Genomic DNA, 62894 nt, shown 5'->3' on the forward strand with positions numbered 1-62894 from the left:
GGAGGGGGGGTCTTCCAACTTTTCTTGAAGGTGCCTTTTAGAGATTTCAGGCGGAGGGGTTCCTTTCTGCCTCTTTAGGGGCTGGTTGTCTCTCTCTTATCTTAACTTGCAGAATGCGCCCTTTTGTGAGTATTAGAACCACTTGGAGATATTTTAGACAAGCTAAGTGGCGTGTCCCCCTAACTGTACGATGATGTGTCCGACTAAATGGGTTTATTTCTTGGGTCTGTCAATTCAGTAAAATAGCAGGTAAGCCTGTAGGCCTTTCTTCCCTACTGATGTGTTTTATCCATCCTGCTGATGGGCCCTTATTTTGTCCTACTGATGAGCCGATTGGGCTCTTAGTCGACTGGGCTGATATATCTAACTTATGGGTTTGACCTAATAATTTTAGAAGAAATCAAATAAAATGGGTATATATACTTTTGATAATATATTAAAATAACGTCAACCACAATCCTAATTCCAAAAAAAATTATGCATATATTGTTATTAGTTTTATTTAATTAAAAATTACATTAATTTATCACTTTATAACAACAGAATTTCATCAATTAATATAAATTACATTCTTTGTCATATAGAAGTTTTCACAAAAATGATAATGCGTATCTTTCCACTTAAAAAAAAAAAAAATCCTCACATATTAAATTATCCGAACCAACTTGAGAATTTTTTTTATTTTTTTTATGAATTAACTATAATCATATTATAAATTTTAATTACCAATAACTAATATATACTAATGTCAAATATGTCTAATTAATCAATAATTATTATTAAAATAAAATTATTACTCATATATTAATAGACTCAAACTCATAACTTTTTTAATAATGAGATTTTAATCTCACCAATTGAACTAGATTTAGTTCGGCCAATTTGAAATTTTTTTATCATTGATTTTCTTGGAAACATCATGATTTGTAATAATTAATATATATATTGTACGTTGGTTTACCAAGTTAAGGCTAATAAAAAGTCAATATATGTAACTTCATTAGATAGGCAACAGTGGGTAAGAAATAATCTTTGTCCAAACCCAATCTTCTTCTCTTCTTCTCTTTTCTTTTTTTTTTTTTCTGAAATTTATTTCATTTTTTTCCATAAATTTGTGTCCATTACTCTAATAATTTAAAGGGTAAATTACATGAGAATTTTTGAAATTTAGTATAACTGTAAATATTTACTTGTTATTTTAAAAATTATTAATACTCCTTAATTTTTTTAACAGGTATCCAATAATTAACCTATTTCATTAGTTTCCGCTAAATTCTTATCAATTTTGTACGGTAAACTAACCAGAATTGGCTTTATACGGACTATGACTATGACTTGCTATCAACTGTTGATTTATCAGAAAGGATAATCATTTAATATTTAATATCTTAATACGCCCACTCACGTAGAAACCCTATGTGTTGGGCGACAATGAGACTCGAACCTAAAACCTCATATTTGACATAATGCTAAATAATCACTTCATCTAAAAATTTAAAGTTTTAGAAATTAAGGAGAATTATTTAATATTTAATATTTTAATATCAATTAATTAAAAAGAATATGTATATATATACATTTGATTTTACAGAAGAATCACCATACGTTATTAAAAATACTTCTGGCTTTTATTTGTCACAAAAAAATAAGAAAAATTTGAAAGAAAAGGAATTAGTCATAAAAAAAAGTATTAAAAACTAATTAAACTATAGTGCAACATGTATATGAATTATCTCTTCAACTCATCAAAGCAAAAAGGGGGAAGAAATGGACCCTTGAATTCGTCAATAATGAATATCAGAAAAATAATTAAAAAGTAAATAAATAAATAAATAAAAGTTAGTCAACTATTGCCATTTGCTTTACATATAGTAATTAATTTAATTTCCTGTTAATTATAAAAATTCTTCTTCCGCCACCCACAACAACACACTGATAACAGATAATTATCTCCGCCGTTGATGAGCTCCACGGGAAATGATGTGATCATGATCATGATGAGGGTGCTGGCTTGTTTCTTCATTTTCGTGCAGGTGATAATCACAATGGTGCAGTGCCAGCAGATTCCCGACGACGGCGACTACAACGGCGTCAACACGACTCAGCTCAACGATCCTGCGGTGCTGAACATGGTCACGGAGATGGTCTACCGGCGTCTCTCCGGCGTCACCTCCCAGCTCATACACAGTCAGATTGCTGACAGGGCTTCTTTCTGCGTTACCAACCCGTAAATTCATATATATATATATAACTCTCTCTCTCTCTTCCCCCCCCCTCTCTCTCTCTCTCTATATATATATATATGTATATATAAGTTTGTGAGATGTGGATGAATGGTGGTGCAGGGATGATGATTGGAACAGATCCTTTAACTATTCAGATAATTTGAGTTTCTTGTCGAACTGCATTCTCAGCACTCGAGGTTTGTATATATACGACTTCTTTTCATCAAATTTTTATCCAAATTATATATATGTTATTATCATTGCAAATCTATATATATATATATATATTGAGTTGATTTTTTTAAAAAAAAATTATTTAGTAAATTAATCTCGCGCTGGATTTGAATTTGTATATTTTCAAATTTTGGCTAGTATTAATTTTATAAAAATACATTATTATATATAATATCGATCGAAGCACAAGCCGTTTAAATTTATTATTTATTTTTTGAATTTATAAGTGTAATAAAATTAAATTACACAATGGTATTTTCCTTTTAGCTGTACGTACAATGCTGATGTTGTATTTCGCCACTTTTTCGGTATTAATTTGGATACAAAGATTGTAATTTTAGTGGTGTAAGGAGAGAGATGATAATTTTGGTCCTATTAAAATTAATTTGAAAAAAATTCAAGAAATCCCCATATGATATCGTAAACGAGCAAATTACTCCCTTATAAAAAAATAAATAGCGATTTACCTCCCTGTATCTTTTAAAATACAACAGTTTACCTCCCTATATAAGGAGGTAAATTGCTTCATTTTAAAAAGTATATGGGGTTAAATTACTATATTTTTTTTCATAGAGAGACGATGTGTTCATTTTCAATATTATAGAGGGTAAATTGCTATTCACCCAAATTAATTTTGATAATTTGATCTTACAATTAAGAATTGCCAATTTGAACTGAGGATTCATAAATCAATCAATTATAAATCTTGGTCAGAATTGTTCTTAATTTGCTATTTTTTTAATTACAGAATTAAAATTATCACTTCTATACTTAAAACATGAAAATTACAATTTTTCCTAATTTAGACGGAGATAAAATCATATTGACAATGTCCTCATATTTGTCCTTGTAATATGAATATTTTCATATACTTACTTGTTTTTAGCAGGAATTTAAGTTGTTTTCATATCAATTTAGAATTTATTTTTGGTTGTATTAATTTATTACAGTAATTTTACAAAATTTGATTTATGAACTTTTACAAAGATTTTTAGTTTTTTTCTTTCTTTTAAAACTTAAAATTGTCTACGTACTAAACTTATATATCTAAACAATATTATTTTTTAAGAATTTAATTTATTTAAATTCAAATTGTTAATGATACAATTCAAAAATATAAGATTGCATTTGGATTGAGTGACTTGAAATATGAAATTTAAATTTATAATAATAATTTTTTTTTATATCTGTTTGGATAATTATGAACTAAAACAATTTCATATTCTCCGACTTTAAATTTGAATTATATTTTTAAAAAATTGATAAATGTTAAATTGTCATATAGTATGAAATATTATGAAATATTTTCTTTAGAAAAATTTTTAAAATTTAAATTCATCAACCAAACACAGCCTAAGAGAATATCTTAACATAAGAAGGTCTAGGAATTGCTGTCTTGATAGTGTTGGTGTAAAAATTATTTGTTGAATTTTTCAGAATAAAACGTTACTGAAATGAATTATTATGTTTGGATTCGTTTTTTGAGTGTTTTGTTGTGTTTTGTGGAAATATAGAGAGAGAAAAACAAAAATAAATAAGTGTGTGTTAGAGATAGTATGTATGTTTTGATTTGCTTTTGGAGATAATTTAAAATAAGTATTATATGTTTAATGTTGTATTTTGAGAGACAAAAATTACTTTTCATTGTTAAATCATGTCTTTTTTTTTATATATATTTATGTATATATGTATGTATTTATACTGAAAATGTTAAAAACACCTAAATAAGGTGTTTTTGAATGATGACAAACATTGAGTATGGTTTGATTTGTTTCGAAAATAATTTGAAAATAAAAACAAATATAATGAATACTTTTTAGATTTTTCAAACTGAGTTTTGCCTTAAATATTGAGTTTGTAGTAAAAAATAGGGAAAATGTATTATTTTACTCCACTAAGTATGTCTAATTTTAATTTTAATTTGATAACTATGTCCATTTTTGTTTAGGTCCAGTAACTTACGAAATTGCTCACTTTTAGTCCTCTGGTAGATTTTCGAACAATTTTACCCCTATGCAACTTTTGAAAGACAGTTTTAGTCATATGCCTCATGAGGGTAAAATTGTACGAAAATCTGTTAGAGTACTAAAATTGTGATTTATCCTTAACCATCTGTTCAAAAAGTTCCGTGGGACGGGGTTGTTCTCTTTTTCAGGGTTTGGGGGGGGGGGGGTCTTCTGTCTAGTAAAGCTTTTCCGGGGGTTGAAATGCTATTAACCCATATACTATGGTGCAAAATGAAAATTTCTTCGGCAATTCTTGAATGTTTTCATGCGTACGAACAGGAGACTTGCCCCAGAGATTGTGTACAGCAGCAGAGCTGAAATTCTACTTCACTAATTTCATAGCAAAGGCGAACTCTCCAGCTACTTTTCTCAAACCCAACAGGAACTGTAACATAACGAAATGGGTTTCGGGCTGCGAGCCAGGATGGGCTTGTAGTGCTGGCTTGACTCGGCCTGTCGATTTCACCGACTCCCGTGAAATACCAGCCCGAACTTCTGATTGTCAGCCTTGCTGTGAGGGCTTCTTCTGCCCTCAGGGTCTTACATGCATGATACGTAAGTATGCGAACATGTTTCTCTCACATCTTCTTTTGTTGCTTTGCTCTGGTCTGTAATGTTGGTTGGATGACTGCTATTGATTGAGTATGAATGAACCCGTAATTTCTTGAACCCCGTTTCTCTTTTTCTTGGAGGGTGGAGTGATTTTATGAGGAAAAAGAACTGGTGTATTTAATCTTTCAGTGACATTTTAGGACTTCTGTTTGTGGCTAAGATGTATTATGGTGTTTTATTTTAATTTCTGGAATGATTCTTGCAACTGTTGAATAGGATGTTTACTTATGTGTAGGATTATGTAGCATTTTATAAGAAAAAATTTCAACTTGAAAATTCTTTGGCCGTGATGATAACTAATATATCCAATTTGTTGCGTTTGTGTAGCATGTCCATTAGGTTCACACTGCCCGCTAGCGACATTCAACGTGAGCACCAGCCTATGCGACCCGTAAGTTGATGTTCTTGTGATTTACATTATTACATGTTTGTGCATTGCACTTAATGTTTTTCATCTGCAGATATCTTTACCAGTTACCTCCTGGAAGGCCAAATCATTCTTGTGGAGGGGCTAATATTTGGGCAGATGTTAGCAGAGGCGGTTCAATGTTCTGTTCTGCAGGATCATATTGCCCAACAAACACAGAAGAAATTCCTTGTGCCAGCGGGTACTGCTTTTTTTTCTGATTTGAGGTGGTAGTTCAATAAACATGTTTTTGGGCTTTCAAATTATGCTTGAGATTAGTTCTTGAATTTAGTTGTCCAGCTTTTACCTGGACGACACCTCTTGTGTTTTAAACGCATCCTCTTTTTTTGTTTAAGTTATTGTTTTTGGTAACCAATCTTAAGGTCATCTTCATTGTCTTTGAATCTCAGGCATTACTGCCGCATGGGCTCTACAACTGAAACACGTAAGTCATTTCTCAAAGCGTTCTAGTGCATCTAAAATATTTCTCAGCTGCATGACAAACTATTACTCTTGTGAATGGGTCTTTTCATGCACCTTATGCCTCTGATATCTTTATGTTTTCTCTATAATATTCCTACTTCACAATCTTGTTGCATTTACAACCTACTAGCTTGTTTCCAATACTTCATGCTTTCTTAATCATATAATCCATGAGGATAAACTGGCAGGATGCTACAAGTTGACTTCATGTGATTCCCACTCAACGAGGCAGAATATAACTCAATACGGGTTAATGCTGATTGTAAGTTTCTCTAGAGAATCTTATCCTGCAAGATCTCGCTTTTAAATATTTTAGAATATTGGTGATGTGATTTCATGCTTCTAAATTGTACGCCTACAGTATCATCGGTAAAATGAAAGGAACGAGGATTAGCTAATAATTACCAGTCCCACAGAAGCACATAAGAAAATAGTCTATTACGATCTTTTAGTGCACATCACCTCTCCAGCGAAAGCCTGAAAATCCGTTTGGTGGAACAGTTTGACAAGGGAAATTGCCACATTCCAAGTCTGAAGACTGATTCAAATGATACATATTTTTCATGTTATATTCATACTATGCAAAATTGGTGTTTAACTATGGTCTGAGAACACACTAATCTGATAAGACCAGGAGCTATTGTGTAGTTCCTTGATAATTTTGATTCGTCATTCGAATTGAATTGCTCTAGTTGTATAGGAATATTTTATATAAATTCTCTGTAAAATATTGTTTGGTGCGCACCTGCTTATATTCTTCAGCCATCTGCCCATGCCTTTGTTCTCTTTCCTGATGCAACCATAGCTGATGAATTGAATGCTTCTGTTGTTCCAGGTTGGTATTAGTGTTATCCTATTCATCTTCTACAATTGTTATGAGCAAGTTATCAGCCTTAGAGAAAGGAGATATGCTAGATCAAGGGAAGTTGCAGTGGAAAGTGTAAAGGAGAATGCTCAAGCACAAGCAAGATGGCTCGCTGCAAAGGATGCAATTAAAAAGAGAGCTATTGAGATGTCCCACTCATTTTCTCTTAGAAATATTGTCCTACCTGGTGTGCAGGTTAGAATGCTGAACTAGACGTTGAAACAAATGCAAATTGCATCACTATGTATGCCCTTATAATTTGAGTGCTTCTCAGCAGCGTGGTGCTACATCTGGACGAATGGAAACAGAATCTGGTCGTCCTCCAATACAGGATAATGAAGAATATAGTAATAGTTTGGAAGGTGCCAATGCTGAAACTGAAAACAAGGACAAGAAAAAAAAGTTGAAGGTGAAACACATTCGTACAAATACTCAGATTTTCAGGTATGCCTATTCTCAACTTGAGAAAGAGAAAGCTCAACAGCAGCAGAACAGAGACCATAGCTTCTCAGCTGCCATCTCGATGGCAATCAACAGCGAGGCCACGAGTAGACCCACAATTGAGATTTCTTTTAGAGATCTTATGGTCACATTGAAACAAAAGAAGAAACATCTTTTAAGGTCTGTCACTGGGGAAATCAGGCCAGGTCGAATTACTGCTCTCATGGGTCCATCAGGGGCAGGAAAAACAACTCTGCTTTCAGCACTGGCTGGAAAAACAGTTGGGTGCTCGATAACTGGTTTAATACTAATAAATGGAAAGGTGGAGTCGATCCGATCGTATAAAAAGATTGTTGGCTTTGTGCCCCAGGATGATGTCGTGCATGGAAATTTGACAGTGGAAGAGAATATATGGTTCAGTGCCAACTGCAGGTAAACAAACTTGCACTATTATTTTGCAACCTGCAGCACAGTGATATTCATGTATGAATTGTAAAATACAATTTTCAGACCATATTCCACCATATTCGCTCATAATGACCATCTTTCTATGGTTGAAGCACAATTTAAGATATCAGCTACTGCCTTGCTTTCAGCATTAATTTTGTTTTCCTCAGATTCTTGTGTGCATAAACTTATGTTTTCTCTTAAGTAATAGTTATGTCCAAAATGTTTGAAGATTGTCGGCAGATTTAGCAAAAGCAGACAAGGTGCTTGTTGTTGAAAGAGTGATTGAGTCCCTGGGGTTGCAGCCAGTACGGGACTACTTGGTTGGCACTGTGGAGAAGCGAGGTATCTCTGGAGGACAGAGGAAGCGTGTGAATGTGGGTCTGGAGCTGGTGATGGAACCTTCACTTTTATTTTTAGATGAACCGACCTCTGGATTGGACAGCTCCTCTTCTCAGCTGCTTCTTAGAGCTCTCAAGCGTGAAGCTCTTGAGGGGGTAAACATTTGCATGGTCGTTCACCAGCCGAGGTAATATCTAACTTCTTGTTACCTAGCTTCTCTTACAGTATTGACTTCACTTCTATCTAGTTTCATCTCTGATTTATTAATAAAACCAACAGACTCTTCCTTTTTTTTCATTTGAATTTGAAATTTAGTACTCAGCTACACATTTTTCCTTTGACTGTTTTGCTTTATGATTTTAATGGCTGAGGTATCCGTTATTTTTTCCAGTTATTCCTTGTTCAGGATGTTTGATGATTTGATACTTCTGGCGAAGGGAGGTCTTACTGTCTACCATGGGGCAGTTAAGGATGTCGAAGACTATTTTGCACAACTCGGGCTTGTTGTCCCTGAACGTATTAATCCACCAGACTACTTTATAGACGTTTTGGAGGGAATGGTCAAACCAAGCACAAACTCCGCCGTGACTTATGAAGAGCTTCCTCTCCGATGGATGCTCCATAAAGGTTATCCTGTACCTCCAGATATGCAAAATAATCTTTCTGTGGTCGGTATACCTGCAATGTACGCCTGTCCAGGAAATCAAGAAAATTACTCTGGTTCTGGCAGTGAGCAATTATCCTTTTGGCGGGAGTTCTGGCAAAATTTAAAGTATAAAGTGGAGGCACGATATGATGTAATACGAAATAACTTCTTGAAGTCTAAGGATTTGTCAAGTAGAAGAACTCCCTGCATTCTCCAACAATATAAATACTTCCTTGCAAGGTAAAAACTAAACTATGTCCTTCGATTCAAACTTTTGTCTCTTACTGAGATCATTGAAACTTTTTTAAAATCCACTCACATGCCTACTTTATGACAACCAGCACAGTGTCCACCTGGAATCTTGTGAACAGATATAGTGTCACATTTCTTTTAATATTCATTAGCTTCACCTTCTTTTAAGATTGTATTGACATGAAAGGTGCAGTACAAGTAGTTCTATTCGGTATCACAGCTTTAGTTATAAACCAAATATTCTCATTCAGCCTCGTGGAACTGTAATTGCAAGAATGCTATTCCTTCTCTAAGGTTCAAAATAAAGCTGTCGTTTTTGGAGAACTTTGATGACTCTCAATGAAAAGATGTTTAATGTGGAATAGAGCAGATCTTTCCATGGAGCTTATCTTATAAATTCTGAAAGGTCAGATTCATAAAAAATGGCAAGGTTCTAGTTTGATATGGAGGATATGTTACATGCGATTCAATTTTATGTTTTCAATTCTAACTTCAAATGTAATGAGTGCGAACCCAACTGCATGATGGTCCCATACACTTGAAGTTAGGATATGCTGCTAATGCAACATTTTTTGGTCTTAACAAATCGATGTTTCAGCAATCACTAAGTAAACTCTGATCTCTATTTCCAACTTATCTCAGGATGGCTAAGCAACGACTTCGAGAAGCTAGAATCCAAGCAATAGACTATCTTATTTTGTTGCTTGCTGGTGCTTGTTTGGGACTGATCTCGAAAGGAGGTGACGAAAATTTTGGCGCACCTGGTTATACTTACACCATCATAGCTACTTGTGAGTTGGAAAAACCATTAATTAGTATTTTCCAGTTGCTTCATGTTGCTCTGTGCCATGTGCTCTTTTTTGATATTTCTGCATTAAATTGTCTTACTTCTCTTCTTGACTTGTATAATATAGTACAATCTTTGTTAATATGTTTCCTTATCCCATTAAACTTGAATCACATTAGCAAAAGTATCATTTCAGTTTCACCAACATCATCTTCTTCCTCAATCTTTTTCCTTCTCCCTTACAATTTGTCTCTTTAACGTTTTGAGCAGCTTTGCTGTGCAAAATTGCGGCTCTGAGAACATTTGCACTGGACAAGTTAGAATACCGGAGGGAACGTGCTTCCGGCATTAGCAGCCTCGCTCATTTTGTTGCAAAGGACACTATAGATCATTTCAGTACACTGATTAAGCCATTGGTCTACCTCTCCATGTTCTATTTTTTCAGCAATCCAAGATCTCTCTTCCTTGACAATTACATTGTCTTGCTCTGTCTTGTTTATTGCGTGACGGGTGTAGCTTATGCATTGGCAATTTTCCTTGAGCCCGGTCCATCTCAGCTGGTGATCAAGACTTCCACCCAATAGAGCTATTTATTTATGCTTTTGCTGATTTTCTATATTAGATAGGATTTGGGCTGATATTATTCCTCCACATTGTGCAGTGTTCTGTACTTCTCCCAGTGGTTCTGACTCTTCTTTCGACTCGGCCCAAAGGCAGTACTTTTATGAAGATTTTGACAAGCTTGTGTTATCCAAGCTGGGCTTTAGAAGCATTTATAGTCTCAAATGCAAAGAGGTTTGTCGAGATTCCCTTCTTCATTAAGCTTTCGCAGTGCATACTATTCATCCATCAGCATTACATTGAATCTCGCACTTAAATCATCAGGATATATGTCTTTTAAACACTGGAAATGCAAATTCGCACATCTACAAATCTCTGGCCAACTACATATTCACATGAGTGCATCTTGTCTCACTTGATCACATGCTGCTTGTAGATACTATGGTGTATGGCTCATACAACGGTGTGGTGCACTTCTCAAAACAGGCTATAATCTCCATCAGTGGAATCTTTGTATATCTCTTCTCTTGGCAGCAGGTGCAGCTTGTCGAATTTTAGCTTTAATTGGTATGTTAACTTTAGGGAAAAAGTGACATGGAAAATAAGCTTTGAATGGCAGTCTCTCCGCATTTGCCATAGTAGATACCATGTAAATATTCGTGATATACGGGATGTTTCTTGGAGGTTCACCAAGTTCTGGCTAACAACTTGTAACGAGAGTAGATTAGATGACAACGTTACAAGGATACAAAAGGCCTTGAGGGAAATATTTATGATTTGTATATGTAACACCATATTTTATCGTTAACTCATCCTGTTACTTCCCTCTGTTACGGATTCTCTGTAGAAAAAACATTGTATACCTGCAAAGAAACATAGAAAGGAAACAGTTTCATATTTACCGGTTTGCAGTGAAACTAAATTTTCATGGTCCGAGCTACAGGTATCATTGTTTTATAGCTAAATCTTGAATTACTCAGAATCACACTATCATGTAGAGTTAAGAGAGACATGAATGCATCGTGTCTATACAACCACTGAAGAGAACAAAATCTAAATGTCAAGATGGCATTAGGAGGTCAATTGATTTTCTGCCTGTGATGTGAATCTTGTGCTTTTGAATAAGGACTCTAGCTGAAAAATTAAGATTGAGAACTTGTGTTCAAAATCAGAACGACAATAATTTCTCAAGTTCACGTTCAACAGATACACATTGATATCATTGTAACTTCTTCTCTAACAAACAATGATCCTTCAACCCTTTCAGACAAGGTTTTTGTAGATGCCAACTCCAGAGAATTCAAAGGTAAGATATATATAAATATTAACGGCGTATAAGTACACAATCAGTTAGTTACGACATATATCCAGGAAAGATATTAGTTCATGTGTAATTTGATTTTCCTATGACTCCTTTGTGTAGAAAATGAGGATCCTTGAAGCAAAACCAAGCTATAGTCATCTTCCCCTTCATTTATTAGTTTCAAGGGATTTTCACTTGGGAAGGCTTGTATCTGACAGCACTGTGATGATACAAACGAATTGGCAGCTCATGGCCAATATTCTGAAGTCAAGCGCCAAAGCTTAGTCCAGTTCTAACAAGACCATTCTGAGGCTGTCTAGATAATGTAGTTGGTGAAATTGCAGTAGCATTTCAGGACTGCACAAAGATCTGCACTGGACAAAGGTAAATTTGTGAACTCCAAACAAAAATGTATGATATATATACATATATGTATATATAAGGTAGTCAGGAACACAGCAATGCTGAGGATCTCACAAAGATCTGCATCGGACAAATGTAGAATTTTGAACTCCACAACAGAAAGTAATAAATATATATATATGTAGAGAGAGAGAGAGACTATATTATGAAGCTAAGATGAAACAGAAGATACCTTTGAAGGAAACAAGAGCATGGAAACAAGGGACAGACTAAAAGGCTGGAAATATTTGACTTCATCAATACTTATTAGTCTCATGAATCTACAAATTGATTTGGTGAGCTATTCCATGATTCAAGATTCCCAATGATGAATACAGTAACTGATTCCCAGACATCACTATTCATTTTGGCTTCCAGGTATTTGTATTCGACCCTCCATAGATTAATACCAGCATACTTCAGTTTAGGATAAGCACATGCTCGTGCAAGACGTATATGAAGACGATTTCATCCTCAAACAACATGCCAGATTAGAAAAGAAAATAAATGTAAGTTAAAGAAAGTTACTTGATAGCTGATAGTACGAGGAGGTTTCATTTCCATATGTTGTCCCCTAAAAACTGAAGAGCAGGTACACCCCTGATTTCTACATCAACGAGAGGTGCCTGGATCATCGTCAAGCTGGAGAGTGCTGGGTCATTTTGTATCATGCCGAGAGCTCGTGTTTGATCCTGAAACATAAAATCGGCCAATTCAATATGACAAAGATAAGTAGAACCAAAAACTCAAGTTGTTCCCAACAGTTTGTAATTTTAAGACATGTCTACCAAGGTTTGAAAACAACAAGGGTTGCTTATTTAAGAAAATGAAACATGTAATATTTCAGCGCACTCGTACATGGCATCTAGGGCTATAGACCTTGGATTTAGCCTTGAGACCATACTGGTTCAACGTAATGTATCAAAATATATCACTTGAGAGAAGACGTCATTCACCTTGCAACCCCTAGGGATTAACAAAATGTAGACAGATAGATGAATAGTGATCACACTTTTAGTCAAGGGGGAGAAGCCAAGCGAAGAAAATATAACATTGCAGCTGGTAAGGTGGAGACTGTATGATTTATGAGAATAATCACTTTCTTGGCCTCTCTCAGTCATTGCCTTGAGAATTTGCATCAAGGATGGTGCAATCTATGATTGAAGTCTATCTTTGGTCCTTCTGGATGCTCTTTGTTATCCAACCACCAATGCATACAACTTCTTCTTTCAGCAAATTACAATTGTACAAGAAAATGAAGAATGAAAATTTAGTTCTTACTACTGCTCAATGGAGATTGTCTGAGATGAGATAATGATTTTATACCTTCCTCTTCATTGCACAGAACTTGCAATCAGAGGCGGACGGTGGAAGGATTTGGTTAACCACCAGCCTCTTGACAGGAACACTTTCTTTCCGTAAGGAAGCACATAATCTTGATGATTCACTGATTGCCATCACCTGAAAAGTAAGTTTTTTGAGTTGCAGATAGCAATTCGTAATTTTCTACAAATTTCTACCAACAGTAATTTCAAATTCTAATTATTTATAATCATGAGTGAATCTGCACTTATTTTAGCACAGAGAGTGGTATACTAGATCTTCCAAATATAATCTCACGTTGACAAAAGAGACAGTGGGGCACGTAAACCTATTTATGGTGGAGTTACATGCAATAATGGACTGACTGCCTTTGAACTTATTTCAAATTAAACAATATTAAAAATTGTCACAATGGAATGAACAATAATATAAGCAGGCCTTTAGCTTAAGACGCCATTACCGTGGGGATTGTTACAATTACAAACTCCGTAGAGTTTGTGTCACGAAAAAGCTCTCTCACTTTTATCATTCTCTCCCTTAATTTCTCTAATTTGTCAGCCTACAAAACAAAATGAATGATGTCAGAGATCCAGTCAAATAGCAAGCATGTAAGCTAGTTTCCATGAAAATGAATATTACAGCATTTTGTTGAGTTTCTTCCTGGCCAAAGACAGATTTTATGGCTGATGTAGCTGCAGATATTTTCTGCCTTAACTGAAACAGGAAATGGCGAGAAAAGGTGAGGAAAAAATAAACAAAAAACTAAAAGAAAGAAAGAAACTGAGAGTGGAAGAACATAATGCTGTATTTTCTTTATCTAGCCCTTTTTATTTTATCTTTCCCTTGAAGACTTCATAGGATAGATGTCAGCAATTTGATCTTAACATGACTGCCCCTTCATCACAACCCCACACCCACCTCTGGGCCCCCAAAAATTATTGCATACAGCTACCATGGTAAGTAAATATGAACTTCATGTCATGAACATATTAAATACTTTTACCTTTAATATCTTCCCAATCGATGCATCCAAGAAGTCTGGCAATGACAAAAGTCGTAATGTGTGACCCTGCAGAAGAGCAGTCAGCACAAAGAACTTTTCAACAATATCAGAAAATTAAAAGAAGCATCATTCTCCTTACTGTGGGAGCGGTATCAAACACTATCCGAGTAAACATGTTGTACTCTTTTGATTCAAGGAATTGAATAACCTGGTAATTGTTTTAAAATCAGCAATAGAAGCAGAAAGAAGTGAAGTTTCTCACAAACAAAATATCAGAAAGACTTTCCAATTGAACATCAGACATGCCTTTGAAATTGCTATAGCTTCATCTAGACCTGGAGGAGGTGTGTCCAGCAACTCTCCAAGCTTTAGTTCCCCAAGCTATGGCCAGAGAAAATTCAAAAGTGACTGAGTCAGTAAGTAGTAATTGAGAGGTAAATGAAGGGAAAGGTTTTTCTCAAGCACCAAATATATCCAAGTGCCGGACCAAATACTTAGATATGGAAAAATACTTAGATATAAAATATTAGACCAGACAGTTTGTGTAGAAGGCTAATAAGAAAGAGAATATTCAGATGTTCACTTTGTCTGTTGACTCTGGACTACCAGTACAACTATAGCAAGAAGCAATTCATGGAAGCCAAACTGTAAACTCATCTGAATTCATGCATGTATCCATGCATTAAAGATATCAGACTTTTAGTTATCCTTTAGTAGCCAGTTTTTCCAAGAAACAAGAAATTGATGATTTTAAGTAAAGAACATCAGTATCACTTCAACCAGCAGAAATCCAGCAGCGAAGCCAACTAGTCCCAGGAGGTTTAGTTTAAAAATAGAGTTCCGGAAGATGAAAACAAGTCCTGAAAAAGTTATCAAATCTCAATTATATGGAGGTTCTAAAAGCTGCTCCAAACAGCTCCAGGGAGCAGGAAAGCAGAAGTAACCATAATTTTGACTATTACATGTTCAGCAGTCGCTGAACAACCAGAACTGTTGCTGAAATTTACTCAAACACATGGGTTATAAGGTCACAATTTATGAATTGAAAACTGTGTTGCTTAATTTGATTGTCCCATTTTCGAGGCTGCCACTAACTCTGCATGGGGCAACTATTCCCAGATAGGCAATCACCAAAATGTCGAGGAATACCATGTCTCTACTGAAAGTCCCTTAAATTATGCGGCAGAACCTTCTGACAGAATTAGAACTTTCAGTTTGGTATTTCCTTGGAAACCCATATGTTGTAAACAAATTTTTAGACAGAATTAAGTGCTGTTTTCTTCTGAGATGAAGGTGGCATATTTTCTTTAGTTTTTTTTCATAAATAGTAGATAATGACCGGATATGATTGGAGGATATGAATGACATCTTTAGTTTATCATTAATTATAATAGCACACAGCCAAGCTTCTATATGCCTCTTTTCTGACTAATGTGGATACAAGCAGGACATTCCTATTAAATAGACATCTGATCATAAAAAAGAATAGCATCATCAATAGCTAAACTAGGTTTTAATAAAAGAATACCGGTATGCGGCCTCGTTCTTCATTATGACACATACCATAGATCAATAAATTTGACACAGTCTCTTGCCATTACAGATGCTAAATGGTAAAGAATCCATCCACACTCCATCAACTATAGAATGTCAAATCAATACTCATCAGACCTCACTGACAGAAAATAGAAAGATGTTTGCACATCTTACAAGTGGATAAAGGAATGAAACAGTTATGTGAAATTTCAAGAAAAGTGAGGAACTTTATGAGGTCACAAATTTCATCAATTTAGCGACCATATTTTTTTTGCAAATTTATAGCTTACTAATAATATCCAATTCAGCAAACTCATATCTAGTACTTAGTTCAGATCTTTAAATAAAGAGCTGATAATTTGGCCAGGGACAAGGTTTACCTGGTCCGCAATCATCCCTAGACCCATGCCATCCATGAAATCTTTGACTCCAGTTCCACCATTTTTCTGGCTGACAGTTCGAAATTCTTCTCTTGCCTTTTCAGGGTTTATCTGCCCAAGAAACACATTCAATTTTGTATTTAAGACACCACAAGAGACAGTCCTTTTGATTAGGTTAAAACTTAAAGAGTAAGATTATCATTGGTCTCCTCTCACCTCAAGGGCAAAAAGTGGAGAAATCGGACCCTCAACAGGTACTAGAGTTCCTCCAGTTAAATCCTAAGTGGAAAAGCAGTTGAAGGTAAACATTTATACTGATCTGAAAATGACCACTTCTTGAAATATTTGTGGAAATTTGTGTAAAAGAAACAAACACTATTTGCACCTGGGCAAATGAATCACTCAAGGAATGTGCAGGATCAGTTGAAACCACTAGAGTAGGATGGCCATTATTTGCAAACTTAACAGCAAGTGATGCAGCGCAGCTTGTCTTTCCAACTCCCCCCTTTCCACCAAGCATGTAATATTTGCGTTGAGTTCCAGAGACCATTTCATCAAAGCCAGCAACTGATTCTGTTGGTGCAGCAACTGATTTCACTGGCAAAACATATATAAATGAGCCAAAGAAGAGACCTTTTCCCAATCACATTCCACATACATTTATGTCCTCCTTGGTGCTCATGCACTAAAGGGAACTCAAACACCAGGCTCCATTATTTAACAACTCTTTGAAATTCTTAAGTCAGGTCATCATTAGTGGGAAAAGAATTAAGCATCGTTCTTAAGTCTAAATCCATAAAATGATTTTTCTTTTTTTTCTTTTGTTTAAAAACGAAGAAATATGTTACATGGAAAACTTTTGGACCGTGATACATCTCTAAGATAAATTGCCCTAGACTAAGCAAGAATGTCAACAAAGCACCTAAATTTTATTTGGTGTTCCATGCCAAGCTAATAGAAACTATTGAAAGCTTCCAGCAGAAAGCTAATTTGGAATATTACGGAGCATCGCATGGTCCAGTCTCAAACCCTTCTACAAAGATGTCTAGCAAGACATCGGTAGTTCACCAACTCGCATCTTTTGGATTTTATTATCAATCCTTTGCCTTAACTTTTTCAGCCACAAGACACCGCCCACAGCTTGAAGAACCTAAGTAGAAGATAGAATTAGTGTCCCTATTGACTGTTCCCCCAATCCATAGAACCATAGAACTAGTAGTTCAACCTATACATTCCATATGATCTTGCAGTCCACATATACTAAACCAATGGCCTAATGCAAGTGATGGCAGCAAGAATCTTGTGACTGTCCGAGGATTAAGAACAACAAATAATTACCCAAAAGATGTTTATACCAGACCCTCTTAAACGGATAAAAGTTCCATTTTTACAACTCAAAGAAAAAAGGACATGAATGAATACAGAAGCTCAGTGCATTCAATCCCTCTCCTGTGTGAATGAATTCCCAAGCTTTGTTCGTCGTACCTCCCAAGTGAAGTTTTTTTCCAATCCACACAACTCCCCATACTGAAGATACATAAAGTTCTATTCTACTGGTCAATCATTCAAAAAACTACCAACTTCTTGTTTAAACTACCGAACTGTAAACATCATGGAAATCATCAATTAAGTTTAGTAATCTCCAAACAGAATACCCTCCGACCAAAATAACATCATGAATTAACTCCGTCATCATCTTGAACTAATCCAATCATAGAAAAACAAGAAAAGCATACCAAGAACTGAACTTTCCATAAAAACCCACTATGCAGTGATAAGCAAAAGGAAACATTCACTGATTAATCCTTCTAAAAACTAAAAGTAAGCGCCCAATTGAAGAGTTCACCTTGAAGATTTCTTCTGGGCATTTTTCGGACGACAGAAATGGACAAAAGGCTGGACTTGGAACTTGGCTTGAATTTCAAGAAAGGTGCCAAATGGGGCCTGAGCGAGTGAAAATTGCGAGAATTATTACTCAAAATTGCCATAGGCCTGAGGGTTGTAAAAATGGCAGCAGAAGAAGAACACGAAGCCATGGCGGTTAATTAGCAGGAGAGAGGTTCAGAGAAGTGAGAAACAAAGTCGATGACGACTAGCTCAGTTCGCCTGCGCAATTGTATTCCTCCAGCGTACACGACAGAAGACCCGTTTTAGAGAATCCAACCCGTTTAGCCTTTTGTTTTAAAAGAACACATAGAGGCATTTTGATATTTGTTTATTTAGGTTTAATGTAACCCTAGATATTAAAACAAAAAGTAAATTACCCAAAAATCCTCTCGTGACTAAAAAAAAGTTATTCCTCCTGATCTATAGTTTATTTGCATAAATCATTCTTATTTTTTGAAAAATTATGCATATACTAATCAGAAATGTTAATATCATTTACTTTTTAAAAATTACACATACACCCTGATGCATACCAGATTTTTTGTCACACCACAAGGGTCAAAGATCTATAAGAAAATTCTAAAATTACTGGGGACTAACCTTGCAAGATAGAGGTAACACTTTGGTACATAAGTCAATAATAGACTAAAAAGGAAATAAAAAGAAAATCTTAAAAATGGTGTAAAGGTAATAAGGTGTATATATTCACGTGGAGTGCAATATATAGGCTCAAAGTAGCCTGAAAATCGAGAGAATAAGTGAGAGTTTGAATAAGAAAAATAATGTTACTAAATGATTGCATAAGACCTTTAATTGTAGGCTAGTACAGAGGTAGATACGGGGTTAATTACTGAATTCCATATGTTATTAGAAAGCTCTTTGAATTGAATATCATCTAAAACCAACCGTTCATGATTTGGATAACTATTGACCAAGATACATGAGCTGGACTAATCTTTGCCACATTTGCCTACAAATCCGGGAGTTAGTTATTTATAGATTTTTCAGCTCATTTGCCACTGATTCCCTTGGAACCACTCGGAGAAATTTTAGGGTGATATGTACAAACATGTTGGCAAGCTCCAAGACGTGTTTCCACAACTATATGATAAACGTGTCACCTGAAATGGGCTTATTACTTGAGCCTGCCAGTTTAGTAAAGTAGCAACTAAACCTATGACCCTTTCTTCTCTGCTAACGGGCTTCATCCATCCTACTGGTGGGCTAGTTGGGCTCTTCATCAGCTAGCCTAGTATACCTAGCTTGTGGGTGTTGGAAAGGATGAACAAAAGACAATTTGATCGGTTGTTTACCATTCGTCAATCTTTATCAAATAATATTAAATTGATGAATACGGTAAGAATTCAACAAGTTGACAGTCGTTTTATTGTGCTTACCGCTGGTATTGAATGGAGTTTCAATGTCACAACAAAATGCCCACAGACCGAAAGGTTAAACCTGTGGAGTTGGATTGCGTATAGGTTTGGCAGATACAAAACCAACTCCTTAAGGTCGGTTTGAAACGTTTTAAGTCGAGAATCTTGAGACAAGGCATCGAGGGTCCTAAAGAGACTTGCACTAAGTATTTCAGTCGTGTTCCGTCGGTAAGAGACGTAAGTCGTCTATGCAGTTTTAATGGGTTAGTTGACAAGGTAGTTGGCTGATTGAACTGACTCGCGAAAGTCATCATATGAAATCCTCTTAAGCTTTCGGTATGATTGAGATTCCAATAGTACGAGATTAGTCCTCGAACTTGAGGAATTATAGCAGTCGAATATGACTCTGGCGCAAGATATGGTCATCATAAGCCTTATCCAATGCAGTCGGAGTATGTAGTGAGGATGGTGATTCCAAGATAGAATCTGTCCCCTGTTAGTATATGACACAGAGTTCTCCTATGTGCTTTGAGATGGTTTAGACTCTTCAAGTCTTTGACTATAGCAATTGATCGAATCAGAAGAAATTTCCTACGACGATTAGTAGAGTAAATACATCTCGAGTTTTAAGCATAGTTTTCTAGTTAAGGATGGGAACCGACTGCTAATTCCATGCCCTAGACAGGAGACGATTAACAATAGGATCGTATTCGTATAGGCTCAGTGCCTAAATTTTTACCCCAACACTCACCTAATCTCTAGTGTCATGAATCATTGCTAAACAGACATCCATAGTAATGGGCATTTCTGGTTATGGGATGATAAAAAATAATTAATTAAATTAAATTTAGTTAATTGTGTTGGTCACTCACGTCCAAATCTTGCAAAAAGTTTTTTGCTACGAATATTGAGCTTCTGCTCTGAATTCCTTATCGTAGTTATAAACCCAAGTTCTTCCAGCCCATCTTCAGGTTGCTAGTGGTCTCGGTTAGACAAGGAAATAAGGCCCCAAAGGACTCATTTAGGGACTTCTTTGTCTTTATAGGCCCAATATGTGTATTTGTATTTTTATGCTGGTGGAATCGAAGATCTTCACTTCATACGGAGACTATGCTATTCTCATTCCTGTTTTTCTGTAGGGAAGAAACACCCTTTCCAATCAGTGCAGGATTTCTTATTATTAGTTAACAGTTTCAATTCCTGCCTACTAGTTAAATAAATGAAACCCTTCTCCCCACTACTAAGGTTTAACTAGTGAACGGCACAAAAATTTTCAAAAGAAGCAGGGATACAAAAATATGTCATCAAGATTATGAAAGCAAAAATGGTCTAAAGGAACTAGGGATAAGCTGAGATATGCGTAACCCTAAACGCCTAAGGATCTCCTCAACTAAAGGGTGTAGAGGCATTATTATTCTTTCTCTCCCCCCCTCCCCTTTCACTTCCCTTTTCCTCTTATTTGATCTAAAACAGCCCTAAATAAAATTTATTCTTCCAATATAATAACACTATCACAATCTTTCAATCAATTGTATTAAGGGATAATTACAGTACTTACATCCCCACAAAAATGAAAATTTATATTGTTTTCTCAAGAATTTCTTTAAAGTTATACTTACACACACCCTTCTACACAAATTTTGCTTTAGACAAAAATGCCGAATTTAAGAAAAAATTACATAAATTTTTAATTTTACCCCTCATTTAATATTCATATATAATAATTTTGTACTTATAAAAAAAATAATATAATAATATTAACCTCACTCCAAATATATATAGATATATATATTATCACTACAAAAAAAATTGAGTTTTCGCTGCACTACAAATGACCACGGCTTAAAAACTATGTTAAATCAATACTATTAACCACGATTGAATAAAATCAAAGCAAAAATTTAACTTTTTACTATAATTAATTAATATTTGTCATGATTTTCTGAATTGATTTGGCTATATGGTTGATTTTATAAGTGAAATAATTCATGTTCTCATAAAAGTTAAGGTCAGTTACACTTATACCCCATCTGAAAATATGAACTACACTTCCCAATTTATAAAATTACACTTATATCCCCTTCAAAAATTTACTGTTTACACCTTACGCCCTTTCGTTATGCTCAAGATGAAAATATTGATGTTAGCAAAAAAATTACATAAACCTTCCAATTTAACCACTCATTCAACATTTCCATGTAATAATTTTGTATTTATAAGAAAACAAATGTAATAATGTTAACCTCATTCAGTATATATAATATTTATCTCCTTAAGTACAAAACTATATATGAGAATGTTAAATGAGGGGCAAAATTAAAAATTATATAAATAATTTTGTTGAGATCATCACTTTTCATCCCAACTTTAACAGAAGTGGGTTAGGTGTAAATTGAGAATTTTCGAAGGGTGTGTAAGTGTAAATATTTTACCTTCTTTAATAAAAAGTGTAATTTCATATTTTTAGAGGGGGTTAAATATAATTAACACTAAAAATTATATGCTTTCTCCCAAAAATCACAAAAAACACTTTTCAATATTTTATATGCTTTTAGTATCCTTAAATATAACTCAAAAGGCTTATTGACTTACTCAAACACTCTCTTAATTAGCTCTCGCACTGCAGGACACCATACGATGCTCGTTGACCTATCGTTTCTTGAACGGAAAGAGAGTACGTCTCATATCATTTTTATTATTTCGATGTTAAAAAGATCATTACAACGTGTTGCATATCTTATATCAATAAGCTAAAACACGTTAATGGTAAGAGCTTTGTCTTGTACATCACCAGTCGTACTTTTTTGTTAGGCCTCTTGGTGGATAATAATCTGCGTAGTAAATACCATCGCTCTTCACTGCCCAATAGCATATATCCTTCTTACAATTAGCCTTGCGCCAATTTTCTCTAAAAGCATCAAATGATATGTACTTCTTTTCCCACCAAAGTTTGCAGTAAAACAAGGTAGTATGAAAGAAATTGTCACAAAAATCAAACGAATATATCTGATTTGTTGTAAGCGTATGATTTCCTAAATCGTCATCTTCAGATGCACAATGCACCAGTAATGATGAAGAAGTCTGAGGGAGGTTGCTGACAATATAAACGGTGTAGAATTGTGTAACATTCCAGACACATTTCTCGCGAGCATTTGTATGGAAAAGGATAGTTGAGATGATGACAAATTGTAATATGTACTTCTTCATGGCAACAATTTTTTTTTTCCTCTATGTTGAAGTTGATATGTTAATTTTGGCCTTTGCAGTTGATTTTATAAGTGAAATAATTCAGATGCTCATGAAAATTATGAACACTATATTGAAAATCGAGTAAATTGTGGGAATTTTTAAAAAGAATTATTATAAGCAATTATATAAATCAAGACAAGAATTGAAATATGAAAATATGAAAACTTCATATATACATATATAGAGAGAGAGAGACATTAATCTATTTGGATTTCCAAGAAATTATGTCAAAGGAAACTAGATTAGGTGATAAGGTTTGAAGGTTTTGCAAATAGAATTATTATAGTACAAATAATCATATAAATCTAAATAAAACTTACCTTCCACATATTTCGATTTAGGTAAAAAAAGGTAAATTAGTAACTTAGAAAATTGCCCATTTCAATTTGAGATTTTCAAAACAAAAAATAGTTTTGCCCGATCTACATAAAATAAAGTCAACAGTAAATCTATGTTTTAATTATTTCACAACACAAATGACTTTTCACAAAAAAACTTTGCGAATTTTACACTTTGTGAGTAATAATTATTTTACAATCAAGTTTTTATCGAAAAAATATCACATGCAGTGCACATGTGATTTTTAAGGGTTATGTGATGTCATATTTTTTAATATACACAACATGTGACGTTTTCTCACTAGAAAAATCAACAAAAAAAGATTATACATGACAAAGTACAAATTTTGCAAAGTTGAGATATTAAGTCGACAAAAAAAAAAAAGTTTTGATGGTAAAATATAAAAATGGGCATAATTCAAATGGCAAAACATAATTTATCCAAAATATTATGATAATTTGATATATATATACGCACACTATGTTGCGACTTATCTTTCACATAGAATTATTTTTTATTTGTTTGAACAGAATATGTTATATTATAATATTCAAAGAAAAAAAGTAACTAAGTACTGATTATAAGGGTAAATTATATTTTTACTTTTTTACTTCATTATAAATGATACATAAGCCCATGTGCTTGCAAACAAAGTAAATGAAATCCCTATATTGGTCATATGACAACAAAAAAAATTATTTTATAGTAATGATTTTTGTAACTGTCAAAGTAAAATTCTGTAACAGTTTTTTAATAATTGTAACGGCTTTTGTAATAGACAGTCTTCTGCGATTTTTTTAAACATTACAAAGTATTTGCAACGACTTAGCTTGTGGCTATTACAATTTGTAACAATCTTTATACTGGCAGTAGAAGTCATTACAATACTTGACTAAATGTAAAAAATGAGTTTGGACCTGTTTTAGGAACGGTCAAATTAAATTTGATATATGTATTATTGGAACGATCATTATAACACTTATAGTTATGAGATTGGTTCAAAGTTGGAACAGTCTTTCTAATTTTCATTGTAACTGCCATGCTTTAGTTTGTACGCTGGTGGAGATCGTTCAGTGCGCGAACAGATTTGTCATCCCCTTTGTCGATTACTCTATTGGTCAAAACAATAAAATCTGCAAATTGAAACTCCATGGGGGACAGATTAATCGCCGGCGCATCTTCCCCGTCCAAACTGTCATCAGTCGCTACTACGTTGTTGTTCGCCTGCCCTCCATGTTCGTCTACAACATTCCCCAACTCACCGCCGTCTATCCCCCCCACCATATCATCTTCATCCTCGTCGGCCGCGGCGTCAACGTGAATTCTGTGTGAAGTGTGTGTATTTTTAGATGTAGTAGTGTGTGAGAGAGAATAGAAAGGAGAGTCCATATTTCTCTAAATTCTCTACGTTTTACCCAACCGATAGTAGTTGGACCTATGCGTTCTTCGCATGCATCAATACTTTACTATTAATTTTAAATTTATCAAAATATTGCTTACATTGTTCACTAACTTCTAAATTTAAAATATATCGCATAAAATGTTATTATTTATAATTTTAAACTTCATAATTCTAGTGTGATTTCTTGATCTATTAATTCATTTAAATTTCTATTTTATTTAGTAGTATCTTATATTTTTAAAAACTTTCATGCATAAGGATTATAAAATCAAATAATATGAGATGTACTCGATAATTAAATATTTATCTGCAACTTAATAGAAATTAGTAATTTTATTTGTCGATAGTTTTTATTCCTAATTAATTTACTTTTGCTAATCTTTTTTTTTTTTGTGAATTATTCTTAAAGAATGATATATTGCTCTTTTGTTTGTTTATTGATTTTTTTTATTTTTCTATTTTTATCTTCAACATAATAAACTTATTTTCTATTTATTATTTTATTATTACTAAGTTGATTCTCAATCAAATATGCAACATACTTAATATAAAAATATAATTTATGCAGTTAATTGAAATTTGGTTTACGACTAATATGTTAATATACAATTATTATTTCTAAAAATCTTTATGAATTTTTGATAGAGCTTTATCTTATTTTAATAATATTAATTATACACCGCTATATATTATTTTTTTTTATAGAGCTTTACCTTATTTCAGCAATACTAATTATACACCATTATATTTTTTTCTGTTGTTATTTTTTTTATCTTTTTAATTATAAATATTTCAAAACTTATTGATATATTAGTTATTAGATTTTTCTAAAAAAATAGTCTAAATTGAATAAACCTTTAGTATCAGAATAATTATATTTTGCATCTTGTATCCTAATATTTCAATAGCATCTAATTTAGTAATTTATTGTAATATTGTCTATACTATACGGTCTCTAACTTCAGTTATTTCAATGGTATTTTACCTCTATTATCATTAAAAATAAGCAAATGTAACTTTTATATACTTCCGTATTTTTTCTATTCTTTAATTTCTTATACAATTTATTTTGAAAATTAAATAAATAAATTAAAGGAATATAATTAAGAAATTAATTCATGTTAATCAATTTGGCCTTTGATGTGCTTATTATATATATTTTGAAAACATTATAAAATCTGCAGTTTCTGATTCTATTTTTTCTATGGTGAAATATAATTTTATTCTTTTAGAATATTCACTCATGCACTTATTAGTATTATTTTACATCCAATACACTATGGTCAAAATCAAAAGTATGTGAAAGTACGATTTTAAAATAATTTTCTACAATGAGTATATATTAAAATAAAACTAATTAGTTAGAAGTCACTCATTCTAAAATTTTTAAAGAGAACTTTTAATTTAATAAGATTGATAATTTTACTTATAATTTCATGATATTTATTCTTTCCTATATATATAGTTTTTAAAGTTTATATTAGTATTTTACGTTTTATTCTGATTTTTATTCATTTTAATTTTTTTGTGCACTAATAAATTAATATTTTTAAAGTGTTTAAAAGTATCTTTCAATAAATTAAGATCGTAGAAAAATTATTTGCTTATTTTATTTTTTAATTGGCTATACTTATCATTATTCAAGTAGTATAAGGATTTTGGAGTAAATAGTCTTCTTTTGATAGAATTTTATTCTTTTATTAAAAATATTATTTAGGTAAGGGTATAAATGTCTTTTTACAATGAGAACAAACACGAGAGATTCGCACTTTTATACTATATAGTATAGATATAGATAAGCAATGCCATAACCCTGCAGGAATATGTTCCAACCCGAAGAGGGAGAGAGAGAGCCATTAAACCAGAAGCACTCTATCAATGTAAAGTAGAGCAAATTATCAATTAGAAATATTTTTCAAGAGCTGCACTAAGTCGTATGGTATGCAAACAACCAAATCAAAATCGAAACCAAAACCAAAACCAAAAGGAACAAGCAGATCGGTGCAGCTTATTTCTCTCGGCAACCTGGCTGACCAGGGTATGCAGACTACTCAGAAGTCTGAACAGTTCAAGTCCCTCAAAATCTCATGAAAAAACTTCTGACTAGCTTCATTTGCCTTCATTCCGCCTGGGAATTTTTTTGTATTCGTAGTTTTCTATGTCAACCTTTTGTTGCAAAGCCTGCAATAGACATCCTCTTAGGTATAGATTCACCACATATTCCATGCAAAATACATCAGTAACAATATATAGGTACCTTCAGCTCTTCCTCCAGCGAAATCTTTTTAGGTTTATAGGCATCAACAGGTCCTGTCCTTGACAGTGCTTTTCTTGTCTCAATAATCTCCCATTCTTGGTCATCCTTTATTCTAGCAATATCCTTGCTGAGTTGGAAATTTTACTCCATCAAATTCAATAAACCACACATGAAGTACTTAAATCCAAAAATATATTAACTGTGTGATATGTAGAGGATATAATTTAATACCATTTTCATATGTTATTATGATATTACATAATATAAGAGATGTCCTTACAGGTGAGAACGAGTAAAGATTAAAACAATTTACCATGATAGTCAAACATAAATATGAATACAACCACCAGGTAGTTAAGTCAAAACTCTAGAAAACGCAACCCAGAAAAAGAGAAAAAAACAACTGGCTCCCACGTTAAGGAGCTTAATATAAACAATACTGATTCAAGAAATTCTGTACTAAATAGACTCTCCTGGGATAAGTTGTTCATTTGAATTACAGTCTTTCACTCTTGATGCAGTGCATAATATTGAAATACTGAAACTCTAGGCACGAAATGGATAGAATGAACTAGACATTACTCCTGTCATAATTTGAAATGTGCACCTCAAAGCAAATATATAAGACGAGGAGAGAAAATATATCATTTTCTCAGAATAAGATAGCAATATATTGTATTTTCATACTGAATCAGTTCCCCTCAGCTGTCTGAACATCCAATCATGTATTGGCACTCTAATAGCAGGGCCCTCAACGCAAAGTCGAATATATAGGCTGTTTGCACAGCATAGCCTCTTTAAGATCTATCTTATCAGAGCATAATCTTTGCACTCTGCTATTTGCCTCAAGATTCTTCAAAGCGGTAACATTAGAGTTAGATAAGCAATGAAACTCATGCAGACCTTAGCGAAACATGAACAGAGACAGTAGAGTTCATGATGCATCCCTTCATTGCCAAGCATCTACCAAGCCAATAATACATTAAGACAAATCTCATTCAATTGTCATTCAAACTAACCTTCCTTGCAATAGATGGCCAAGTCCAAGAGCTCCAAGAACAGTGAGTGAGATCATTGGAAGACCATATCTAACAAATGGTGATGTCCTGCCCCAACGTTTGAACTTTTGGGCTGAAGGCTGAGACCTGGCCGTGGAGGTTGCTGCTTGATTGTCTACCTTGGGCTGATCTGCTGTCATATGAACAGTTGTCATTTCTGCAGACCATGAAGTCCACCTACATCAAAAATGTCCACAACGTATCCACCAAGTATAAACTCAAGAATCTCAAGATAATCTGTCTTATCATTATTACATTTTTTTTCACCCAAAATAAGAATCTCAAGATAACCTCCAATTCTCAGACAAATCCGATAGCTAAATTGTTCGGTAATGTTGCACTACAAATGGGACATCACTATTTTCTTCAGGTGATTGCCTCAACCGTAATATTTCATAAACTGTTACTCCAAAATCTACAAAAGCAACTGGGGTTTCATTACACTACCAAGAGATGGAAAATCCATTTGAAGAAAAAGAAAACAAAATCCTAGTCAGCCCAAATAGCAGGATCTCAAGTTGAACCTTATGCAATACATACATCAACAGAAACACAAAATTATTCATTAAGTAATACTTAGACCTATAAATGCGGCAAAAATTCAGCTTCATCCGCTACTGGAAATTAAAATAATTAAACATAGGGTTTTTCATGCAAGGTATTTTCGATTTTAACTGCCTATAAAGCGTTTACCTAAGATCTATTTCTCGTCAAAATTAAACTGCAGTAACTGCTACGAATAAAAAAGATAATCAGACACAAAATAAGGTTTTACCTCGACCATTTTTGTCGAGCTCGAGCTCGAACTCGAGCTCGATTCTCGAATTTGTTATGAACCCAGAAAACTGTAAGTAAAAACTTGAATAAAATTACAGCAGAATGGAGGTGGGAAGGAGAGAAGAAAGAGATGAGAGGAAATTCAGAAATTTTACTAATTGATAATGGTCTTCCTTACAACATTACAACTCTTTTACAAACAATTCTCAAATCAAACAAAAGTGTAAGGAACTAAGGCTGGAAAGGAATCCAACAACAAGAATTAAACAAATCATAGTCCCTGAATGTGCCCCTGATCCGATTAAACAAAATTAAAGAATTGAACAAGATGCTAAAAACACACCCAAACCCAAGAAAAAGAAGAATAAGTAAAATGCAACAGAGAAAGAAGGATTACCTGGAAGCCGTACCCGTCTCCGTCCTCGTTGCCGACTTACCGTCCTTGTTTCCGGTGAGTTTGGGGCTAGGGTTCTAAGAGATGGGTTTGGGGAAGAAATGGGAGGAGAAAGATGGAAGCCGTACTCGCCGTACTCGTCGCCGTCCTCGTTGCCGACCTGCCGTCCTTGTTGCCGTGAGTTTTGGGGCTAGAGTTCTGAGAGATGGGTTTGGGGAAGAATTGAGAGGGGAGAAAGAATGGAGAAGAAACAGAAAGAGAGAAAGAAAAAGGAAGAAGAAACCAACAGGAGGAAGAGAGAGAGATGGGTTTTTGATTTTTGACTTTTGTATTATTATTATTATTATTATTATTATTATTATTATTACTATTATTATTATTATTATTATTATTTTAAATCATGAGATGGAATTATAAAATTTTTATATAGCCATGTTGTTGAAGTTATATTGGATAATTCAGCAGTCCTTTATTTCTCTGCTTAATATGCAGTATTTATTTGATAATAATAGCAGTCATGTAAAGAATGCAAGAAAAGAGGAGTATGAACTCCCAACGAATTTAGATCAATTGAATAAGTGGACAATTCCTAAAGTAAATCCTAGATTAATTTACAATTTCGGAAGATTTGATTTCTGGAAAACTAAACAAGTAGTAAAAACTACTGAAGAATCTATCTCTCTTGATAATGAGGAAAAAGTAATAAAACTTTTGGATTCTACGGATATAAGGCATTACCAAGAAGAATATAAATTTTTACACATTGGTCTTGTTCAAATAGCCTTTAAGCCTCTAACATTAGAAGGTTTACCAGAAAGCTTTTTAGCTGCCCTAAGAGATGCCAGAAATTTAGACTGGAAGAAATCTCTAATAGGAATAATCCAATCTAGTCTAGCCCATGGGTCGGTATTTTTTAATGTTTACCCAAATCTACAGTTATCCATGTCGGATGTTAATATACTTGATGCACTAACATTAAATGTTAAAACCCATGGATATAATTATACACCTGGATCAGAATTAATATGTATATGTTATAGAATTTACTATAAGCTTCTCCATACACTTAATCCTAATTGTAAGACACAAGATAATAAAACTCTTGAACAAACAGTATTCTTTGAAACAAATTTACAAAATTCAAGGATTAATACTAGGAGACAAATAAAATGGAGCGAAGTAGAGTTTCCAGAACATTAGGTAATTGAGAAGGAGGTCCCCATTAAAAGTAATACTGAAAGTATGTACACTAATATATTACAAAATCCAGAAGGGAATGCTATAATAGATTTTGTTAATCAGTCAAAATATTTAAGAAGTTGCTCCTCAAGATATTCTAATATGTCTTATATATCACCAATAGAGGTGACAACCCCATCTAGAGCATCCACATCCCAGATCAGAGAAGAAACTAATAGCTCAAATTATGATAAGGTTGAAGAAATAAGGATACAACCAAATAATATTGTTAAAGGAGTATATAAGGATCCTAAACTAAATGAAGAATTAACTTCAGAAACGAATTTTTGTTTATAAATGAACACACAAGACATAATTGCCTATGAAAGTCCATTGGAAAATTATACAGACATGATCGACTTTAGTCCGGGATCCCTGGCTAGAAAAGAAATTAAGGAAGAATTTTCTAAAAAAAGGTGGGAACCCTTTAGAAAATGGTTTTTTAAAAATTTCCCACCTGACAAACAAAATGAGATTTCAAACCAATTCTATAAGGAACTATCTGTATGGAATAAGAAAGTTACCTTTGTTCCATGGTTTATAACCAAATATTCAAAACAATATTTAAATGTGTTAGAGAGAAAATATTTCCTAGAAAACGGAAAAATCCTTAATAATGTCTTTCCCCCTCAACAACCTTTCAAAATGAATTCTAATGAAACTGAGATTAATTTTAAAGCATTTTCTAAATTAATTGAAGATAACACCTTAATAGTTACAATAACAGAAATAAATGAGTTACTAAAGAAGCAAAATTATGCCAACTTATACTTAAATGTTATAGGAGAACAAATTATGGAATTAAATAATAAGATAGATAAGATTATGGAGTGGCAAAAGAATTGGCAAAAGGAAATTAACTCAACCAAAACAATAGTTGAAGAGACAAGAGGAGAAATTATCGCAAGACCCTCAATACAACCACCCCCGGATATTGTAGGTTTTAATTTAAAACCTATAGGAGACCTAGAAAAACTATTAGATCAAAAATTTAAAACTCTAAAATTAAATACTCTAAATAATGAAGGAGATCCTCAGGATTATGAAGACGAATTTATGGAGGAAATTAACAAAATAGAAAAATTCGCCAGGAAGCCAATGCAAACCAAATTTTATTATCCTAGGCCAACACCCCAAGATGTCCTTTATGAAGAACAAGAGATAATTGACCTAAATAGTTATAATGGGAAACAAATTTATGAACGGAACATTGATGGATTTACAGAAAGACAAATCTATAATACTATACATAGAATTATGATGTACAGTACTATTTGTAAAGGAAATAATAATTCCGATAAAGCTATTGCTAAAATGATCATAGCTGGATTTACTGGCCAATTAAAGGGATGGTGGGATAATTATCTCAGCCAAACTGATAAAGATGAAATATTAAATACAGTAAAAATTGAAAATAATATCTCAGAAGAAAAAGCAGTTTATACATTAGCCATAAACATAGTTGAGCATTTTACAGGTAGATGGTCAGATAATAGTGAAAATATTCGAACACTTTTACAGAATTTAAAATGTAAAACATTAACTTCATTTAGATGGTACAAAGATGTATTCCTTAGTAGAGTAATGGAACTCCCAGAGTCAAATGATTCTCATTGGAAGTCTAAATTTATAGACGGCCTCCCTCATCTTTTTGCAGAAAGGGTTAGAAATGTCCTAAGAAAAGGAGACCTGCACATCAACTATAATCAATATACTTATGGGAAGTTAATTGGAACCTGCATTCAGGAAGGATTAAATTTATGCAACGAAATTAGATTAAATAAACAAATTAAAAGATAAAATTTGATAGAGAAAAGCCAATTAGGACAGTTTTGTGCCCAATTTGGGATGGAAATGAAACCATCCGATAAATCAAAAATCTCTACGAATAGAACTTCGAGGTTTAAGGAAAAAAGGTACAAAAAGAGAAAATTTAGAAAAGAAATAAATAAAGAAAAAGACTTAGCTAGAAAAAATGAATGGAAGGCTAAGAATAATACCACAAAGAAAATAAGAAGATGCTATATTTGTAGAGAAACAGATCATCTTGCTAATAGATGCAGAAACAGAAAAGCTAGAAGGCTGAAAAAGAAAATAAATAATCTTAATTTACAAGAAGAAGAAAAACAAGAAATACTCAATATAATATTTTCAGAAAAAGAAGAATCCTCTGAATCAGAAGAATCGGAAGAGCAAAATGAACTTAAAAATATCGAAGAGAATTTTGAATATTCATCAACCACCTCTGAATCTGAAGAAGAAGAGTCATCTTGCTCATGTAGGCAGGAAGATAACTCACATCAAGAATTTTATGAATTAATGGCAAAATTTAAAGAAATGGGAAAAATAAATGTTCTCACAGATAATCATATTATTGAATTACTTAGGGAAATAAAGGATCCTGAAGTTAGGGACATATCCTAAGCAAGATTGATAGTAATAATGCCTCCACATCTGAGCCTATCCCATTTCATGATAGGACTATTAATAAACCCTTTGAACCATATACAATAGCTGAGGTCAAGAAATTACTTAATGAAAAACATTCCATTAGAGATAACCCCTCTACTATAGAGGATCTCAAAATTGAAGTCGAAAAGTTAAAAGAAGAGATAAAGAATATTAAAAAATACAACCAGTCTCTTACAAACAGACTTGAAAGGATTGAAATTAGTAAGAATAAAGAAATAGAAGAAGAAAATAAGAATAAGGAAATAGGAGAAGAAAAATACGAGGAAGAATTTTTATCCACTTTAGAAATTGTCACCAGTCAAAAATGGAATGTCAAAATTGATCTCTTAATAAATAACAATTTTAGAAAAATATTTACGGCTCTTGTTGACAGTGGAGCAGATATTAACTGTATTAAAGAAGGCCTTATACCTACTAGGTATTTTGAAAAAACGACCCACTCTTTATCATCTGCCAATGACCAAAAACTAAATATAAGCTTTAAAATTCCAAAAGCTTACATATGTAATAATAAAAAATGTATTCCAACAAGCTTCTTGCTAATAAAAGATTTAACAAATGAAATTATCCTTGGAACACCTTTCCTTAAAAAGATTTTTCCGATAAAAAATATTAATGAAAAGGGTATAATAGGAACCTATGATAATGAAATAATAAAATTTGAATTCATCACCCAACCAATAGACAGGGTTATAAATGAAATAAAAGATTTAATAATATCTAAAACTAACCAAATATGCTTTATTAAGGAAGAAATAAATTCAATACAGATAAATGTAGGTGTCATAAGGACGGACAATGGTTTTGAATTCCTCAACAACGACTGCCACACTCTTTGTCAAGATCTAGGTGTCATCCATCAAACTTCTTGCACATATACACCTCAGCAAAATGGGAGAATTGAACGCAAACATAAATAACTTCTAAATGTTACTAGAGCCTTGCTATACCAACCCTCCTACAGTTCCGGGGTAATTCCATTCTCACAGCAACCTACTTAATCAATAGAACACCTTCACTAGTGTCAGACAGAGTAATAGCAAAGGTGAGGAGTCGTAAATACAATCAAAAGACCAAATGACACATCCAAGTTAGACTAAAATCTATTAGGCATTAGTGTCAGACAGAGTAATAGGCATTGACTTTGTGGGAACAAAGGACAATGTGGCTGATCCTTTGATGAAAGGATTGAATCTGTCGCAAGTTCATAAGTCCAGATTGGAGATGAGACTGAAAACCTATGAGTGATATATCTACGACGGCAACCCAACCTTTTGAGTGGAGATCCCATAAAAAAAGTTCAATGTGGTATCAACAAGTCGTAAGGGTATGTTAGAGCACCAAATAGACTGATACTTTGTATCTGGAGTCTATCCCCTGAAATTCTAGAAGGTGCTGCTACTGCAAGTATAGTAAGAGTTCATCTCTGAATGGGGTCAAGTCTTACAAGACGAGATGCTAGCAGTGCATCCCTGGAGACGCCCAACTAAGTGAATGTCGTTTGGCCGTAACTAAGGAATTGGGTTTTTCCTGAAAGCATTCATGAACAGGATCAAGACACATACATGGCCTAAGTGTCAACCCTAAAGATCAACACAAAGCTGGTTGCTAGTTGTTACTGACAAACGTTGTCACACTCACAGGCTTAAATTCAAGGCTTAGTTTCATTTAACCTGGTGACAACTGACGTTAGATAACTTAGACAGTGGTTCAAACCGAAAGGTACCTTTGTTGAAAGCAAGTCATGGAAACTTGAGTTCAAATCTATGAGTTTGTGGGGGATTGTTGAATTTGAATTTTCAAAAGCAGAAACCCACAGATTTGTAACAGCAGCAGCAATTGAATTCACCTTCAATTTTCTTCATTTCATTTGCTATTGAATGTCCTTGATTGAGGATCAAAAACCGCAAAACCCATTTTCAATTGTTGTTTTCAATTTACAATTTGAAAAAGAAATTGAATTGTTGCTTTCAATTTGCAATTGAATATGAGTGTAACAACAATTTCTTTCTTCATTGCTGATTCATTTCGCACGGTTTCTTGTGGGGGGAGATTAATTGCCATTATATTTTCTTTTATGGCTGTACTTTGGGCATGCCTATATAAAGGCATGCCACTTCTCATTTGTAAAAACACAACGACAATCACAATCTCTCTTCCTTTGCGAACTCTCTCCCTTTCTTTCTCGATTTCTATCATTCTTTAAAGATTTGAGCGATCAAGTTTTGATTACGAACTTTTGAGTGTTTGGTCGAATTGTTCTTCGGTATAGTGCTAAAAACCAAAAGAACTGTAACCGTCTTATCCTGAGAGAAATTACGTTGCACCCGGTGCACTGCTGATACGAGGCGTATATTTTCTTCAAGGCAAGCAGTAATTCTGTGATTCGGTTAAAATTAACGATTTCAAAGTGGACTGAAAATTGTTACGATACGATTCTCGTTGTAAGTTTTCAATTTAAATTTCTTGTCAGAAATAGCATTTCTAATTGCTTTTTGTTATTTGTTCCAACGTGGCTTTATTTGCTTTAGATTTCTTAAATCCGATTGTAATATTTCAAAACATCGTTTCGATTGCTTGAAACCAAATATTTTTTCAACATAACCCTTCTCCTTATTTTGTATTAGTAAATAAATAAATTAATATTATAGTTTACTATATAAAAAATTTTAAAACCTTATTAAAAAATATCTTATCAAACAAGAATAAGAAATTTTCTTGGTAATAAAAATATTCATTAAAATGAGTATTGCTCATTTATTTTAAATCGTTTATTTTAAATAAAATTCCTAGCAAATTAACAACGTTGAAATGTTATTTGCCTATTTATTTTTAAGAATATAGTGTTCATTCTTTAATTAGTTTAGAGAAATTAGGAATTAATGGCAAATAATTTTCTTCTTTGACAGAGTTTTGCTCTTATGTCTTTATACAATAGGACTGAAACACTTAGACTATATTTGAATTGATGGAGATGAAGTTTAGATTAGTGTTTATATATTATTCACATTTTATTTATTTTACATTTTACTATGCCAAGTAAAGTATAATAAAAATATCTTCTATCAAATTAATCGTGTTAAAACATTATTTTGTATTTAATCTTTTTATTGGATATATAATCTGTTTCCTACTTGGTCGTTTACTTGATTCATCCTGCTGTCCCCTTGGACTTGATGTTGTCATGTGTGGCGAGTTAGCCAGATAATTCGAGTGAAGTTTGTTCCTCTCAAAATAAAAAATAAAAAAAAAACAGAAAAAGATAGAGAAGGTATAATAGTGCACATGAGAAAGGAAAAAGAAAAATTGCTTGCTTGCTTGCTCAAAACATGGTACCACATCAAATATTTACTAACAAGATAGTAGGAAACAACTACATAGGATCTCTAGGTATCACTTTTAGGCATGAACCAGACATACTTTCCCTGTTTCTGGTTTCCTTAATACATGATTATGATCTAAGTATTACAAACATGCTTGGTTCTATTTACAGTAGGCAAGATTTACTTCCACGGCGAACCCATGAGGCTCATACTTAGAATTACTTGAACGCCACAACTGATATCGACAAATCTATGAACGTTGTTAAGCAGACTCTTTCATTCAGATCATCTTCACTACTAACTTAACTGCAAAAACAAAGAAGAAAACTTGAGCAAAATCAACCATATAAGAAAAGTATGCAACACATAATGGCATGTAAACTATAGGACAACCTATATCCTTCTCCGCCATTTCTACCCAAAAAGCAACCTTTGTCCCCATCCATTTCACCTCTAATGATTTTTCCCCATATTTAAAAATCAAGAAATATTGAGACCATTTTATTATCCTTTGCATAATTCAAACCCAAAATTCGGACTGATTTCTATTATGCCTTCACGTTCTCAACATTCTAATGGGGAAAGCAATAGGATTATGAATTCCAAGGCCACTTTAAACATGACGGACGCAAGGCAGTTCGGAGTTGAGGCCTACAAGAGAGATAATACTCCAATGTTTTTGTAGATTTATTCTTGGTCTGTTCATTATGTTGGCTTTTGGCCTCATGTTGCTTTCTTAGAAATTTTTGTTTGTCATACATTTGCATTTTTGTACAAATTTTACAAAAGCTCCATATATGTCCATATCATTGACATCTAACATTTGAAAGTGTATCACAAAAAAATTTGTTGAAAAATCATTATTACACAATCACACGAAATTCAGAAATCAAATACTGCATACTAAATTGCAAAACAGTCGAGATGCCAATCTCATTATTTGTGTTAAAATCACTTGTATATATATCTTAAAAGACTTTTATCATTTATCAAGATAAAAGATAGTGATGGATGCAATTTGCTAAAAAATAGTGTACTTTTTTGGAAGTCTAAACAAAGATGGTGATGAATGCAATTTGCTAAAAAACAGAAAACTTAATGCAGCTTAAAATGTTCCAAAGATCTGCAAAAACTGTTTTGAATCCAATTCTTTTTTATGGAAATAAAAATCAATAACAGATTTCCTTGAAAATCCAAAAACATGACTTATTCATGCATTTATTAAAAATAATTAAATGAATATATGCCCATGAATAATCAAATACAAAAAATATTCTAAACGCTGTAAATTTATCTTAAATAATTTGAAAGAAATTACTGCAATTCAAGCTGATTTTGAGAATTAAGAAGACCACCCCACAAGAAAAACAAATCTTTGAGTCAAAGAGAAAAAATTATTTTAAGAACTTTACGTGAAAACAAAAGAACACTTGACAAGGAAAACAAATCTTTTGGGCAAAAGAGAGAAACAATTTTCTAGTAATACATTTCAACTTATCAAAACTTTGTGTTCCTTAAAAATCATTGATGAACTCTTGAACGTACATAATAATACTCACAAAAGTTTTACCAGGTAATCTTGAAAAATATATTTTTAATTGGCATCTCGACAACTGTTCCACATTAGCATAGCATTTAATCCCAAAGTTCGCAAATAAAAAATAATTCATGATTGTATAATATAGATGTTCCAACATACTATTCTGTAATACACCTTCAAAAATAAGATGTTAATAACAAGAACTAACATGGTTTTTGTAAATCATACACAAATGTCAAACGTATTAACAACAAAAAGTTTTAAGGCAGCTCATGAAAAAAACCCAACATAATAAACGAACCAAAAATAAATTTACAAAAAGATGAGGTATTTGTTCTCTCATTAAGGTCTCAACTCTATACTTGCATCATTCACATTTTTGAGCAGCCTAAAAAATCCCTAATCCCATACTTTCCAAACCAGAATGGAGAAAGCACGGCTTTCCAAAGAAATCATAGCAGCAAATTTTAGGTTTGAATTATACAAAGTATAAAATCAATGGTCTCAACCATTCTTTGATTCCAAAATATAGGAGAAAAATCAGCAAAGAAGAATTGATAGGGGCCGTTGGTTGCTTTTCAGTTAGAAACTTGAAGAGAAGACTATGAAGATACGTAAGGCTACCATTAGGTTCTAAAATGTCAACAAATTCCCACACAATTCTTATCGATATGAGGTTATCTAGTTTGCACCTAATTGGCAAACCCAATTCAAACTCTAGCCTTCAATCTTTTAATAAACAAGTATGAAAAACCTATACTAACTTATATGCTTCACTTTAATGCATGTGGAGAATGATGTATCAGGTAGGGTGATGCCCTTTGCTAATTGAACGCTATATGTGTTAGGGCTAAAGAAAACCAGATATCACCTCCAACATTAGTTCAATATGGTCCAATTTTTATTTGAAAATCTCTTAAAATTTCACTTTATATGTACGGATAGAAATTCACCAATAAATAAATACTCACCTTACCTAGTCAATGGGTTGTGGGACCCAAAACCTATCGAACAATTTCACAATTTTAATGCAATTAGAAACAAACTTGCAAATAAATATGGGTTTCAGCGAGACTTCAGTGACGGCATTGCCTGCATCAAATTTAGAGTATAGTGCTTTTTTCAACAAATAAAACTTGCAAATAAAAGAATTGATAACAGCAATTCCGTGTGATTCTATTGAATCTCTGTACTTTGTATCAAGACAGAATTACGAACAGACATGGAAGAAAACAACATAGATACAACATTGTAGCACTCTCCAATTAAAAGGCATAAGAACAAATACCGCACTTGATGCACTTGAGAAAAGATATTTTGCTGGCCCATCAATTGAGCAAGTATCAATTGGTTTACGAAGTTCCAATACAGTCCAAAGAGGAAATTGAGATATTTAAAGTCAAGCTCATATTCAGCGAATCACATATATGCATTAAGAAAGAAGATAAGTGAACTTGATCGGCAACAAAGATAATAGCAGGAAAAACAAAGTGTTACTTACTGTTCCTAAAGTAGGTTCATAGTTGCTGATCTAAGTGAAGATACATGTGGGTTCCCATTAGTTTCAAGCAACTGTCTTATGCTAGATTGTGTAAGATAATCGACATGGTGTGACTAACAAAAATCATCATTTTTCTAGTATATCCTAGCCCCATATATTAACAACTGCAGCCAAACATTTTCAGAAACAAAGTCCCACATAGACCAAGGATCATTGGCAGCAATTTATACGGATGGAAAATGAAAATCATGGCCAATACATTCACACAAGCAAAATATATTAACAACTGCAACCAAATATATTAGTAAATAACTTTTCTGAAACACAACATTCATGCAAGTTATAACATTGCTAGACTCACATTCTTTCCCAACCTAATGGTAGGGAAGATCAGCCAGCGGACAAAGATGACAATCCAATCCAAAGCCTGCAGGTTCTCCTGGCAGATTTGGAAAAACAAAGGTTTTGCCCTAGGAGTTACTATATCATTCACACTCGTGAAAACTTGATTCGAAACAATGATTAACGCATGCATTATTAACAAAGAACATGTAAAAGACCAAAAGATTACCAATTCAATGCCAGTAGTCTCGTCGATTCGTCCCTAAACCCAACATAAGTTTCGTTCCCACTCCATCTCTATACGAATCCCCTGTGAAAGCATTTGGATGCAATTAAATAACATTATAAGATGGGAAAAGACCAATGAAATCAGAGCCAAAAAGAAAAAAGGAAAAGCTAGACACAGAAAATGCAAGTGGAATAAGCAAAGCCAAATCTGCCTTCAAGAAAGAAGCTCTGGAAAACAAGACTGCCAAAAAATTGACCAGTTTGTGAGTGTAGGCAATATGTATTAATATCCCTCAAGACACTAGCGATCAAAATGACAACAGGATCACTACTGAATATAATCATATGAAAAAACAACCATACCCAAAGGGAAAAGCCTTCAAAACCTCCAATTCAGAGAGCCATCTTGCCTATTCTCTCAACAAGTTCTGATCCAGCAACAATGTCCACACCAGCATCCTTGTATGTAAGTCCCAGACACTTGTCCGCAGACTGCAGTCGTAATCCAAGACATACAGTAGAGCCCATGTGTAATTGAAATTCAAGAACCTTGAAATAACAAATCGAGACCTTAAAAAAGACAAAAAGGAAAAAGAGTAAGGCCGTAATTTCACAATTCAGTGACACTGAAAAGTACTCGTATTAAATCTTCCGTTGGGAAGACAGACTTCCTTTAACCAAGATACTCTTAAGTTCACAATGCAAGAACCCATAATGCAAGAAACTTAAAAGAACTCTTATGCAATGAGGTGATGTCAGACTCTCAAGAAATACCTTAAGAAAGAACAGATCGAGGCTGAGGGCAGTCGGCGGAGGCGGCCGGACGTCTGAGACGATGTTCAAAAACGCCGCTGTTAAAAAAGAAGGGCATGTCAATGTGAGCGCCCTCTTGCTTTTCTTCTGCACTATTTTTGATTTTTCAAAATCTGGTCGTGGATGTTCCTCTTATATAAATATGCGCCGGCGCGGGGAACACAACGGTAATGTTTTTTTGTTCTTTTCTTTCTTGAAATCACAACGGTAAAGTTGGGAAGATTAGGTTTCACTGTGGTTTGAGGGTGAGAAAGTGACAGACCCGTGAACAAGATGATGATTTCAAGGGTAAATTGCATTTTTGCCCCTGTATTATCATCAAAATGCAAAGAACCCCTATATTAAAAAAAAATAGGTTAAAAATTCGATGTTTTTATTAATCTTGTGTAGAACCTTATTCCTGTTAGGATCTAGCGAAGAGCGAGAAATATTAAAAAATGCTATATCAATACAATATTATATCATATGATTTCAATTAGAAAAATCCGCACCATTGTCGTGTTAATACATTAATATATGACTGGCATGTGTTGAATTAAAATATAATTAAATCATACATAATTTAAAAATATAATCACATATAACCCACACATGTAGGTGAAATAAGTGCCATGTTATAAAAAAAATGGGGTTAAATGCAATTTACTCATCTGATATACGAAATGAGCAAATATCCCCTTATGACAACACATCAAACAATTTACTATTTTATTTTTTATAGAGGATTTTTTGCTCATTTATATTATGCAATTTGATATTTTCTTTTTACATGTAAGTGTTTATGTAGCGGATGAAAGACTAATTAAAAAAATGTCCAATCAATAAAATCCTCAAATTAAAAAATCTCAATTTTGTCCATCTCACCATATTTTAGCCACTTTTAAAATCGACGATCAGAATCTTGCAATTATAAAAAATCAATTAATTCGAGGTTACTATTTTGTCACCTCTTATATACATGACAGTAAATGCAATTAAAGTTTAAAAAATCCCACTATTCAATTTCGGCATTGGATCTTCTATTTCATTTTCCTATTTCATCTCCTATTGCTTTTTGGGATGATTGCCGTGTGGATAATCTTAAGTGAGAGAAAATGTGGTGTAAAAATCGTGGGGCAAGAGAGAGAAAATATATAGAACAAGTAGATCGAAATAAAAAATTAAAAAAGATAAAATCTATGGCAAAGAGATAGAAAATTATCGATAAAAAATAATTAATGATAATTTTAATATTATCACAAATTATATTTATTTAGTGGCAAGAATTATTATTTTATTACAACAATGAATTTTAAAGTTTTATTGAAGATAATTATTTTATAAAAATTATAATTAGTTTCTAATTGTAAAAATTAACTTTTATATTTACCAGTTCAGTAACTCTTGAGAGAGTTAATGGTCGTGAACAAAAAAATAACGCCAAGAGAGGTAGTACAGTTAGTGAGCTGGTAAATACAGGAGTTAATTAAGTGAACTAGCAGATATAATTATTTTGTAAAAACTATTCTTTAACTTAAGAAAAAGTATTTTAAATACATTTGAAAAAAATATATCACATCAACTATAATCATTATATATTATTTTATCTCACAATTAATTATGTATTAAAAAAATATTGATTATACTACAAAAATAATGATTATTTTATATTATTATATCTGTCTTTCATTTACGCGTATTATTATTGAAAATACATTAATAAGTAACTTAAAATCATTATTATTGAAAATATTAATGAGTACGTGAATGTAGCTTTTAAAATAGTATAACATATTTAATATTTTGTAATTGTTGTAAATAAAAAATTTGCATTTTTGGCACAAGAATATCATCTAACTATGAGAATCAAGACGTCATTTATTATTGGACCTAGCCAAGTATTTTCCACACTCAACCAATTACATAATTAACTTAAGAACAGTGTCTCTTTATATCTCAAAATGTAAATAGTTTAGGCTGTAATTACTTGCGAGTAAAATATGTTTGATTGAGATAAGATATTAAAATTATTATTAAATACTTTTTATTGATAATTTTCTATTTTCTTGTAGTAATAAAAAATAAATTTTTGTCTCATATCTATCGACGGTTGTCATGTGGGATAATGGCACATGCGATAGGGAAGACAACAACCATAAAAGTGCCACACATAACTGCTATCATCAATCAGCCTGAGCGCATATATTCCCGTTCTTCCGTGACGCACATTGTGTGCTAGTCTGCCGCACGTAGGGTGCTGCCTGTCGCACAACTTGATGTCGTCTAAACATTGGATGTTGCCTGCGCGTGGAACTTCCTGCCTTTTGAACGTTGTGTCCTATATGAGTGCATGACATCCGGTCTCACTACAAATGCATGCGGCCTGTGGGCGGCACCTTTCTTTGTTGCAACTCAAGTGCTATCTTCACTAAACTCGGGTACCATTTAGCCAACCCCCGCAACCTTCCATGCAAAGCCCCTATCCACACATACCCACAATCATTCACCACTGTAGAACAAGGCTACGACACCAACGTATTGTTGCTCACACCTCTGCATGGCTAATCGTAACTCTAATACGATGAACAGTCTGCCTTAAACTGGTTCAACACTTAACCAGCTCGAGTGCCACACCATGCTAGCACCCATGCACACTGACAGGCAAACCTGCCATGCCAACGTCTGATGGAGCTTCAAGGGACTTATAGGAGCATCGTCTAAGGCTGATCCGCCATTTGCTTCCAAATATCAAGAATGCTGAGGCATGGCCTTCTCGGGTAGTATAACATGGCCCCTTTGTTCCAGATTACCCCGTCCACCATTAACACCCTGTCTTCACAATATTGGTTTCTTCTTTACATGGATGGGAAATCCTCTCACAGCTACGCGCATGCATTTTGTGGAAAGAGGAGAAATTATTCGTTGCTTCCTTGCAAGCAGAATTATCAATCCAGGGCCTTCAACAAATCGAAGTGCTTCTTTCACATATCTACGAACTTCGGATGCCATGAAAACGCTGCAGGTGCAGGACAACCGAGAGTATGAAACTTCATCGTCTGAAAAAATTGACTGCATTTTTTTCTCAATTTTATCAGCCACAAATTTGAGAAGTTTTGCTTAATGATGCCCCCTCCTTGTTTTGAATTTTCCATTTCCTTGTCTGTTCGTCTTTTTTTTGTGGTGTTTGGTTGTGGTGTGTGTGTGTGTGTGTGTGCACGTGTGCGGTGTGGGGTGTGTGTGTGTGCACATGTGTGTGGGGGGTGTGTGCGTGCGTGTTGGGTGTTTGTGTGTGTGTGTATGCGTGTGGAGTGTGTGGGGGTGTGTGTGTGTTTGGGGTGGGGTATGTGAGTGTGTGTGTCACGATAGGACATGTTTTACTTTCATTTTGAACATAGAAGAAGTGAGGTGTTGCTTTTATCTTCAGCGCCAACGAATGTCATCTGCGTCTTGTTACATTTGCCATCCTCCTTCAATTTCTAAGTCTTCATTTTTATCTACACAACCTTTTTTCTTGTGCAGGATATCACCATAGTTTTGTAATATTTTATACTCATTACGGGTATTGTGTGTCTTTGTGGTCTATTTATGTCCTTTGTAATATTTTTGTGTGCTTGCATAGATGTGTATCCTCATTTTTGTTTACCTGATATTAAAGAGTATTTATTGAAATAAGAGCAATAACAGGATAGGAGAGAGTGTATTGCCCTCTTCTTTTTTCCTTTCAATATATCTCGTTAGCAAGAGTGGTCTTGGATTGATTTAATTTACTAGAGGGGATATAGTAAGGAAAAATGAGTGGAGGATTGATAAAATCTGATAACTGCCTTAGGTGGTTATGATATGACCAATTCTTGAATTGGTTGTCAGCGACCATTACAAAATGTTGTAGTTTTGAACTTGACTTTGGTGTGTTTAGCCATATTGATTTCCTTCCTGCTAATAGTGGTCTCTATAATTTTCACCCTTGAATCACATGGTAGTTTCTGTAGCTTCACCGCGATTTTTGGATACTCGCATGGAAGAGGGAGAATGGTGCTTTTGCTCAAGAATAATTAATCAGTTATATATGTTGTAGCTGATGCTTGACTCATGCTTGTGCTTACATGTGACTTACTATTTATCAGGTAAACAATTAATCAATACGTGGACTCTGAGCATTTTTTTTCCATTGCTCAGCTAAGGTACAGTTGGACTTCAATACATTCATTTATATCATATTTGTTTTTCCAGGCAAATGAGGTCTGTGCTTGATGTGATAACCAAAGGAAGACTAGTTCGTATTTTTGTTCCTTCTCTTACAACATAGTTCATCAATCAATATGACCTTTGCTCAGAATTATTGAATTGATTGTTTCCCATATTGTTATTCCTGTAGCTGAAGCATATTCCAAGTAAATAATTGCAATACTCAAATCTTATTAAAATTTGAACCCTTTCAATAGATTAAGAGATGTCTTAATTGACTTTAACTGTTTGTGGCGGCTATAGAGCTTGGTAAGTTATCCACTCTGCTCTTTTTGTCTGGATCCAACCTCAGATCAAATGATATTCTTAGTTGATGGATTCCATGAGCAGCAGCAGCAGCAACAACAAACACTAGCCTGAAGATGATGAAACCATGAAGAAGACGATACTGATATTGTAGACGCAAGATGAAGTCGCTATTGTCACACGCTTGTTTTATTTTTTCACTTCTCACGTCTGATGTGTATGCTGATTCATTTATTCTCATGTCTATTCGGCCACGTCATTACTTAGTCAGTTAATCTGTTAGTGATAGTTATAGGAGCTCATTTGTATATAAATCACAATCATCTTCTTCCTCATTGATATATACACGAATTCACAGAAAACAGAGCTTGAATGTTCATTTTCATGGCTTCCACTGTGTCATATCTCTTCAAGATCAAACTTTAACATGGTATCAGAGCCTTCCTTGTGAAGATCTCGGGGTGCTAAAACCAATTTTACTTCAATGGCGCATAGAGAATTGCTGAATTATGGCGGATTCGATTGTGAGTCCGAGCAGCAAAGCTGCTGCAGAACAATTGGAAAGAGATGCACTATATATATATATATCCCTCTAAGAATTCGAGCTTGACACTACCCTCTTCTCCGTTAGACGGAACAAACTTTCTACCATGGAGTCGCTCCGTTTATGTAGCGCTTGGGACAAAGATGAAACTCGGTTTCATTGATGGGACTTTCCCCAGACCAACAGCTGGTTCGGTGATCTTTGAACAATGGAGACGGGTGGATTTAATGGTCACGTCATGGATTTGGAATTCAATTTCCAGAGATTTTGTTGAGTCGTTCATGTACGTATCTTCTTCATGTGAACTTTGGCTTGAGATTCAAGGTAGATACGGGCGGAGCAATGGCCCTATGGTCTACCAAATTCAATGGGATCTATCACTGACTGCTTATGTGACCAGACTTAATAAAATATGGAACAAATTGTCGTACCTGGCGCCTAATCCCAAATGCACCTCTGGAGGCTGCACATGTGGTTAAACAAAGCAATTGCAGAGAGGAATGAGAACACACAATTGATGCAATTACTCATGGAGTTACATGAAAGCTTTGATTATGAAAGAAGCTAGATTTTGATGCAAGAACCTTTGGCAGATTTAGAGCGAGCATTCTCCATGGTTTTCACGGTGGAGAAACAAAGGCAGGTTCACATTGATATAGGAGAAGTCTCAAGACAAATGGTCTACCAGCTCATGTTGAAAGATAACAAGAAGGATGTAGGAGATATGTTCTCAAACAGGAGGAAACCATATTTGAATAAACATAATTTGTTGCGCACCTACTGTCATAAACCTGGTCTTACATAAGACACATGCTTCCAGGTTCATGGAGAGCAAAACTGGTACAAGTACAAGTAGAAGGAACAAGCAATCGAATTTTTGTTGCTGCAGCAACACTGGATGAAAGGGCAACATCTGTAGATACCACCACTACCGAACTTTGCTTGTCACAAAATACAGAAGAGTTTGCTGGTAATACCTCTGGACCATCTGAAAATGATTCGGACTGTTGGATAATTGATTGCAGGGCTACTAACCATATATGTGAAACATTCAACTTTTTCATTCATACACTAAGCCTCCACGCACCAAATACATTCACTTGCCTGGTGGTTCCATGAAGCTTGCATCATACGTTGGCATTGTTCACTTAAATGACCATGTCACACACACGCAAGTCTTTATATTCCTTCTTTCTCTATCAATTTGTTAATTGTCAGCCAGTTATGTCATCACAATGCTTATACTTTTCAGTTCCCTTAAGCTAAGTGCTTATTGCAGGACCAAGTTACGAAAGGAGCTTGGTTGAAGGGACTGCTTCCAAGAATCTCTACATTGTTAAACAGTGCCTTAACACATATGCCTTTCCTCCCTCTGTGCATTGCAATATTGCATGTTCTAGCTCAGTTCAATGTGATGTACAAACCTAGCACAATAGGCTGGGACATTCTTTTAAACGTAATGAAACATATTCCAATCTGTGCTTTCACTCATGTCGATCTTGATGTAACCTGTGATGTGTGTCACAAAGCCAAACAAACTAATGACATTTCTTTCCAGTGAATCACAATCTGAAGCACCCTTTCATCTTATACATTTAGATGTTTGGGGCCATTATACAACCTATACAATTTAAAAGGCAACTATGTCCTCACAATTCTAGATGATTACAGCCGCTCCTTGTAGACTTACCTCTTGAGACACAAATCATAAGTTGCTTCCACTCTCAAGTATTTCTTCTCCATGATCAATAACCAATTTGCCATAAATATAAAAGTCATAAGGAGGGGATAGACTATTTCGATACCTATTCTCCGGTAGCTCGATTGACTACAATCTGGGTGCTTATAGCAATTGCTTCAGGGTATAATCTCCCAATTCATCATATGGATGTGAAAACAACCTTCTTGTATGGTGAACTCGAGGAAGAGATTTACATGGAACAGCCTGAGGGGTTTGTAGCTCATGGTAACGAGCATAAAGTTTGTAAACTTGTTAAGTCTCTATATGGACTTAAACAAGCACCCAAACAGTGGCATGAAAAGTTTGATAAAACTATTCTTGCGTTCGGCTTCACTGTAAATGAGAATGATAAATGCATATACTGCAAGGTTAAAGGAGATAAACTGATAATTCTATGTCTGTATGTGGATGATATTCTATTAATAGGGTCATGTCTAGATATTATTATCGAAACCAAGTCATTTTTTAAAAATAAGTTTGAAATGAAGGATATGGGTGAGGCTAATGTGATTCTTGGCATCAAGTTGACTCGGTCAACTGATGGAATAGCCATTTCTCAGTCTCATTATGTTGAGAAGATAATTGAGAAATTTGGTTATCAAAACAGTAGAATTGCTAAAACACCATATGATCCTTCTGTAGCTTTATTCAAAAATGAAAGTGGTGTTTCGGTTGCACAGCTAAGGTATTCCCAAATTATTGGGAGCTTACAGTATCTGGCAAATGGCACGAGACCAGATATATCTTTTTCTGTCTCTAAGCTGGCTAGATACACTAGTTGCCCTGACAAAACTAATTGGGGGTGCCTTGGATAGAGTACTAAGGTACCTAAAGGGCACGGTGTCACTGGCCATACATAATGGCAGATTCCCTATTGTTCTTGAGGGATATAATGATGCTAGCTGGATAGCCAAAAACTCCAGGAGTAATAGGTGCTCAGGATATGTTTTTACCTTAGGTGGGGGCGCAGTCTCCTAGAAGTCTGCAAAACAGACTTTGATAACTCGGTCTACGTTTGAAGCCGAGTTATGTGCGTTAGATCGGATGGTACCGAGGCAGAATGGCTATTTTGGTTGTTATCACAACTTCCCGTTGTAAATCAGCCTCTTTCACCAATTGTTGTACATTATGATAGCCAAACTACAATAGCAAAGGTGAGGAGTCGTAAATACAATCAAAAGACCAAACAACACATCCAAGTTAGACTAAAATCTATAAGGGCATTAGTGTCAGACAGAGTAATAGGCATTGACTTTGTGGGAACAAAGGACAATGTGGCTGATCCTTTGACGAAAGGATTGAATCTGTCGCAAGTTCATAAGTCCATATTGGAGATGAGACTGAAAACCTATGAGTGATATATCTACGACGGCAACCCAACCTTTTGAGTGGAGATCCCATAAAAAAAGTTCAATGTGGTATCAACAAGTCGTAAGGGTATGTTAGAGCACCAAATAGACTGATACTTTGTATCTGGAGTCTATCCCCTGAAATTCTAGAAGGTGCTGCTACGGCAAGTATAGTAAGAGTTCATCTCTGTATGGGGTCAAGTCTTATAAGACGAGATGCTAGCAGTGCATCCTTGGAGACACCCAACTAAGTGAATGTCGTTGTTTGGCCGTAACTAAGGAATTGAGTTTTTCCTGAAAGCATTCATGAATAGGATCAAGACACATGGCCTAAGTGTCAACCCTAAAGATCAACACAAAGCTGGTTGCTCGTTGTTACTGACAGACGTTGTCACACTCACAGGCTTAAATTCAAGGCTTAGTTCCATTTAACCTGGTGACAACTGACGTTAGATAACTTAGACAGTGGTTCAAACCGAAAGGTACCTTTGTTGAAAGCAAGTCATGGAAACTTGAGTTCAAATTTATGAGTTTGTGGGGGATTGTTGAATTTGAATTTTCAAAAGCAGAAACCCACAGATTTGTAACAGTAGCAGCAATTGAATTCACCTTCAATTTTCTTCATTTCATTTGCTATTGAATGTGCTTGATTGAGGATCAAAAACCGCAAAACCCATTTTCAATTGTTGTTTTCAATTTACAATTTGAAAAAGAAATTGAATTGCTGCTTTCAATTTGCAATTGAATATGAGTGTAACAGCAATTTCTTTCTTCATTGCTGATTCATTTCGCACGGTTTCTTGTGGGGGGAGATTAATTGCCATTATATTTTCTTTTATGGCTGTACTTTGGGCATGCCTATATAAAGGCATGCCATTTCCCATTTGTAAAAACACGACCACAATCACAAGCTCTCTTCCTTTGCGAACTCTCTCCGTCTCTTTCTCGATTTCTATCATTCTTTAAAGATTTGAGCGATCAAGTTTTGATTACGAGCTTCTGAGTGTTTGGTCGAGGTGTTTTTCGGTATAGTGCTAAATACCAAAAGAACTGTAACCGTCTTATCCTGAGAGAAATTACGTTGCACCCGGTGCACTGCTGATACGAGGCGTATATTTTCTTCAAGGCAAGCAGTAATTCTGCGATTCGGTTAAAATTAACGATTTCAAAGTGGACTGAAAATTGTTACGATACAATTCTCGTTATAAGTTTTCAATTTAAATTTCTTGTCAGAAATAGCATTTCTAATTGCTTTTTGTTATTTGTTCCAACGTGGCTTTATTTGCTTTTGATTTTTTAAATCCGATTGTAATATTTCAAAACATCGTTTTGATTGCTTGAAACCAAATATTTTTCCAACATAACCCTTCTCCTTATTTTGTATTAGTAAATAAATAAATTAATATTATAGTTTACTATATAAAAAATTTTAAAACCTTATTAAAAAATATCTTATCAAACAAGAATAAGAAATTTTCTTGGTAATAAAAATATTCATTAAAATGAGTATTGCTCATTTATTTTAAATCGTTTATTTTAAATAAAATTCCTAGCAAATTAACAACGTTGAAATGTTATTTGCCTATTTATTTTTAAGAATATAGTGTTCATTCTTTAATTAGTTTAGAGAAATTAGGAATTAATGGCAAATAATTTTATTCTTTGACAGAGTTTTGCTCTTATGTCTTTATACAATAGGACTGAAACACTTAGACTATATTTGAATTGATGGATTTGAAGTTTAGATTAGTGTTTATATATTATTCACATTTTATTTATTTTAAATTTTACTATGCCAAGTAAAGTATAATAAAAATATCTTCTATCAAATTAATCGTGTTAAAATATTATTTTGTATTTAATCTTTTTATTGGATATATAGTATGTTTCCTACTTGGTCGTTTACTTGATTCATCCTGCTGTCCCCTTGGACTTGATGTTGTCATGTGTGGCGAGTTAGCCAGATAATTCGAGTGAAGTTTGTTCCTCTCAAAATAAAAAATAAAAAAAAAACAGAAAAAGATAGAGAAGGTATAATAGTGCACATGAGAAAGGAAAAAGAAAAATTGCTTGCTTGCTTGCTCAAAACATGGTACCACATCAAATATTTACTAACAAGATAGTAGGAAACAACTACATAGGATCTCTAGGTATCACTTTTAGGCATGAACCAGACATACTTTCCCTGTTTCTGGTTTCCTTAATACATGATTATGATCTAAGTATTACAAACATGCTTGGTTCTATTTACAGTAGGCAAGATTTACTTCCACGGCGAACCCATGAGGCTCATACTTAGAATTACTTGAACGCCACAACTGATATCGACAAATCCATGAACGTTGTTAAGCAGACTCTTTCATTCAGATCATCTTCACTGCTAACTTAACTGCAAAAACAAAGAAGAAAACTTGAGCAAAATCAACCATATAAGAAAAGTATGCAACACATAATGGCATGTAAACTATAGGACAACCTATATCCTTCTCTGGCATTTCTACCCAAAAAGCAACCTTTGTCCCCATCCATTTCACCTCTACTGATTTTCCCCCATATTTAAAAATCAAGAAATATTAAGACCATTTTATTATCCTTTGCATAATTCAAACCCAAAATTCGGACTGATTTCTATTATGCCTTCACGTTCTCAACATTCTAATGGGGAAAGCAATAGGATTATGAATTCCAAGGCCACTTTAAACATGACGGACGCAAGGCAGTTCGGAGTTGAGGCCTACAAGAGAGATAATACTCCAATGTTTTTGTAGATTTATTCTTGGTCTGTTCATTATGTTGGCTTTTGGCCTCATGTTGCTTTCTTAGAAATTTTTGTTTGTCATACATTTGCATTTTTGTACAAATTTTACAAAAACTCCATATATGTCCATATCATTGACATCTAACATTTGAAGGTGTATCACAAAAAAATTTGTTGAAAAATCATTATTACACAATCACACGAAATTCAGAAATCAAATACTGCATACTAAATTGCAAAACAGTCGAGATGCCAATCTCATTATTTGTGTTAAAATCACTTGTATATATATCTTAAAAGACTTTTATCATTTATCAAAATAAAAGATAGTGATGGATGCAATTTGCTAAAAAATAGTGTACTTTTTTGGAAGTCTAAACAAAGATGGTGATGAATGCAATTTGCTAAAAAACAGAAAACTTAATGCAGCTTAAAATTTTCCAAAGAGCTGCAAAAACTGTTTTGAATCCAATTCTTTTTTATGGAAATAAAAATCAATAACAGATTTCCTTGAAAATTCAAAAACGTGACTTATTCATGCATTTATCAAAAATAATTAAATGAATATATGCCCATGAATAATCAAATACAAAAAATATTCTAAACGCTGTAAATTTATTTTAAATAATTTGAAAGAAATTACTGCAATTCAAGCTGATTTTGAGAATTAAAGAAGACCACAGCTGATTTTGAGAATTAAGAAGACCACCCCACAAGAAAAACAAATCTTTGAGTCAAAGAGAAAAAATTATTTTAAGAACTTTACGTGAAAACAAAAGAACACTTGACAAGGAAAACAAATCTTTTGGGCAAAAGAGAGAAACAATTTTCTAGTAATACATTTCAACTTATCAAAACTTTGTGTTCCTTAAAAATCATTGATGAACTCTTGAACGTACATAATAATACTCACAAAAGTTTTACCAAGTAATCTTGAAAAATATATTTTTAATTGGCATCTCGACAACTGTTCCACATTAGCATAGCATTTAATCCCAAAGTTCGCAAATAAAAAATAATTCATGATTGTATAATATAGATGTTCCAACATACTATTCTGTAATACACCTTCAAAAATAAGATGTTAATAACAAGAACTAACATGGCTTTTGTAAATCATACACAAATGTCAAACGTATTAACAACAAAAAGTTTTAAGTCAGCTCATGAAGAAAACCCAACATAATAAACGAGCCAAAAATAAATTTACAAAAAGATGAGGTATTTGTTCTCTCATTAAGGTCTCAACTCTATACTTGCATCATTCACATTTTTGAGCAGCCTAAAAAATCCCTAATCCCATACTTTCCAAACCAGAATGGAGAAAGCACGGCTTTCCAAAGAAATCATAGCAGCAAATTTTAGGTTTGAATTATACAAAGTATAAAATCAATGGTCTCAACCATTCTTTGATTCCAAAATATAGGAGAAAAATCAGCAAAGAAGAATTGATAGGGGCCGTTGGTTGCTTTTCAGTTAGAAACTTGAAGAGAAGACTATGAAGATACGTAAGGCTACCATTAGGTTCTAAAATGTCAACAAATTCCCACACAATTCTTATCGATATGAGGTTATCTAGTTTGCACCTAATTGGCAAACCCAATTCAAACTCTAGCCTTCAATCTTTTAATAAACAAGTATGAAAAACCTATACTAACTTATATGCTTCACTTTAATGCATGTGGAGAATGATGTATCAGGTAGGGTGATGCCCTTTGCTAATTGAACGCTATATGTGTTAGGGCTAAAGAAAACCAGATATCACCTCCAACATTAGTTCAATATGGTCCAATTTTTATTTGAAAATCTCTTAAAATTTCACTTTATATGTACGGATAGAAATTCACCAATAAATAAATACTCACCTTACCTAGTCAATGGGTTGTGGGACCCAAAACCTATCGAACAATTTCACAATTTTAATGCAATTAGAAACAAACTTGCAAATAAATATGGGTTTCAGCGAGACTTCAGTGACGGCATTGCCTGCATCAAATTTAGAGTATAGTGCTTTTTTCAACAAATAAAACTTGCAAATAAAAGAATTGATAACAGCAATTCCGTGTGATTCTATTGAATCTCTGTACTTTGTATCAAGACAGAATTACGAACAGACATGGAAGAAAACAACATAGATACAACATTGTAGCACTCTCCAATTAAAAGGCATAAGAACAAATACCGCACTTGATGCACTTGAGAAAAGATATTTTGCTGGCCCATCAATTGAGCAAGTATCAATTGGTTTACGAAGTTCCAATACAGTCCAAAGAGGAAATTGAGATATTTAAAGTCAAGCTCATATTCAGCGAATCACATATATGCATTAAGAAAGAAGATAAGTGAACTTGATCGGCAACAAAGATAATAGCAGGAAAAACAAAGTGTTACTTACTGTTCCTAAAGTAGGTTCATAGTTGCTGATCTAAGTGAAGATACATGTGGGTTCCCATTAGTTTCAAGCAACTGTCTTATGCTAGATTGTGTAAGATAATCGACATGGTGTGACTAACAAAAATCATCATTTTTCTAGTATATCCTAGCCCCATATATTAACAACTGCAGCCAAACATTTTCAGAAACAAAGTCCCACATAGACCAAGGATCATTGGCAGCAATTTATACGGATGGAAAATGAAAATCATGGCCAATACATTCACACAAGCAAAATATATTAACAACTGTAACCAAATATATTAGTAAATAACTTTTCTGAAACACAACATTCATGCAAGTTATAACATTGCTAGACTCACATTCTTTCCCAACCTAATGGTAGGGAAGATCAGCCAGCGGACAAAGATGACAATCCAATCCAAAGCCTGCAGGTTCTCCTGGCAGATTTGGAAAAACAAAGGTTTTGCCCTAGGAGTTACTATATCATTCACACTCGTGAAAACTTGATTCGAAACAATGATTAACGCATGCATTATTAACAAAGAACATGTAAAAGACCAAAAGATTACCAATTCAATGCCAGTAGTCTCGTCGATTCGTCCCTAAACCCAACATAAGTTTCGTTCCCACTCCATCTCTATACGAATCCCCTGTGAAAGCATTTGGATGCAATTAAATAACATTATAAGATGGGAAAAGACCAATGAAATCAGAGCCAAAAAGAAAAAAGGAAAAGCTAGACACAGAAAATGCAAGTGGAATAAGCAAAGCCAAATCTGCCTTCAAGAAAGAAGCTCTGAAAAACAAGACTGCCAAAAAATTGACCAGTTTGTGAGTGTAGGCAATATGTATTAATATCCCTCAAGACACTAGCGATCAAAATGACAACAGGATCACTACTGAATATAATCATATGAAAAAACAACCATACCCAAAGGGAAAAGCCTTCAAAACCTCCAATTCAGAGAGCCATCTTGCCTATTCTCTGAACAAGTTCTGATCCAGCAACAATGTCCACACCAGCATCCTTGTATGTAAGTCCCAGACACTTGTCCGCAGACTGCAGTCGTAATCCAAGACATACAGTAGAGCCCATGTGTAATTGAAATTCAAGAACCTTGAAATAACAAATCGAGACCTTAAAAAAGACAAAAAGGAAAAAGAGTAAGGCCGTAATTTCACAATTCAGTGACACTGAAAAGTACTCGTATTAAATCTTCCGTTGGGAAGACAGACTTCCTTTAACCAAGATACTCTTAAGTTCACAATGCAAGAACCCATAATGCAAGAAACTTAAAAGAACTCTTATGCAATGAGGTGATGTCAGACTCTCAAGAAATACCTTAAGAAAGAACAGATCGAGGCTGAGGGCAGTCGGCGGAGGCGGCCGGACGTCTGAGACGATGTTCAAAAACGCCGCTGTTAAAAAAGAAGGGCATGTCAATGTGAGCGCCCTCTTGCTTTTCTTCTGCACTATTTTTGATTTTTCAAAATCTGGTCGTGGATGTTCCTCTTATATAAATATGCGCCGGCGCGGGGAACACAACGGTAATGTTTTTTTGTTCTTTTCTTTCTTGAAATCACAACGGTAAAGTTGGGAAGATTAGGTTTCACTGTGGTTTGAGGGTGAGAAAGTGACAGACCCGTGAACAAGATGATGATTTCAAGGGTAAATTGCATTTTTGCCCCTGTATTATCATCAAAATGCAAAGAACCCCTATATTAAAAAAAAATAGGTTAAAAATTCGATGTTTTTATTAATCTTGTGTAGAACCTTATTCCTGTTAGGATCTAGCGAAGAGCGAGAAATATTAAAAAATGCTATATCAATACAATATTATATCATATGATTTCAATTAGAAAAATCCGCACCATTGTCGTGTTAATACATTAATATATGATTGGCATGTGTTGAATTAAAATATAATTAAATCATACATAATTTAAAAATATAATCACATATAACCCACACATGTAGGTGAAATAAGTGCCATGTTATAAAAAAAATGGGGTTAAATGCAATTTACTCATCTGATATACGAAATGAGCAAATATCCCCTTATGACAACACATCAAACAATTTACTATTTTATTTTTTATAGAGGATTTTTTGCTCATTTATATTATGCAATTTGATATTTTCTTTTTACATGTAAGTGTTTATGTAGCGGATGAAAGACTAATTAAAAAAATGTCCAATCAATAAAATCCTCAAATTAAAAAATCTCAATTTTGTCCATCTCACCATATTTTAGCCACTTTTAAAATCGACGATCAGAATCTTGCAATTGTAAAAAATCAATTAATTCGAGGTTACTATTTTGTCACCTCTTATATACATGACAGTAAATGCAATTAAAGTTTAAAAAATCCCACTATTCAATTTCGGCATTGGATCTTCTATTTCATTTTCCTATTTCATCTCCTATTGCTTTTTGGGATGATTGCCGTGTGGATAATCTTAAGTGAGAGAAAATGTGGTGTAAAAATCGTGGGGCAAGAGAGAGAAAATATATAGAACAAGTAGATCGAAATAAAAAATTAAAAAAGATAAAATCTATGGCAAAGAGATAGAAAATTATCGATAAAAAATAATTAATGATAATTTTAATATTATCACAAATTATATTTATTTAGTGGCAAGAATTATTATTTTATTACAACAATGAATTTTAAAGTTTTATTGAAGATAATTATTTTATAAAAATTATAATTAGTTTCTAATTGTAAAAATTAACTCTTATATTTATCAGTTCAGTAACTCTTGAGAGAGTTAATGGTCGTGAACAAAAAAATAACGCCAAGAGAGGTAGTACAGTTAGTGAGCTGGTAAATACAGGAGTTAATTAAGTGAACTAGCAGATATAATTATTTTGTAAAAACTATTCTTTAACTTAAGAAAAAGTATTTTAAATACATTTGAAAAAAATATATCACATCAACTATAATCATTATATATTATTTTATCTCACAATTAATTATGTATTAAAAAAATATTGATTATACTACAAAAATAATGATTATTTTATATTATTATATCTGTCTTTCATTTACGCGTATTATTATTGAAAATACATTAATAAGTAACTTAAAATCATTATTATTGAAAATATTAATGAGTACGTGAATGTAGCTTTTAAAATAGTATAACATATTTAATATTTTGTAATTGTTGTAAATAAAAAATTTGCATTTTTGGCACAAGAATATCATCTAACTATGAGAATCAAGACGTCATTTATTATTGGACCTAGCCAAGTATTTTCCACACTCAACCAATTACATAATTAACTTAAGAACAGTGTCTCTTTATATCTCAAAATGTAAATAGTTTAGGCTGTAATTACTTGCGAGTAAAATATGTTTGATTGAGATAAGATATTAAAATTATTATTAAATACTTTTTATTGATAATTTTCTATTTTCTTGTAGTAATAAAAAATAAATTTTTGTCTCCTATCTATCGACGGTTGTCATGAGGGATAATGGCACATGCGATAGGGAAGACAACAACCATAAAAGTGCCACACATAACTGCTATCATCAATCAGCCTGAGCGCATATATTCCCGTTCTTCCGTGACGCACATTGTGTGCTAGTCTGCCGCACGTAGGGTGCTGCCTGTCGCACAACTTGATGTCGTCTAAACATTGGATGTTGCCTGCGCGTGCAACTTCCTGCCTTTTGAACGTTGTGTCCTATATGAGTGCATGACATCCGGTCTCACTGCAAATGCATGCGGCCTGTGTGGGCGGCACCTTTCTTTGTTGCAACTCAAGTGCTATCTTCACTAAACTCGGGTACCATTTAGCCAACTCTCGCAACCTTCCATGCAAAGCCCCTATCCACACATACCCACAATCATTCACCACTGTAGAACAAGGCTACGACACCAACGTATTGTTGCTCACACCTCTGCATGGCTAATCGTCACTCTAATACGATGAACCGCCTGCCTTAAACTGGTTCAAAACTTAACCAGCTCGAGTGCCACACCATGCTGGCACCCATGCACACTGACAGGCAAACCTGCCATGCCAACGTCTGATAGAGCTTCAAGGGGCTTATAGGAGAATCGTCTAAGGCTGATCCGCCATTTGCTTCCAAATATCAAGAATGTTGAGGCATGGCCTTCTCGGGTAGTATAACATGGCCCCTTTGTTCCAGATTACCCCGTCCACCATTAACACCCTGTCTTCACAATATTGGTTTCTTCTTTACATGGATGGGAAATCCTCTCACAGCTACGCGCATGCATTTTGTGGAAAGAGGAGAAATTATTCGTTGCTTCCTTGCAAGCAGAATTATCAATCCAGGGCCTTCATCAAATCGAAGTGCTTCTTTCACATATCTACGAACTTCGGATGCCATGAAAATGCTGCAGGTGCAGGACAACCGAGAGTATGAAACTTCATCGTCTGAAAAAATTGACTGCATTTTTTTCTCAATTTTATCGGCCACAAATTTGAGAAGTTTTGCTTAATGATGCCCCCTCCTTGTTTTGAATTTTCCATTTCCTTGTCTGTCCGTCTTTTTTTTGTGGTGTGTGGGTGTGGTGTGTGTGTGTGTGTGCATGCACGTGTGCGGTGTGGGGTGTGTGTGTGTGCGCATGTGTGTGGGGTGTGTGTGCGTGCGTGTTGGGTGTTTGTGTGTGTGTGTATGCGTGTGGAGTGTGTGGGGGTATGTGTGTGTTTGGGGTGGGGTGTGTGAGTGTGTGTGTCACGATAGGACATGTTTTACTTTCATTTTGAACATAGAAGAAGTGAGGTGTTGCTTTTATCTTCAGCGCCAACGAATGTCATCTGCGTCTTGTTACATTTGCCATCCTCCTTCAATTTCTAAGTCTTCATTTTTATCTACACAACCTTTTTTCTTGTGCAGGATATCACCATAGTTTTGCAATATTTATTACTCATTATGGGTATTGTGTGTCTTTGTGGTCTATTTATGTTCTTTGTAATACTTTTGTGTGCTTGCATAGATGTGTATCCTCATTTTTGTTTACCTGATATTAAAGAGTATTTATTGAAATAAGAGCAATAACAGGATAGGAGAGAGTGTATTGCCCTCTTCTTTTTTCCTTTCAATATATCTCGTTAGCAAGAGTGGTCTTGGATTGATTTACTTTACTAGAGGGGATATAGTAAGGAAAAATGAGTGGAGGATTGATAAAATCTGATAACTGACTTAGGTGGTTATGATATGCTAACCAATTCTTGAATTGGTTGTCAGCGACCATTACAAAATGTTGTAGTTTTGAACTTGACTTTGGTGTGTTTAGCCATATTGATTTCCTTCCTGCTAATAGTGGTCTCTATAATTTTCACCCTTGAATCACATGGTAGTTTCTGTAGCTTCACCGCGATTTTTGGATACTCGCATGGAAGAGGGAGAATGGTGCTTTTGCTCAAGAACAATTAATCAGTTATATATGTTGTAGCTGATGCTTGACTCATGCTTGTGCTTACATGTGGCTTACTGTTTATCAGGTAAATAATTAATCAATACGTGGACTCTGAGCATTTTTTTTCCATTGCTCAGCTAAGGTACAGTTGGACTTCAATACATTCATGTATATCATATTTGTTTTTCCAGGCAAATGAGGTCTGTGCTTGATGTGATAACCAAAGGAAGACTAGTTCGTATTTTTGTTCCTTCTCTTACAACATAGTTCATCAATCAATATGACCTTTGCTCAGAATTATTGAATTGATTGTTTCCCATATTGTTATTCCTGTAGCTAAAGCATATTCCAAGTAAATAATTGCAATACTCAAATCTTATTAAAATTTGAACCCTTTCAATAGATTAAGAGATGTCTTAATTGACTTTAACTATTTGTGGCGGCTATAGAGCTTGGTAAGTTATCCACTCTGCTCTTTTTGTCTGGATCCAACCTCAGATCAAATGATATTCTTAGATGATGGATTCCATGAGCAGCAGCAGCAACAACAACAAACACTAGCCTGAAGATGATGAAACCATGAAGAAGACGACACTGATATTGTAGACGCAAGATGAAGTCGCTATTGTCACACGCTTGTTTTATTTTTTCACTTCTTACGTCTGATGTGTATGCTGATTCATTTATTCTCATGTCTATTCGGCCACGTCATTACTTAGTCAGTTAATCTGTTAGTGATAGTTATAGGAGCTCATTTGTATATAAATCACAATCATCTTCTTCCTCATTGATATATACACGAATTCACAGAAAACAAAGCTTGAATGTTCATTTTCATGGCTTCCACTGTGTCATATCTCTTCAAGATCAAACTTTAACATGGTATCAGAGCCTTCCTTGTGAAGATCTCGGGGTGCTAAAACCAATTTTACTTCAATGGCGCATAGAGAATTGCTGAATTATGGCGGATTCGATTGTGAGTCCGAGCAGCAAAGCTGCTGCAGAACAATTGGAAAGAGATGCACTATATATATATATATCCCTCTAAGAATTCGAGCTTGACACTACCCTCTTCTCCGTTAGACGGAACAAACTTTCTACCATGGAGTCGCTCCGTTTATGTAGCGCTTGGGACAAAGATGAAACTCGGTTTCATTGATGGGACTTTCCCCAGACCAACAGCTGGTTCGGTGATCCTTGAACAATGGAGACGGGTGGATTTAATGGTCACGTCATGGATTTGGAATTCAATTTCCAGAGATTTTGTTGAGTCGTTCATGTACGTATCTTCCTCACGTGAACTTTGGCTTGAGATTCAAGGTAGATATGGGCGGAGCAATGGCCCTATGGTCTACCAAATTCAACGGGATCTATCACTGACTGCTTATGTGACCAGACTTAATAAAATATGGAACAAATTGTCGTACCTGGCGCCTAATCCCAAATGCACCTCTGGAGGCTGCACATGTGGTTAAATAAAGCAATTGCAGAGAGGAATGAGAACACACAATTGATGCAATTACTCATGGAGTTACATGAAAGCTTTGATTGTGAAAGAAGCTAGATTTTGATGCAAGAACCTTTGGCAGATTTAGAGCGAGCATTCTCCATGGTTTTCACGGTGGAGAAACAAAGGCAGGTTCACACTGATATAGGAGAAGTCTCAAGACAAATGGTCTACCAGCTCATGTTGAAAGATAACAAGAAGGATGTAGGAGATATGTTCTCAAACAGGAGGAAACCATATTTGAATAAACATAATTTGTTGCGCACCTACTGTCATAAACCTGGTCTTACATAAGACACATGCTTCCAGGTTCATGGAGAGCAAAACTGGTACAAGTACAAGTAGAAGGAACAAGCAATCGAATTTTTGTTGCTGCAGCAACACTGGATGAAAGGGCAACATCTGTAGATACCACCACTACCGAACTTTGCTTGTCACAAAATACAGAAGAGTTTACTGGTAATACCTCTGGACCATCTGAAAATGCTTCGGACTGTTGGATAATTGATTGCAGGGCTACTAACCATATATGTGAAAAATTCAACTTTTTCATTCATACACTAAGCCTCCACACACCAAATACATTCACTTGCCTGGTGGTTCCATGAAGCTTGCATCATACATTGGCATTGTTCACTTAAATGACCATGTCACACACACGCAAGTCTTTATATTCCTTCTTTCTCTATCAACTTGTTATTTGTCAGCCAGTTATGTCATCACAATGCTTATACTTTTCAGTTCCCTTAAGCTAAGTGCTTATTGCAGGACCAAGTTACGAAAGGAGCTTGGTTGTAGGGACTGCTCCCAAGAATCTCTACATTGTTAGACAGTGCCTTAACACATATGCCTTTCCTCCCTCTGTGCATTGCAATATTGCATGTTCTAGCTCAGTTCAATGTGATGTACAAACCTAGCACAATAGGCTGGGACATTCTTTTAAACGTAATGAAACATATTCCAATCTGTGCTTTCACTCATGTCGATCTTGATGTACCCTGTGATGTGTGTCACAAAGCCAAACAAACTAATGACATTTCTTTCCAGTGAATCACAATCTGAAGCACCCTTTCATCTTATACATTTAGATGTTTGGGGCCATTATACAACCTATACAATTTAAAAGTGCAACTATGTCCTCACAATTCTGGATGATTACAGTCGCTCCTTGTAGACTTACCTCTTGAGACACAAATCCTAAGTTGCTTCCACTCTTAAGTATTTCTTCTCCATGATCAATAACCAATTTGCCATAAATATAAAAGTCATAAGGACGGACAATGGTTTTGAGTTCCTCAACAACGACTGCCACACTCTTTGTCAAGATCTAGGTGTCATCCATCAAACTTCTTGCACATATACACCTCAGCAAAATGGGGGAATTGAACGCAAACATAAATAACTTCTAAATGTTACTAGAGCCTTGCTATACCAAGCCTCCTACAGTTCTAGGGTGATTCATTCTCACAGCAACCTACTTAATCAATAGAATACCTTCAAAGCTCCTCCACTAGAAAACTCTCTTTGAACAATTAATAGATCACAGTCCCTCTCACACTCATCTTTGTGCCTTTGGTTGCCTTTGCTATGCCAGTAATGTGGATCCTCACAAGTCTAACTTTCATCCTAGGGCTCTCAAGTGCATTCTGTTAGGGTATGCCATGACCTAGAAAGCATATAAACTCTATGACTTGGATAAAAACCGTATTATCATCTCTAGAGATGTTCACTTCCATGAACATTACTTTCCTTTTTCTACCCTGTTTCTCTCTCTTCTCTTAGTCTCTGTCCTTTTCCTTTAGTTCCCCCTTATACTGATGATGTTGTTTGTGATCCTACTGCACTTTTCACCCATTTCCCGCAGTTCCTCTGGCTCCTGTGTCCCTTCTGTTTCTCCTCTTGCTCCTCAACCACCTGCACCTCCTCTTCGTCGTTCCACGAAAAATACTCAATGTCCTCCTTGGCTTAATGATTTTATATGTTCTGCACATGTACCTCCTTCTTTACACTCCACCACTCCTGCATTTAAGTTGTTTGTAGCCTCGTTATCTGTTTTGTAGGAGCCCAAGTCTTTTTTTGAGGCCATCCAGCATGAAGAATAGAGGGAGGCCATGAAAAATGAGCTGCAGGCCTTAGAGCACAACAACACTTGGAAGCTTGCCCCTTTTTTGCCTGGTAAACGGGCAATTGGTTGTAAATGGATCTTCAAGACAAAGCTTAGAGATGATGGCCAAAATAGTTTTAGAGAAAAATTATATATATATATATATATA

General features: G+C 34.3%; 3 protein-coding genes and 2 long non-coding RNA genes across 12 annotated transcripts; 1 reads left to right on the plus strand and 4 right to left on the minus strand.

Annotated features, from left to right (window-relative positions):
- Window positions 1-1925: 1925 nt before the first annotated feature.
- On the plus strand, window positions 1926-11245 carry LOC105161335 (ABC transporter G family member 24). 3 transcript variants are annotated; one of them, XM_020693130.2, is made up of 15 exons: window positions 1926-2227; window positions 2346-2422; window positions 4745-5020; window positions 5405-5468; window positions 5539-5685; window positions 5894-5928; window positions 6155-6228; window positions 6802-7026; window positions 7106-7704; window positions 7952-8248; window positions 8453-8947; window positions 9602-9750; window positions 10017-10306; window positions 10408-10541; window positions 10744-11245. In XM_020693130.2, the coding sequence occupies exons 1-15, from the start codon at window positions 1962-1964 to the stop codon at window positions 10898-10900; spliced, it is 3285 nt and encodes a 1094-aa protein (XP_020548789.1). In that variant the 5' UTR covers window positions 1926-1961; the 3' UTR covers window positions 10901-11245. The 3 variants fall into 3 exon arrangements, with proteins under 3 accessions (XP_020548789.1, XP_020548790.1, XP_020548792.1); XM_020693131.2 differs by having other exon boundaries at window positions 7109-7704; XM_020693133.2 differs by having other exon boundaries at window positions 10632-10769.
- Window positions 11246-11603: 358 nt separating this feature from the next.
- On the minus strand, window positions 11604-18431 carry LOC105161327 (ATPase GET3B). 2 transcript variants are annotated; one of them, XM_011078975.3, is made up of 12 exons: window positions 18101-18431; window positions 16640-16851; window positions 16471-16533; window positions 16255-16365; window positions 14645-14719; window positions 14478-14546; window positions 14339-14404; window positions 13975-14049; window positions 13796-13894; window positions 13339-13473; window positions 12541-12704; window positions 11604-11979 (listed from the first exon to the last, which is right to left on the minus strand). In XM_011078975.3, the coding sequence occupies exons 1-11, from the start codon at window positions 18288-18290 to the stop codon at window positions 12567-12569; spliced, it is 1233 nt and encodes a 410-aa protein (XP_011077277.1). In that variant the 5' UTR covers window positions 18291-18431; the 3' UTR covers window positions 11604-11979; window positions 12541-12566. The 2 variants fall into 2 exon arrangements, with proteins under 2 accessions (XP_011077277.1, XP_011077276.1); XM_011078974.3 differs by having other exon boundaries at window positions 11604-11984.
- Window positions 18432-26363: 7932 nt separating this feature from the next.
- LOC105161328 (cytochrome C oxidase assembly protein) lies at window positions 26364-29298 on the minus strand. 3 transcript variants are annotated; one of them, XM_020693106.2, is made up of 5 exons: window positions 28997-29298; window positions 28598-28667; window positions 27784-27979; window positions 26765-26891; window positions 26364-26688 (listed from the first exon to the last, which is right to left on the minus strand). In XM_020693106.2, exons 3-5 carry the CDS (start codon window positions 27975-27977, stop codon window positions 26617-26619), a joined length of 393 nt encoding a protein of 130 aa, XP_020548765.1. In that variant the 5' UTR covers window positions 27978-27979; window positions 28598-28667; window positions 28997-29298; the 3' UTR covers window positions 26364-26616. The 3 variants fall into 3 exon arrangements, with proteins under 3 accessions (XP_020548765.1, XP_011077278.1, XP_020548764.2); XM_011078976.3 differs by lacking the exon at window positions 28598-28667 and having other exon boundaries at window positions 27784-27999; window positions 28997-29297; XM_020693105.2 differs by lacking the exon at window positions 28598-28667 and having other exon boundaries at window positions 28997-29296.
- A 6736-nt stretch (window positions 29299-36034) lies between these two features.
- On the minus strand, window positions 36035-40744 carry LOC148788527 (uncharacterized). 2 transcript variants are annotated; one of them, XR_016065380.1, is made up of 4 exons: window positions 40413-40744; window positions 40002-40130; window positions 39640-39720; window positions 36035-39507 (listed from the first exon to the last, which is right to left on the minus strand). It is a non-coding gene; the product is annotated as an uncharacterized LOC148788527 (long non-coding RNA). The 2 variants fall into 2 exon arrangements; XR_016065379.1 differs by having other exon boundaries at window positions 40002-40208; window positions 40413-40743.
- Window positions 40745-50645: 9901 nt separating this feature from the next.
- Window positions 50646-55378, minus strand: LOC148788528 (uncharacterized). Of its 2 annotated transcripts, none has more exons than XR_016065364.1 (5): window positions 55053-55374; window positions 54642-54848; window positions 54280-54360; window positions 54070-54147; window positions 50646-50944 (listed from the first exon to the last, which is right to left on the minus strand). It is a non-coding gene; the product is annotated as an uncharacterized LOC148788528 (long non-coding RNA). The 2 variants fall into 2 exon arrangements; XR_016065365.1 differs by lacking the exon at window positions 50646-50944 and adding an exon at window positions 50951-53299 and having other exon boundaries at window positions 55053-55378.
- Window positions 55379-62894: the final 7516 nt, after the last annotated feature.

The sequence above is a fragment of the Sesamum indicum genome, linkage group LG4, assembly GCF_026168435.1.
Source record: "Sesamum indicum cultivar Baizhima isolate 11 linkage group LG4, ASM2616843v1, whole genome shotgun sequence".
In the NCBI taxonomy this organism is placed as follows: domain Eukaryota; kingdom Viridiplantae; phylum Streptophyta; class Magnoliopsida; order Lamiales; family Pedaliaceae; genus Sesamum; species Sesamum indicum.

Bases quoted from the DNA above. Each gene is read 5' to 3' on its own strand.
- LOC105161335 (XM_020693130.2), top strand. From the start codon at position 1,962: ATGAGCTCCACGGGAAATGATGTGATCATGATCATGATGAGGGTGCTG. The intron at 6,229-6,801 runs GTAAGTTTCTCT...CTGTTGTTCCAG, and splicing joins AATACGGGTTAATGCTGATT to GTTGGTATTAGTGTTATCCT. The intron at 10,307-10,407 runs GTGATCAAGACT...CACATTGTGCAG, and splicing joins AGCCCGGTCCATCTCAGCTG to TGTTCTGTACTTCTCCCAGT.
- LOC105161327 (XM_011078975.3), bottom strand. From the start codon at position 18,290: ATGGCTTCGTGTTCTTCTTCTGCTGCCATTTTTACAACCCTCAGGCCT. The intron at 16,366-16,470 runs GTGAGAGGAGAC...TTTCTTGGGCAG, and splicing joins CTCCACTTTTTGCCCTTGAG to ATAAACCCTGAAAAGGCAAG. The intron at 14,720-16,254 runs GTAAACCTTGTC...CTCTGGCCATAG, and splicing joins TAGGGATGATTGCGGACCAG to CTTGGGGAACTAAAGCTTGG.
- LOC105161328 (XM_020693106.2), bottom strand. From the start codon at position 27,977: ATGACAACTGTTCATATGACAGCAGATCAGCCCAAGGTAGACAATCAA. The intron at 26,892-27,783 runs GTTAGTTTGAAT...TTTCCAACTCAG, and splicing joins GGCCATCTATTGCAAGGAAG to CAAGGATATTGCTAGAATAA. The intron at 26,689-26,764 runs GTACCTATATAT...TGTCTATTGCAG, and splicing joins CGCTGGAGGAAGAGCTGAAG to GCTTTGCAACAAAAGGTTGA.